General features: G+C 43.4%; 2 protein-coding genes across 2 annotated transcripts; one reads left to right on the top strand and one right to left on the bottom strand.

Annotated features, from left to right (window-relative positions):
- The first annotated feature begins 805 nt into the window (after positions 1 to 805).
- DECR1 (2,4-dienoyl-CoA reductase 1) lies at positions 806 to 28,150 on the top strand. The gene is made up of 10 exons (XM_036264049.1): positions 806 to 908; positions 18,479 to 18,681; positions 20,086 to 20,143; positions 20,269 to 20,355; positions 21,128 to 21,275; positions 23,944 to 24,043; positions 25,387 to 25,459; positions 27,290 to 27,436; positions 27,855 to 27,917; positions 28,029 to 28,150. Exons 1-10 carry the CDS (start codon positions 858 to 860, stop codon positions 28,086 to 28,088), a joined length of 990 nt encoding a protein of 329 aa, XP_036119942.1. The 5' UTR covers positions 806 to 857; the 3' UTR covers positions 28,089 to 28,150.
- Positions 28,151 to 33,927: 5,777 nt separating this feature from the next.
- CALB1 (calbindin 1) lies at positions 33,928 to 52,369 on the bottom strand. Its single transcript, XM_036263930.1, has 11 exons — positions 52,193 to 52,369; positions 51,677 to 51,753; positions 48,231 to 48,305; positions 41,982 to 42,065; positions 41,830 to 41,886; positions 38,635 to 38,712; positions 35,977 to 36,032; positions 35,852 to 35,891; positions 35,678 to 35,731; positions 34,800 to 34,871; positions 33,928 to 34,488 (listed from the first exon to the last, which is right to left on the bottom strand). The coding sequence occupies exons 1-11, from the start codon at positions 52,269 to 52,271 to the stop codon at positions 34,375 to 34,377; spliced, it is 786 nt and encodes a 261-aa protein (XP_036119823.1). The 5' UTR covers positions 52,272 to 52,369; the 3' UTR covers positions 33,928 to 34,374.
- Between the last annotated feature and the right edge of the window lie 19,433 nt (positions 52,370 to 71,802).

A 71,802-nucleotide genomic window follows, 5' to 3' on the forward strand; every position in this document is an offset into this window, starting at 1 on the left:
CAGCCCCGGCCCGCCCCCGCTCCCTGGCCTCAGCCACGCCCCGCCCCCCGCTCCCTGGCCTCAGCCCCGGCCCGCCCCCCGCTCCCTGGCCTCAGCCCCGGCCCGCCCCCGCTCCCTGACCTCAGCCCCGGCCCGCCCCCGCTCCCTGGCCTCAGCCCCGGCCCGCCCCCCGCTCCCTGGCCTCAACCCCGCCCCCCGCTCCCTGGCCTCAGCCCCGCCCCTGCTCGCTGGCCTAAGCCACGCCCCGCTCCCCGCTCCCTGGCCTCAGCCCCGGCCCGCCCCCGCTCCCTGGCCTCAGCCCCGGCCCGCCCCCGCTCCCTGGCCGCAGCCCCGGCCCGCCCCCCGCTCCCTGGCCTCAGCCCCGGCCCGCCCCCCGCTCCCTGGCCTCAGCCCCGCCCCTGCTCGCTGGCCTCAGCCCCGCCCCGCCCCCCGCTCCCTGGCCTCAGCCCCGCCCCCGCTCCCTGGCCTCAGCCCCGCCCCCGCTCGCTGGCCTCAGCCCCGCCCCGACCCCCGCTCCCTGGCCTCAGCCCCGCCCCGACCCCCGCTCCCTGGCCTCAGCCCCGCCCCGACCCCCGCTCCCTGGCCTCAGCCCCGCCCCGACCCCGCTCCCTGGCCTCAGCCCCGCCCTGCCCCCCGCTCCCTGGCCTCAGCCCCGACCCGCCCCCCGCTCCCTGGCCTCAGCCCCGACCCGCCCCCCGCTCCCTGGCCTCAGCCCCGACCCGCCCCCGCTCCCTGGCCTCAGACACCCCCTGGGCTCAGCCCCAGCCCCGTGCCACGCCCCGACTCCGCCCCGGTTACCCCCGGTCACCGCCCCCGCTCTCCCGCGCCGCGTTTCCCGGACGCGTCCTGCTCCCGCCATGGCGCTGCTGGGTCGGGTTTCCTTTGCTCGAGGTCGCGGTCCTCAGCGGGTAAGGCGGCGCTGGAGGGGCCGGCTCGGATGCCCGCGAGCACCCTGCTTCTGCCGGCCTCCGGGGCGCGGGGCGTGTGGGGACGCGCCGGGGTTCTCAGGGTCGTCCCGTGGGCTGTCGTGTGCCGACTGGGACATAGGAGACCGTGTGCACGCGGTCCTGGGACGGCCGGAGGCAGGGCCGGGCGCGCTGGCCTTATCTGCGGCCCTTTTTTAATGAGGAAAACTGTTCTCGTGCTATCTGTGCGATTAAACATTAACACAAACACATGCACCTGAAACGAGAAAGAACAGCACCCCCCTGTCGGGACGCCCCACCTGGAGGTGGTGCTGGGCGGCGCCCCTCTGTGCCCCCCAGACCTCAGCGTCCAGACAGGTGCCCGGGTGGAGGGCTGCAGGCGCCGAGGGCAGCGGAGGCGCGGAACAGGGAAGGTGACAGTGCCCACGGTGGCCCCTGCCCCAACTAAATAAAATATATATCCTGACAGACGCAACCAAACCAAGAAGCACAGTTTCAGTAACCCGGTACAAAAATAACCTACCAACTGTGAGACCACTTTTGGTAGTTTAATAAAATAGATATTCTTTCTTGAAAAACGAGGACAAATTCCAAATAAGGTGAACACAAGGGCATTGTAGGTTGAGTCTTCCAAGTAACATTAGTAACAACTTTCTTTCCTTCTTTTTTTTTTTAATCCTCACCTGAGAATATTTTTCCAGTGATTTTTCTTTTTCAAATAGAGTGGGAGGGAGGGAGAGAGAAGAGACATATCCACTGGTTGCCTCCTGCTTGACCCCGACCAGCCCAAGGATCAAACTGCAAGAGATTCCTGCCCTTGACAGGAATAGAACTGTGACTCTATGGTCCTGAGCCAAATCAGCCAGGGCACACAACTTTTTTTTTCATCCTCACCCCAGGACATTTTCCCATTTTTTGTTCAGATAGAGTGGGAAGGAGGGAGAGGAAAAGAGAGAGAGAGAGAGAGAAACGTCGATGTGAAAGGGACACATTGAGTGGCTGCCTCCTGCAGGGCCCAACCAGGACCAGGGACAAACTGCAACCGAGGTTTGTGCCCTTAGCAGGATCTGAACCAGGTCTTTCTGGACCGCAGGCCGATGCTCTAACCGCTGACCCAAACCAGCCACGGCCACAACTTTCTTTTAAGATTAGTTTTGGTAATACTGTCTCCCTCTACCTGGGAAGATTTAGGTTACAGATCGGTTACCAGAGACTAATGATTTCTGGGTTTCTGATTCCTTCTCAGGCCTTTCTCTTTTAAATCCTACAACAGCCCTGGAGTAGAATAGTCTCCAACAGATATTTGGGATTGCATTAATAAGGCCATACAGACTGCTTCCCAGCTCTTCTGATGCCATTAGACAGTACAGGTTGAGAGGGGAAAAGTGGGCTTGTTTAAACATTAATTGTAATGTGACAATTCTGAAATTCCTTTGCTTAAGATAAATGTTGAGGATAGGGATTTGGAAGCAGAGGCCCTGTTTCGGTGGGTGGTGGGTCCCTGAGTTTGAATTCCTAGGAAAAGATTAGTCTACACATCTGGGAAGCTGGAACTTGTGAGCAGATACAGCTTGATACATTAAAAACCCTTCCTTTGATACTATTGTTACCAAGATCCAGAGAAATGCTACTTTTGTTACACATCCTATATAAGAAGTGCTATGTTAAATTGTGTGGTTAGCTATAAAACAAACATTTATTCAGAACTGGCTCTGTGCCTGGCCCTGGGGACAAAGATGAAAACAAATTAAATTAAAACCCTGCTCTAAAGTTTATTAAGGAAAACGTTCACTCATCTAGTTGTTTATCAGGAAATGCTAATTAAGTGCCTACTAAATATTGGACATTCTTTAGCATTCTTTGGTTGAAAAAGGTATCTACTGCCATTGAGCCCCATGTATTTTTTTTAAAGCTAGGGATGATATAACCTTGAGTGGACCTTAAAATCAATTTAGTGTAAAAGCAAAGTAAGTCTAAAAAATAAATTGGCATCAAATAGAAAATAATAGATTCCATTTCATGTGGTAAGATTAAGTTTACTTTATGAGACTTCTTTTTAACTTGCCATTCTTCCTTTTGTAGATTGACTTTTTGATATTTGTGATACACATGGCCAGGTGTTTTTTGTTTTTGTTTTTTTCTTCTCATCAACAGTAATAACTTTATTACATTTATTAAAATGATAGCTGGCCAATATGAATACAGTAATACAGTTAAATGAATTTTAAAATAAAACAAAATAAAGTAACACATGACCCCACACTGGCCACCCAGAAACAGTATGGTTAACTTTTTTTTTTTTTTTCTTTATTGACTTTAGAGAGAGAGGAAGGGAGAAGGAGAGACAGATAGAAACATCAATGAGAGAGAACGTGGATTGGCCACCTCCTGCATGCCCCCCAGTGGGGATTGGGCCCACAACCTGGACATGTGCCTGACCAGTAATTGAACTGGTGACCTCTCGGTGCATGGGTTGATGCTCAACCACTGAGCCACACTGGCCGGGCAGTATGGTTAACATTTGGTGACTGTCATTCCTGACATCCGTCTGTGCTGGTAAAAGAACAGGTGGATGGGCATAATTTGGTTTGGATATATCACATTTATTTTTCCTTCTAAACATTCATTGTCTTCTGATACTGACTGTTGTCAGGGAGAAGTGTAAGGCCAGCTGGATTTCCCCATCCCCCATTATTTGTGTTTTTCTTTTCTAACTGGAAAGTCTACAAAATCTTTATTTACCCAGTTAAAAATTCCAGAATATAAGCCCTGGCCGGTTTTGCTCAGTGGTTAGAGCATTGGCTTGTGGTCCACAGAGACCCAGGTTCGGTTCCCGCTAAGGGCATGTACCTCGGCTGCAGTTTGTCCCCGGCCCTGGTTGGGTCGATCTGGTCGCAGCCACTCGATGTGTCTCTTTCACGTTGTTGTTTCTCTCTCTTCCTCTCTTTCCCTCCCACTCTAGCTGAATAAAAATATGGAAAAATGTCCTCAGGTGAGGATAAAAAAAAAAAAATTCCAGAATATAAGCCTCCTGGAGGCAAGAATTTTCATCTGATCAAAATAAACCCATTTCAAGAACACGGTGCTGTCTCTAGCTAACATGACTAACAAAAAAGAGTCATGTTAGTTTAGGCTAATGTGACAATGATAAATAAGAGATGACATGAATGAAAGGCCAGCAGGAGTGAAAACTCCAGCTGAAAATTTCAATCTGCCTGCAAATTCATCACTTCGACTTCAACTCCCTGTGTTGTGTCGCACTCGTGAAGCATCTGTTGGGTCTACACCTAACTGCAGACAGATAACTAACAAAAAACAGGAAGTACACCCTGCAATACATAGCAACTACTTCTTCAAGGTCCCATGGTCATTGCTATAAGATGTGTCATTACTCAAAAGTGTAATCTCTGCCTTGCTACTGGCAACAGCTGCGTACTTCAGCCTGGCCACTGGAGACTGGAGTCCAGCTAACTTCCTTTTATATTTCCTCAGCTGGACCTTCCTGTTGCTCTGGCAATGAGGTCTGTGTTCTGCAGAAGCTTACAACATCAGTGCAGTGCCTGGGTCAAGGAGCCGGGTGGAGGAGCTCAGACCATCCTCACAGGCACAGAGCCTGAGCTTCACACGACCTGTAGCAAGCCATGGTGTGGGTAGTTTGAGTTCTTTAATTTTTGGAACATTTACAAACTGTTGGCATTAGTGGGTGGAACAGTCCCTCATTCTGTAAGACTGTCTTTTTCTGCAATGGAGCATCATTAGCGTCTCCTTTAGCTGTCTCTTGTATTTCCAGATGCCTCCAGCTGTGAACCATGTCCACTGTGCTGCCCTGGCAGTGGTCTGGGCATTGACAAGAATGCATGCATGGCACAGACGGTGCCTTCTAGCGACTGGACAGGATTAATCAGGAGATAGTTATTGGAGGCTTACTGTGTGCACAGACTGTATGTGTTGCTTCAGGGACACAAAGATGTTCATTTTTCAAAGTCATCCTTTGGAAAATAAAATTTTCTAGTCTTTACCAAGCTGACCCTTTTATATGACAGTTAAGGCCTGGTTTGCAAAACACTACGGGAATTTCAGTCAGGGTAAATTTGATCTGGAAAAAAGTATTCATTTTGATTTAAACCAACCGGTAGTTAGAAACTTAAAAAAAAAAAAATGGATATGGTAATATTCCTTTGTCTTATAAACATAGTTCACACTTAGTTGTGGGCTAGGGAGCACCTGTGCTCACACTTAGTTGTGGAATAGGGAGCACTTGCACTTCACATAGGACATTTGTCCTTAAGACCCTGATTCTATGCTAGTTTTCTTGCTATAGCATTGCTTCCTCTATGCCCTTCCTATATTGTATGCTTGCATATGCACTTTGATTTTATTAACTTTGAAATGAAAAATTTATGAACATATCGAACATTCAACCATCCAGAAGCAAGTAGTGACAATACTGTAATATCCTCACCCAAGAGGTTACTTCTCTGAATAATAGGTTCTTGTGGTCCCTCCAACAATTTCTCTGTGTATCAACATATATATGAAGATATCCTCACTTAAGAAAAAACCAAAAAACCACCTAAACGGATCGTTTTTCTTAACACAATTTCCTCAGCAAATACTTGTTGAGTGATTGAATAAATAATATAAATATAGCAATGTTTCCATTAAGCATGTGAGTTCTAGCTTTTAATAGATGCACAGTATTTTGTCATATGCCTGGGCCCTGGTTGATTGGTTATATCCCCTATGGAAATTCAGATTTGGTTCCTAGTCTTTGCTGTTACAAACAATGCTTTAATGAATATGTTGTGCTGCTTTGTGTCCTTCGTATTTCTGAGTTCTTAAAAAATAATAATGAGCCCTGGCTAGTTTGGCTCAGCGGTTAGAGCGTCGGCCTGCGGTGCTGAGAGACCCAGGTTCAGTTCCCACTAAGGGCATGTACCTCGGTTGCAGTTTGTCCCCGGCCCTGGTTGGGTTGTGCAGGTGGCAGCCACTCGATGTGTCCCTTTCACATCAATGTTTCTCTCTCTCCCTCTCTTTCCCTTCCACTCTATCTGAACAAAAACATGGAAAAATGTCCTCGAGGATAAAAATAATAATAATAATAATAATAATAATAATAATAATAATAAATTTTAGGATAAGCTTGTCAACTTTTGCAAAAAGCCCACTGGAATTTTGATAGGAATGGAATTTACAGATTATTTGGGGATTTTTGCCATCTTAACCAAATTAAATTTTCCAATCCATGAACACAAGATATCTACAAGTCTTGCACTGCTTTTATTACATTTATTACTATTTTAGTCTTTTCTGGTGTGATTGTAAATAGAATTGCTATTTTAATTTTATTTTCATCTTAATGGATATCTTTGAACATAGCTTCTTCCCCTCTCTCCCCCACCTCAAATGAGTGAGTATATCTGTTGGAAAAATTTCCTAATGTGGAATCACTGGCCCAAAGGGTGTTTATATTTAACATTTTAATAAACATTGCCAAATTGGCCTCCAGAGAAGTTGTCCCAATTCTAAGAGTGACTTTAATAACCTGTTTCTTGTATCATGTGTTATAAAATTTTGAACCTCAATAATCTGATAAGAGGAAAAGGATATCTTCCTTTCTTTTAAATATGCTTATTCAGCTATAAGTATATTTGAATATATTTTTTTTGTGTGGATTACCTTTTAAAGCTCATTACTTAGTTTTTCTGTTTGCAAATGACTTCTTAATACTCATCCACAGACTTAAGATTTTCTTTTCTTAGATGTACAGTAATTTCAAGTTGCCATTCTTTAAAATCAATGGAAATAACCTTTTTTAATTTGTTGAAACAAGTGGCAAAGAGCTGCATTTGTATCACATGTCTGCATGACTCTACCTGTCTGCTGTCCCGCAGCTTGCATGACATTGGCACCTGGCCATCAGTGTTGCAGTCAAACAAGTACATGCTGAATGCTTGGGTGCCAGGAACCCCATCCTGTGGGAATGAGGCAGTTCTTCCTTCCTGGTGTCACAGTCAAGTGTGGAAGCCTGTCACCCTGGTGCAGAGTAGGGGTCATTTGGCCCATTTTTAAAGCGGTACCAGTTTTAACAAGTCAACAGAGTTGTTGACACTTTTGCTTGGTTTTGAAGGTTGATTTTTCCAGGTTGAGAAGGAAAGTGGGTGGTTGAGGCTGAAGCAAAAGCAAGAGCAAAGGCCAGAAGGTGAAAATGTCAGGGATGCTGGGGGGTTGGTGAGCACAGATTATTCCCTTACCCAGGGACCTGGGGGAAGGGGGACTGAGGCTATGTTGTCCAACAGCTTGAATGCCACACTAACGAGCTTAATTTTTGTATTTTTTAAAAAATATTTTTTATTGATTTTTAGAGAGAGAGAGAAACATTGATGTGAGAGTGAAACATAGGTTGACTGCCTTCTGCACACCCCCTACTGGAGACCCAGACCATAGCCAGAAATCGAACCAGCAATCTTTCATGCATGGGACGATGGTCAACCCTCTGAGCCACAGTGGCCAGGGCTAATTTCTGTATTGTTGACTCTGGAGGACATTGATGTCATTGAGGGATGGGATTTTAATGTGGCAGCTCAGTCAATAGTAACATGACCACGATGGGAAAATAGCTAAGCTATTTAAATATTTACTTAGTTGGATCTATAACTTCCAGATGAGAGTCTATTATTATGTGGTTTTTACTGATTTGAAACTGGATTTTCTTAATAATACACCTAACATACACCTAACACATTAAACAGTGATGTTTACAGAAATATATTTTTTTGTTTTGTTTTGTTTTGTTTTTGTGGTATGTGCCCCTAGTGGGAACTGAACCCAGGACTCTGGTCCGCAGGCCGACGCTCAACCACTGAGCCAAACTGGCCAGGACTAGAAATATGTTTTACATGAAACTTGATGGTGTAAAAATACGGGGTGGGGCAAAAGTAGATTTACAGTTGTTGGTATGGAAAATAATACAATAATTAATAAATAATACTACAAGAATAAAGTCTGTGTGTTGCATACTCACCACTGTAAACCTTTTGCCACACCCTGTATACCATGCTTTCCCCCCTTCTCTTTTGTATTGGTTTCTTGGGTTTTATTTAGACAAGGAGTCACACACTCACATGCCTCAGGTCCCTAAAGGCCCCGTACTGAAAGGTCATCTAGTGCAAGGGCTCTTTCTGCAGATGTGAGTGGGCTGCACAGCGCTCTCAAGGGGTAATGAACTCAGCCAGGTAGGGAGGTGGACCTAAGTGTTGGTAGAGCTTATTTTTATCTGATTGTTCCTAGTGTCAAAATGTTGGCTCAAATTTTAAAAAACACTGAGCAGGCTGAAGAAAAGACATCTGGTCTAGGATCACCAATCGACCTCTATTTTAGATGTTTATTTTAGACATTTTAGATGAGGCAAAATACTTAAGTAACTTAGCAATAAATTTCGTTGACCTCAGTCCTCATCTTTTAGGGAAGAGATAGATGGTCAAGACTCTCAGAACAGCATTTTGAGGGTGAGAAGTAGGATCCCTTTCCCAGAAGCTATAATGGTGAGGATACAGTTTATATGATGTGGACAGGGAGGCAGATGATGGCTAATTTTTTTTTCTGGGAGATTTTAGAACTTTTACCTTTAAAAAAATAAATAAATTTGTATTGCCACAATTGGAAGACTCGTTTAAAGAATTTTAGAGATTTAAAGATCTCCAGAAAAATCAATCTTGATAGGAAAGGTGTTATTTCCATTCTAAAAACAATGTATATCCAGAAAAACCACAAAGTGAGATTTGAAAATTTATAAAAGACTAATTACTTTGTATTTATGACTCCAACGAAATGGCCAGAATGCTATTTCAGTTCATTTGGGATCCTTCTTTGTAGGAAGAGGACATTGAATACAAGATCCCGTGAATTCATCTCTATGGACCTTAATGTTGAAGTCAACTTGCTTTCAGGCAAACAGGTGGCTCAAAATTAATATTCAACAGCATATGTGATGAGAATTATCAGAAGGTAATGTGAATTAAAATAGCATATCAAGCCCTGGCTCATGTGGCTCAGTTGGTTGAGCATCATCCTGAGCACCAATAGGTCACCAGTTTGATTCCTGGTCAGGGCACATGCCTGGATTGTGGGCTTGATCCCTGGTAGGAGGCAGCCCATTGATATTTTGCGCTCTCTCTCTTTCTCTCTGTTTCTCTCTCTCTCTGTCTTTCTTTCTAATAAAATAAAATAAAAGAGCATATCAATTTCTTTACTTTTCACAGTGGAAAAGGGGAGTCAAGATCAGTGTTGAGCAGATCAAATCAGATACAGTGGGTGAGATGGTACTGGTTCGTAATTTGTCACATTATAGACACTTGGTAGGAATTGTTATTATCAAATGTGATTATTTTTACCTTTATAGCCTTTTGCCAACCTGTCAGGAAATTGAGAAATGTCTTAAAAGAAACCAAAAAAAAAAAAAAGTTTATATGCAAGTATCTTAATTTATCTTTCATAAAGCACCACATCAAATTCCCCATACAAATCAACACTAAATAAATAAGAATTCGTTGTAGAGCCTGTGGAATGAGAACACATTTTTTCATTATCACTTGGCAATGACAATCTCGCCAGCCTACTGGTGGAAATGTCCAGGTTCATCTCCCCAAGGGGACAGCTCTGCAAGCAGGGGCAGCCTTAGGAAAGCTGCCACTTAGTGGAGAAGGGTTACTGTGGGCTGCGTGGATGTCATGCTTTGGCAAAAGGATATGGAAAGAAAATGCTTTGACAACAAACATGAAGTCAAAGGAATAAAATGACCAGCATGGAGCATAACCAGATTTGCACATGTATCTTCACCAGTTATTTTACACACCTCAAAATTTGGTCTTAAACACATTTTTCCCTGATAATAAAGTTGAATGATACTTATGGAATAGATTTTGAAAATACTAAAATCCAGCCAAACAGAAAAAGCAAATAATTATCCATCTCTCATTACCTAGAGATGAGGTCACTGAAGACTCAGAAGTCACACATCTTAGATTTGAGTCAGATCTTTACTACATATTATTATTTGTCTGTAAAAGTTATTGACTTGACCTTTCTGTGCTTCAGTTTCCTCATCTTTAAAATGGGGGTAACGGTAGAATTTACCTTCTAGGATTGTTATAAGGTAATGCATTGAAAGGCTAGTAGACCTTGGCACATGGTAAATAGTGAATCACCACTTCCTGGTGGTGTTTTCTTCCAGTCTTTTTTTCTAAACATATATTTTTATTTACAATTAAGAACATACTGTGCATTTCTTTCTTCACTTATCATATCATAAGCATTTTCTTGTACAGTTTGCTGTAGATGAGCAGCCTTATCCTAAACCATTGACCATGTTTCTAGTTATTTTATTAGGATGAGTTTCTAGATGTCCTGGCTCAACCCTGGAGGCCCACTTGGCTTGCAGGAGAACCCTAGCAAGAAATGATAGATTCTGGAGTTTGAATCTCGCACCCATGACCCAACCAGGAACATCACATGACTTTGCTGTGATTACTGAGCTCAGTAGGAGCTCTGTAGTGGAGAGAGACGGTACACAAGGCTACCACATAAAGCCACGTTGGAGCCTCACTTCTGTAGCCTGGGCCCCTCCTGCACAGTGGGATAAATGCCTACTTCATGGGGTGGGGACAGTTAGTCGGTTTGATATCTAATTCTGACATGTGAAGCACTTACTGAGTGTTAGCTATTTGTTGTTATGCTCAACACTTAAGTTTGCTCTTATAATTAAATGTGAGAGGATAGCAATTGTTTTCACAATTAATGTGAGAGTGTATGCTGTAAAATATAAGATAGGGCAATGTAAATATTTTTCAGTTCACATCGGTTTGGTTCCCCCTTCCCCTATTTTAGATATAATAGAAATAGTTCATCTAAATTTATCATCCTGAAGGCAGCATAGGAAGAGGCATTTGATTTAATAAACCTTATAAAGAATTTATGGTGATTTTTTTTTCAGTGATTCAAAGGTGGTGTGACCCGTCCCGCAGGTCGAGCAACGAGGACTCTAGAGGGGGAGCGAGGATGAGGAGGGACAAGAGACACGAGAAATGGAGACAAGACAGGATTCTGATCAAGTCTCGTTTATTCAGGGGTAATTCATACAATATATAGGGCAAGAAGCACCTGTTGCCAAGCACCAGGCTTGCCCGAAGCAATTCTAGGAAATACTACAAAAGGAACAAAAGGTCAGTAAAGACTGGCTGATGAGTAAATGGTTACTTAAAGAAATGCAAAATACAGAGATAAAGAAATGCAGAATGCAGAGATATCCTGCCTTGGGGCAGGTGATGGCAGAGCAGATTATAACAAAATTGACGCCATGCAAAATGTCTCCCACAGGTCCCCCTTTTCTTTAATTTTTTAAGGCCGAAATAATACCTTGAGGGGACTGTGCCTGTCTTAGGTCAGGAAACTTGCACACGGTGCCAACCTGTCCTTACCCGTCATTGGAATAGCAAGGCAGCATAAGGCCTTGTTCCTGTCTTAGGTGGTGGTTGGCGACGCGAGTGAGTTCCAGTTGCCCGTCTTTGGCTAACCAGCCCAGCGCACCAAGGTGACGAGATTTTTGAGCTTATTGACTCACAGCTAGAGTGAGCTTCTGTCGGCCATTTCAAGTCTATGATAGTGGTGGACCTGTATAGATTGCATCTTAATGGCATCTATCTGCTGCTTGATGAAAGCCATCACCTTATTGAAGAGGAAGGGTCCTAGTGACACAATCAGTAAAAGGCCAAGTAAGGGGCCCAACAAAGGGAGAAGATACACCCCATTTAGCCCACTCCAAAGGGGGTTATTGAAAACTTCTTTTAAGCAGCAGCATTCCTGCAAGGCAGTCGCATGGGGGGCCAAATAAGGTCCTCAGGAGCTTGTCAGGGTGTGGAGGAGGCCCCAAACCTCCTTCCACAAGCAGGCAAAGATGCAGTACTATCCCTAGCAGTAAGATTTCAGCCTTCCGGTCCATTCCTGAAAAGAAAAAACAGGAAAAGCCTCTCAGGGCGAATTTTCATCCCTGGAGTTATCTATATGGTTATCTGTTATTCCTTTAACTTGATCAATCTGTTTAACCAGATGCTCTGGTAGCCACCTGGCAGATTTCATTTTCTTAGAGTAATGCATACAGAACCTCGGCCCCAGATGAGGACTGGGTCTGGGCCATGCCAAGAGCTGGTTAGCGGATCTTTCCATAGTACTGATGCAAATTGTTTTTGAGTTTCTGTATGCCAAAAGCGATTAGGAGCAGATTGCCCATCAGTGTCCAAATTTAAAAAATTGAGAATAAATAAGGCATGAGAGAGAATATTTCTGGGTGACCCCCTCGTGGGGTACCATTCCCCCTTTTTTATTTTATTAATGGTGATCTTTAAAGACAGATGTGCTCTCTCTACAATCCCTTGGCCCTGATGGTTGTAAGGTATACCTGTTATGTGTTGAATATTGAGGCGTTTGCAAAATTGGGAGAAGGCTGAACTTGTATAGCCTGGGCTGTTATAGGTTTTCAATTGCTGTGGGCATCCCAGAACTGTAAATGTGGTTAGTATGCGACTGATCACATGTTTTGTGGCTTCACCAGTTTGGAGGGAGGCATAAATGAACCCACTAAAGGTACCTATGATAACATGTACATATTTAAGATTTCCAAATTCAGAGATGTGAGTAATATCCATTTGCCATAATGCATTAGGAATTAGTCCCCTTGGGTTTACTCCAAGGTGGGGGACCGGCAAATGAGTGGCACATGAGGGGCAGTTTTTAACAATTTGCCTAGCTTCTTCCCTAGTAATCTGATGCATGAGGCGAAGCGTTTTAGCATTGAGATGATGTAATCGATGACTGTTCTGTGCTAGGGTGACTTTATCAGAGCTGTTATCAATGGCTGTAAACACTTGATTAGAATCCTGGAGGCGAGTAGCTAGGTCAGCTTTTTGGTTTCCCTCAGCGAGAGGTCCTGGCAGCCCAGAATGGGCGCGTAAGTGGCCTAAGTAAAATGTGTGGACTCTTTTTGTAATTAGCTTCTGTAACTGCCTAAACAAATTTCCTGCATTGGATATGTTTTTTATATGCCCAGCTGTTTCTAATAGAGGTATAGACTGTGCGATGTATGCACTATCTGTGTAAATATTGAGAGATTGATCTGGGAAGGCAGAAAAAACAGCAACAATGGCTTGCAGTTCTGTTAGTTGAGCAGATGTGCTGCTGGTCATAAATGACACAGTTTGGTCCAGATAAGTGTAAGCAGCTCTACCCGTCGAGGACCCATCAGTAAATACTAGTAAAGCATTTCTCAGAGGCTTAGATGCTGTGAGTATAGGAAAGGTAAACTCATGTTTGTTGGCAAAATCAATAAGCTTGTCTGGTGGATAATGATTGTCTAGAATCCCCGCATAAGAGGCTAGGGAAATGGGCCAAAATTCAGTATTTTGCATGAGCCAGCTAATTTGGTCCATGGTATAGGGTTGTATAATAATATCTGGTTCCTTACCAAAATAACATTTTCCCTTGTTTCCTGCCCATCATAATGAGATTGGAAACTGCCTGATAATATGGCTCAATGACCCTTTTAGGTGTGGCAGGCAAGTGAATCCACATTAAGGGCGCTGTCTGCCAGAAAACAGCGGTAGGGGAGAGAGCAGTCTTACAAATAATAAACTTTAAAGGTTTAGTGTAATCCATAAAGGTGGTTGCTTGAGAATGGATAGCCTGTTCGACTTTGTGTATAGCCTGTTTTCCTTCCAAGGTAAGTTCACGGGGAGATGTAGGGTTGGCATCTCCCTGCAATATATCATACAGGGGTTTAAGTTCTCCTTTACTGATTTTTAAATAGGGCATAAGCCAATTAATGTCCCCTAGCAATTTTTGGAAATCATTTAGGGTTTTAAGCTTGTCTAATTTTAGTTCTAATTTTTGACAGGAAATTAGGGACCCTCGCATTTGAAAACCAAGATATGTATAAGGGTCTGTGAGTTGGACCTTGTCAGGGGCTATTTCCAGGCCTTTGTCTCGTAAGGCAATGCGCATCACCTCATAGCATTTCAAAACCTCGCTCCCCTCTTTTCCGGCTATGAGGATATCATCCATGTAATGTATAATGTACATATTTGGCCAATTGTCTCTAACTGATTGTAAGGCTGAAGCCACAAAGGATTGGCATAGGGTAGGGCTATTAGCCATTCCCTGTGGCAGAACACGCCATTGGAATCTTTTCATAGGCGCTTTGAAATTTATAGCTGGTAAGCTGAATGCAAATCGCCTCTGATCATCTGGATGCAGAGGAATCGTGAAAAAACAATCCTTTAGATCAACAATAACTTTGAAATAACCCAAAGGTATGGCAACAGGTGAGGGAAGTCCTGGCTGTAAGGCTCCCATTAGTGCCATAGTCTTATTTACAGCTCTTAAGTCTTGCAATAGCCGCCATTTACCAGATTTCTTTTTAATGACAAAAATAGGCGTATTCCAAGGGGAGTTACTAGGGACAATGTGGCCAGCATCAAGCTGCTCCTGTACCAGCTGTTGTGCAGCCATCAGTTTTTCTGCTGTTAGAGGCCATTGATCAACCCACACCGGCTCCTCGGATAGCCACGTGATCTTTTCTGCATGGGTCACAGGAGTGTCGATGGCCCCCATGGAAAATGGCCTAATCCTGCCCTATCAGTCTTTGGGGAGGGCTCTATGGGTTCTGTTATACCCATATTATTTTTTCCCAGCCCTTGGCCAGGTAGATATCCGGTTTTCAACATTTGGGTAGTAATAACAGCATTCGGGCTTCCCATTATTAATCCTAATTGGGATAAGAGGTCTCTACCCCAAAGATTTATAGGCAATCCAGCTATAACATATGGTTGTATGGTACCCTGGTTACCTTCCTGATCTTTCCAAGTTAATAGCTTTGAACTTCTCTCTGGGTTTTGACTTTGCCCTATTCCTTTTAGGTGAGTCAGAGTTGCGTCTAAGGGCCAGGCTGTAGGCCAGTCTTCCTTTTTAATTATTGTGACATCAGCCCCTGAATCTATAAGCCCTGCAAATTTCTTACCATCTAACCAGAGAGACATAATGGGTTTTTGTGCTGATATGACCTCTGCCCAGTAAACGTCTGATGACCCAAAGCCTTGATCACCTCTTTGTCCTGATACTGCCCTATTTGTGGTGGGCATCAAAGGCAGGAGCAGCAATTGAGCGAATCTTTGTTCTGTGATGACAGTATTAATATTTTTGGGGGATGACACCATAACCTTAATTTCTCCGGAGTAGTCATTGTCTATGACTCCTGGAAGGACTTGTAGTCCATTCATTGTTGAGCTGCTACGTCCTATTATTAGTCCAAATGTGTTTTCAAGCAGAGGGCCAAAAATTCCAGTAGGAAGGGACTGTATAGGTGGTGGAACTGAGGTCCAATCCTGCGCTTCCTGTGGTGGCTCTGAGGAGGTTTGAAATGGATTGTTGTTTGCTGGAACAAAACTGACTGCCCCAAAGATTTGTTTGGGTTTGGGGGCCTGGGGCTGGCCCCTGTGCCCGTTTCCCTGCATCGGGGATAGTTCGTTACCCTGAACATCCTTTTTAGACCTACATTCATTAGCCCAATGTTTCCCCCTTTTACATCTAGGGCAAACTCCTGGAGTCTGAGTTTTTGAGTTATTAGTGGGATTTCCTTTACAATTCCTTGCGAAATGTCCAGTTTCCCCACAGTTAAAACATTTATTATTGTTTTGTTGGGATAAGAACTGTCTGACTGTATACCCTTGCAAGGCGGCAGCCATGGCAAGGCCCTGTTGATAGGCAGTCCCGATATCAGAGCATAGGCGAATATAGCCAGTTAAATCAGTCTTTTTCTTATAAGGTCTAATAGCGGCTTGACAGGCAGCATTAGCGTTTTCAAAAGCCAATTGTTTAACAAAATCTATACCGCCGTCTGCATTACCGAAAATTCTGCCTGCTGCAGTAATTAAGCGGTGAACAAAATCTGCAAAAGGCTCATCAGGTCCTTGTTTAATGTTAGTAAGGGAGGAGCTCATGTCGCCTTTGGTGGGCAGTTTCCTCCATGCTCTAGTGCCTGCAGCCTGAACTTGGGCAAAAAGACCTGCATCATATTGCATTTGGGCATCACTATTGGCATAATTTCCTTCTCCTATTAGCATATCGAAATTCCATCCATTACCAGCCTGCACATTGCGTTTAGCAATGTCCCTGCAGTTCTCTACATATTCTGATTTCCATAGGAGATAGTCTACTCCAGCAAGTGTCGCTCGGGCTAATGTTTGCCAATCCCCAGGCGTAAGCCAATTCTCAGCTACTGATTCTAAAATTGCCATAGTATACGGGGCTGTGGCTCCGTATTGTGCTACAGCGGTTTTTAACTCCTTTATTAATTTAAAATCAAACCCGCTATGGTGACGCCAAGCCTGTCCTTGCGCGTCCACTGTTTCTGTTACTGGAAAAGCCTCTATATCATCTAGCTCTGGTGCAAGTTGCAAGCGGGGAGGGATCTTTGGGACAGCTCCCCTCATGGGTGGCTTTTGATTACCGAGGACTTCTGATCTTACTTCACTCTCCTTTTTAGATTTTCCTACTTTTAGTCCTTCTAATTGGGCTATGAGATCTTGGTGCTCTTTTTCCAGTTTTATTTGTTCTTTGAGGTGTTCAATTTTATCTCTAAGTTCTTTTCTAGGGTCAAGGACTGGACAGGCCAGCGGGGGAGCACTGGAATTATTATTATAAGGTGGGGGGCGTTGAGAAACAAGAGGCCAATCAGATCTGGCAGCTTCATCCACCAATTCATCCCAATATACCTCCCCTCCGTCAGGAACAGTCTCCAAATATTCTGATAGGTCGGGATAAATAGAGCTTTTAGGCATAATTTTATTCCGAGTGGGCTCAGTTTCTTCTTCCTCATTATCACTATCGAATGACATGAAGTCCTCACATTCTTTGCTTTCATTTTCATTCCCCTTTTTTTCTTTCTGTAATATACCCTCGCCATATTCTACTACATTGACAACGAGAGGATCAGAATGTCTCTGAGATAAAATCTCATCTATTAAATACCAATAAGAAAAAGCAGTTACCGGGACCTTCTCTGGTCCATAAGTCTTATAATAATCTTTAAGAGCATCACCAACTATTTTCCACCGTTTTTGATCTATAATTCCCTCTGTTCCAAACCAAGGACAAACTTCTTTAATATAATCAAAATACTGACACAAATGCTTAATGTTCACCTTTACTCCTCGTGCCTTGATAGCCTTTTTTAGTTCTTCAACGAACATCTTATCTTGGCTCAATGCTTGACCCATAATCGCCATTCACTTACCCGAGGGGTGCAGACGTAGCAGGTTCCCACGTTGTTACCTCTTTTCTTTTATTTTCTTTTCCTTTGCTTTCCTTTCTGCCGGCCACTCGAACGGCGTCCTTCACTGGATCCCCCGTGCTGGAGCCCCACGTTGGGCGCCACTTGACCCGTCCCGCAGGTCGAGCAACGAGGACTCTAGGGGGGGAGTGAGGATGAGGAGGGACAAGAGACACGAGAAATGGAGACAAGACAGGATTCTGATCAAGTCTCGTTTATTCAGCGGTAATTCGTACAATATATAGGGTAAGAAGCACCTGTTGCCAAGCACCAGGCTTGCCCGAAGCAATTCTAGGAAATACTACAAAAGGAACAAAAGGTCAGTAAAGACTGGCTGATGAGTAAATGGTTACTTAAAGAAATGCAAAATACAGAGATAAAGAAATGCAGAATGCAGAGATATCCTGCCTTGGGGCAGGTGATGGCAGAGCAGATTATAACAAAATTGACGCCATGCAAAATGTCTCCCACAGTGGGATGTGATTTTATCTAAAATATTTTTGTTAAAATACAAATCTATTTGGCTTGACTGGTGTGGCTCAGTTGGTTGGGTGCTGGCCTGTGCACTGAAGGTCGCCAGTTCGATCCCTGATCAGGGCACATGCCCAGGTTGCAGGCTCGATCCTGGATAGGGCGTGTGCAGGAGGCAGCCGACTGATGTTTCTCACGTGGATGTTTCTCTCTCTCACCCTCTCCCTAAAAAAAAAAAAAAAGCTTTATGTTAGTTTTTTAAAGTTATATTTAAGTAAAACCTCTGCAAATAATAGTATTTAGTACTTATAGAGTGCTCATATGTGCTGAACAGTGTTGTGAGTATTTTACTTATATCAACTCATGAAATCCTCACAGCATCCTGTGGGGGAGGTTCTGTTATTGTCTCCATTTGTAGAAGAACCTGAGGCACAAAGAAGTTAATACGCTTGTTGATGGTTATACAACTGTAGAGAACATTCTTTGCTATGTTGTTTTGCCCCAAAGCCCATCCATGATTTTAGCCATTCCACTATGTCACTTAACATTCCAATAGGAAAGAGTAATTGAAATACAATGCCAATATGTTTGCAGGGAGTTTGTGTTAATGCAAGTATTTGCATAATATTGAAGAGTAAGCTTTCTGAAATTCATCTTTGTGGAAATACATGTGTGCAAATTTCAATTCATTTTGTTTTCCTTTTAGTTTTTCAGTTATGGAACGGAAATACTATATCAAAGCAGTGATGCTTTTCAATCTAAATTCTTTCCACCTCTTCAAAAAGCGATGCTACCACCTAACAGTTTCCAGGGGAAAGTAGCTTTCATTACCGGGGGAGGCACTGGCCTTGGCCGAGGAATGACCAGTCTCCTGTCCAGCCTGGGCGCTCAGTGTGTGATAGCCAGCCGGTGAGTCACTCCCAAGGCCCGGAGAGAGTCTGCTGGAAGACAATTCTGTGTGTCAAGATTGAAAACACTTTGCCAGAGTTGTTAGATTTGCATTTTAATCTTTTAGGAAACATCCGTTACGTGCATTATTGGAGTATATCTCCTTGGAAAAAACTGTTATAACTTGGGATGGTAGTAGAAATAATGATTGGTTGTGGAACAGCTGATGAGTACATTTCCCAAATGCAGTGATAGAATTTTCTTCTGTACATGGAGATGAAGCTGAAAAGTACAACACTGAGGCTGCTGTGTTCTCAGTGGAAGTGATTGTAATCACTGCTTCAGTGAACAGCCGTGTGCAAGGATAATGGATGTAATCCTTCTGTTTTCTATAAGATGGGCAGATGTATCAAACATCTGTGGTTGTGATGAATGTAGGAAGTGCGAGGCCACGTGGAAGGGATTTCTCTCTGAGGCATATCCTAATTCCTACAACTGAACTTCAGAAACTGGTCAAAACTGCCCCTCCCTTTTATTTTGAGTAGTGTAAACATTGTCAAGTAGAATCTGACTGAGACTCACTATGTAATTTACAAGGGGCGAAAGGAATTTCCTTCAGATGTTTCCTAGAATACAAATTGGCCAGAACAATTATTTTTGGTTTTTATGTTGTAATATTTTTAAGAGCGTTAAAGTCTGTTTTTTGTAACTACATAATTTATACTCATGGTTTATTATTTTGTTTCTTTCAAAGTAAGAGGTTCTGAATGTACATAATGCATTTATATACATAAATTTGGTCTAGAATCTTCTATCATAGAGATACTATATAAAATCTATGCCCTGGCCATTTTGGCTTACCGGACAAAGTGTCGGCCCACAGACTGAAAGGTCCTGGTTTGATTCCAGTCAAGGGCACACACCTGGTTCCAGGTTTGATCCAAGGCCCCAGCTGGGATCATGAGGGAGGCAACCAATCAGTGTGTCTCTCTCACATTGGTGTTTCTCTCTCTCCCTTCCACTGTATCTGAAAATGAATGGAAAAATATCCTTGACTGAGGATTAACCAAAAAATAAATAAATACATAAATAAAATGTAGTATATAGTATAATATAACTTATATGATGAATGTGTTTTCTTTCTAAAAGCAGCCTTGGGAACAGATACAAATGATTATAATTAAAGAAAAAGATGAAAATCTGTGAGTAGATGTAGAATGACTGGTTTAAATGTAAATAATTCACTAGTATCATAAAAATTGTTTGAATTCAACTTTAGATAACTGCATTCAAACTGACTCATTTGTAGTTTTTGTATTATCTGTTTAAGCTATAGATTATGTTTGTTTTTTAATTTATGGAATTAAAAAGAAAAAAAATATGTAACATCATTTCAGAACTCATGCAGAATGTGTCTGTTTCTAGAAAGATGGATGTTTTGAGAGCCACTGCAGAGCACATTTCATCTCAGACTGGAAACAAGGTACACTAACGTCAGTTATTTAATCTAGATTCAGGAATTACAACATGCTTCAATAAGCTTTACTCGTGGTCTTGCTTTAGGAAACCTGAGAAATGTGGGATTCCTTTGCCTTTGTTACTTTGCAGGTTCATGCAGTTCAGTGTGATGTTCGGGATCCTGACATGGTCCACAAGGCAGTGTCGGAGCTGATCACAGTGGCCGGCCACCCTGATGTGAGGCCCCCCGACCCCCTAAGATCACTTTGATGCTGTGGGAAGCACCCATCGGACGGTCCCTTCAGGGACCAGATTAGAACAGACAGCTGCACCATATCCTTTCAGAAAACCTTTAAAAATGCATTTACAGTCTTGCAGAACAAACTGGAGTTCACTTTATTCAATCAGAGTATGAACTAGGAAGAACAGTTGTCCAGGAACACAGTAACTAGTTTAAAGGATGCGTACTCTTTGCGGTGCCTGATAACCTTGATCGTGTCGGTGGAGAATAATACACACAAGAAACCTACAAGGAAGTCCAGGGTTCTTTTAAGACCTGGATGGGTCACTGCCCTTAGGTTCCTGTATTGGGGGGAAGCTTATGTTAAAGATATGTCCACACAGCAATAATATCAACTCTGCTGTAGAACTAAGCGGGATCTTTACTGATAGTGAAGAAACTGGTCATCAGCCAGGAGTTTCACTGGGAGAGTTAAACCAAAATTACACCAAAATTAAAGGCTTTTTAACTGAGACTCCTTGAAATAAACCATAGTTACATGGTAGGTGCCTTGTATTTATGTTCTCGAAAATAGACTCTACCTTGATTTTGAGAGAAGAATTAGGATTCTGAAATCTGGTACAACAGCAGGAGATTTTCATAGGCTCAAATCTCATGGTGTTTCATAGCAGACCAATTGGATTAATAGGTTTCGGAAGTCGAAGCCCTGGCAGGAGAATATTCCCCCTCACCTGAGAGTTCCTCTAACTCACCGAATTCTTCTACTAGATTGTGATAAACAACGCAGCAGGGAATTTCATTTCTCCCAGCGAGAGGCTGTCTGCTAACGCGTGGAGAACCATCACCGACATAGTTCTGAATGGCACGGCCTTCGTGACCCTGGAAATTGGGAAGCAACTAATTAAAGCACAGAAAGGTAGACGGTCTGTTCCTCCCTGTGGGGCAGTGTCCATACGTGGACAGTCATCATCTCACAGAGGAAAGATCCTTCGGTCATTACCATGTGCTGTGATGAGCCGAGATCCCTGCGTTTCAAGAGCATTGGGATTCCAGGGCAGGAGTGACCAGCTCTCCCTGGGATGACTGTCAGGTTGAGCTGGGTTTTCAGAGGTGGTTGGAGTCAGGTAGTTCGCAGCCCGACTTTGGGAAGGATGTCAGGACAGACAGAAGGTGCTGGGAAGGTACCAGAGTATGCTGAGAACTCCCATGCTTTCTCTAGGCTCTCACTGAAATTCAGACCCAGGCCACTCATTCCCATCACACAAAGGGGATGTGATCTAGGTTGGAGATGGAGCAATTTTTTTGTTTTTTATTTTAATTTTTCAGATGGGATGAGTGATGAGGAAGGGAGACAGAGGGATGGGCTGACCCCTCTCTCCATCCTGCCCCAGGATCTTGGTCTCTGTATCTCTTCTCCCTCCATCTGACTTTCTCCACATCTCACTCATCTCTATTCCTCTGTCAGTTCTTCCCTGGTTCTTGGTTTCTCGCTCCATCTCCATCTCTCATCACCGTGTTTCTTGTCTCTCTGCCTCTCATTCTTCCCCAGCCTTCCCTGCGGGCCTGATTTCTCCTTTCTTTTCTCATGATTGCCTTTCATTTTAACACAGACTTGGATCTATTTTTATTCCTCACATTGGATTAAAATTCTATGAGCTTCATTAAAAATATATTTGCTAAGACTTTTCAAAGGACAGAAGCCAGTTTTGATTCTCCCAAGCCTCCGGTCAGTTATCGATGCTGTTACCCTGTGGGGTTTCAGGCCTGGCTCCACTGGCCCGTGGAGTTGGGCACTGGGATCCACTCCAGACAGGAGCAACACCCAGGAACTTGGGTGTGGTGATGTCTGAAGTATGTCAAAGTGCGTAAATCTGGAGTCCCTTGAGGGCCGCAGGCTAGAAGCATGTGAGGTGGTCCAGCATCTAGGAAGGCAGCTAGGTGAGGGCTCCAGCCTCTAATGCATGCTGGCCGGGCAGGACTTGGTGACAGCATGCAGCTGGGGCCAAGCAGGCGCCTGAGAATCCAAGAAGTGTGGTCTGAGCAGGGGTAGGGAAGCCAGCATTAGGGACATTGTGGAAGCATGTTTCTAAGCAGCACTGATATAAAATTAACAATACTCAACAAATAAGAGACTTAGGACACTCCTGAACATTAGCCACAAAGGTCAGTAAGGACATGGCTGGTCCTTTTTGGGAAGGATGTTGAAAATATCGTGCTGAGATCCATTCATCACTAGGCTATAGTGCACAAATGTAAATATTAGTAAATAGTGGGGAAAAGAATACCTAATTTTATTAAAGAGCTGAGAGAACTTGCCCTGAGGAAAGACTAAAACAGAGACTATTATGGGGTTTTATTTAAGAGTCTAGTCACAAAGGACATGGGCAGGATAAATATCGAATTTTTCTTTTAATCTCTAGATCACTGAAAACAAGAAATATATCTTACAAAGTGATCAACTCAATAAGTCTAGTACCCACCTGGCACCATACATAGTTATTACAATATTACTATGTTTCCTTCTATTCCCACTTTGCTGAGAGTTTTTATCAGAAATGGGTGTTGGATTTTGTCAAATGCTTTTTTCAGCATCTATTGATATGATCATGTGATTTTTATCTTCCCTTTTGTTTATGTGGTGTATCACATTTATTGATTTATGAATATTGTACCAGCCTTGCATCCCTGGGATATATCCCACTTAGTTGTGGTGTATAATTTTTTTAATATATTGCTGGATTTGATTTGCTAAGTTTTTGTCGAGGATTTTGGCATCTATGTTCATCAGGGATATTGGCCTGTAATTTTCTTTCTTTGTAGTGTCTTTATCTGGTTTTACCTCTTCCCATTTTTTAAAGTGGGTTGTTTGTTTTTTGGGGTTAAATTATTGATTTTTTTGTTTATTCTTTAGAGAGAGAGGAAGGGAGAGAGAGAGAGAGAGAGAGAAACATCGATGTGAAAGTGATACATTGGTAGGCTGCCTCCTGCACACCCCCTAATGGGGATTGTGTCTGAAACTCCAGGTATATGCCCTGACCGGGGACCTCTCAGTCCATGAGATGACACTCAATCTACTGAGCCACACCTGCTGGGCTTTTGGTGTTAAATTATATGAGCTCTTTATATATTTTCAATATTAACCCCTCAATGGATATGTCATTTGTGACTATCTCCTGCCATTCAGTAGGTTGTCTTTCTGTTTTGTTGATGGTTTCATTTGCTGTGCAGAAACTTATTAATTTGATGTATTCCCATGTGTTTATTTTTGCTTTTGTTGCCCTTGCCCAAGGAGACATGTCCAAAAGATATTGCTGCCTGGCTGGTATTGCTCAGTGGATTGAGCGTCGTCCTATGGACTGAGAGGTCCCAGTTGGATTCCCCATCAGGGCACATGCCCTGGTTGTGGGCTCGATCTCCAGTAGGGGCGTGTGGGAGGCAGCCAATCCATGTTTCTCTCTCACATGGATGTTTCTCTCTTTCTCTCTCTAAAAAATCAATAAGAACATATTTTTTAAAAAGGATATTGCTAAGAACAATGTCAGATTTATCTGTATTATCAATCGCCTGTGCTTTTAAAATTCCAGGAGCAGCGTTTCTTGCAATCACCACCATCTATGCGGAGAGCGGCTCGGGCTTTGTGGTGCCCAGTGCTTCTGCCAAAGCGGGAGTGGAAGCCCTGCACAAGTGAGTGCACCAGCGTCAGTCCTGTCGCGCGGGAGGGACGCCGCTCCTCCGGGCCGTCTTCCAGCTGGTCGCTCAGTAGCTCACAGGACTACAGTCTGCTCAGCTCAGGAATTCTGCTGAGCGAGAAGATACCACATCCCCAGCATTTATAGTAGATGCAGAAGATGCACCCAGTGGAGGTGTGGTCATGAACTGTCAGAGCATCGAGCAGAGAAGCAATTTTTATGTATGATTTGTCCAAAAGACACACAGGCCACCAATTGCTCTGACTGCCCAAGGATTAAGTCAGATGACAGACTGTTGGATGTATACACCCCTACCCCCAGAACTGGCCGCTGAAGGGACTCCAAGCGGTCATATGAGTGGGTGTGTTATAGTTTCAGAAAACGTATCCCCTTGTATCGGTTGCAAGGGGGCATTGCCTTAAGGACAGTATTTTATTACACAATCTTCCTTTTATACATCTTGGAAGAAATGCTTTTCCATCATTTATCAAAAACAATGTGCTTCTCTTGAGAAACTGGCTTGTTTTTTTCTTATGGGCACTGCTAATTGACTGGCTGGGCTCACCTTTCTGTGTAGCGTCATGGAAAGAGGGACACAAATTCGTGACTCGCCTGCTGTAATTATGTGGGATTTGAAAGTATGATGCGGTGCTAGCTCTGCTCTTTGTGCCTTTGCATCTCCTTATCCGTGGTCTTTTCTCCTTCTTACTTTCAAATGAGCTTATCTTTCTCATTTCTACTGTATGTATTCTTGTAAGTCACGTTAAGTCATGTTTTGAAACTAGATTAAGTGTATACACACGAATATAAAGTCCCAAAATAAGTTTGGTAATAAGTGAACCTGTTTGTCCAGTGGCCTTTTCACACAGGTTCCGGGTCTGCTGCTGGTGTTGTACTTGCAGCAAGAGTTGATTCGATTCCTGTTTCAGTATTTCATGTCTTCGTAACCCATCCCGCGCCTACTGAAGCGCTGGTGAGGTCGCAAGCGCTGTGACCTGGCGGACTGTCGGTGCAGGACTAACCCCAGGGCATGTGGGCTGTACTTCTCGGGTGGCTGTACGCCAAGTGTTGATACTGGCCTGGGTTCTGAAGTGTGGATTAGCAGGGTGATTACGGACACAGCAGTGTGAATGACAGGGCAGCGGTGACTATGGGCATGAACTCGAGTGAGGCTACTGAGCCGCAGTGACTTAGGCATTAACCTCTGTGCCCCAGCTTCCTTGTCGGTAACATGGGGACAATCACAGTAACTGCGGCTGGGGTTGTAGTCTCTGGCATGTACTAAGCATGGTTATTATTGTTTTTAACATGTGTTCTAAATTTTGTTTTAATGTGTAGGTCTCTTGCAGCCGAATGGGGTAGATACGGAATGCGGTTCAACGTGATCCAACCAGGGCCTATAAAAACCAAAGTAAGTCCTAGTTGACATGTTACCACCTTGTGAGTGGTTGAGGAATAAAACTTGGGTGGATGTGTTCTGATTGTGTGAGAGGGACCTTCAGGGCGGCCTGACTCAGGAGTGTTGGTGGTAGGCAGGGACTGTGCGCCCCCAGTCTGAGGAATAAGGGGGGCCGGGCTCCAGCCCTGTGACTGCTGCGTCGCGTCAGTTCAGTGTCTTCATCCGCGGCATCTTTTACGCCATCAGTGTTGGCATTTTCTCTGATTCGCTTCAGTGACCTGTTTCTGTCTTGTAGTTCTTAGTGTAACCGTGTTTTAAAGATTCTCACTTTGACGTGCTTTTTTTGAAATAATGGAGATGTATATTTTTAGTTTAAGAGGCGCTGTAGAAATTTATGCTAGAGGCCTGGTCTTGCTCCAGAGAGCATTTCTCTGACCCTTGCCTGTAGCTGTTCACTTCCAACACTGTGCACGCCCTGTGACCCCATCTGGTAAAACCCTTCCAGTGGCTGCACCCCACCATGTCAGTCACCCTGCGCACACCGCACAGCAACCCGCAGCGCGAACGCGGTTACAGGTGGTGCTCTCCTCCCTCCCGCGACCCAGATGACAGCACTCCGACACTTCTCGTTTTCATGTAAAGCAGGAATCGACAGTCCCGGTCGGATATAGTTAGAAGGCTGAGGTGAAGTCTGGTAACTTGTTCCAGGTGTACAGAACATAGGAAGATAAGAGGCATTTGGGTTGTAGGTGATTCAGGGTTATTAAATATTAACATAGAAATGGCTGTACTGGCTTATTCGGCAGTTTAAAAGGTGGAAAACGTAAAGAAAAATGACCTGAGGGAGCAAAACGTCACTGAATAGCTCCTTTAGCAACTCAAAGCTTATGTCCAAACACATGGCCAGGGAGGCTCTGTGCTCAGTATTCGGAGAAGAACTCATCAGAATCTTCTTCCTAGGACTCAATCTGGGAAGGAGCCCTGCACCTTCCTCTTTATTTAACATTTATTGTCTACTGTGTGCAAAGGTGTGAGAGAGAGACAAAAACGCCGTGACAGGGTTTGTAGCAGAGGTATGAATAACAAGCAAATTGTTTTAAAGAGATGAAAGAAAACCCAAGTATAGAGACTCCTAGAACCAGGGTTGGGACCAGCGCCCTCTTTGTCACAGATGCTGCTACCTGCCCAGGGACAGCTGGCGGCTCACAGGTCATATCGTGTCACTGAGGACAGCTGTCACCTCCAGGCTCAAGTGTAGCAAAGTCCAGGCCTTTTGTTCCTTGGGACACATTCTACCCCACTCTGGTCTGCTCCTCACCATTACGTTATTGGCAAATTTAGTTACGGTTTTCCTCTCTCTGGATCTACTTGAATTATCCCTACATACTTGTGTTCTTCTTTCCTGTTATTTGAGAAGAAAAGTAATTTCCTCGTCAACATTTCCTACTTGAGTCACTTTCTGTGTTTGCTAAGTCACACGACAGGGCCCCTGGTCCCCACACACTGGGCCTGTGCACATCAGAATACTGTCATAACTTTCTCATCTGATGCTTATGACAATTGTGTGAGGTAGCTGAGCCAGGTGTCCTAATTTGACAGATGAAGAAACTAAGGTTAAAAAGGTTACACTTCCTGGTGATTTTTTTAGGTCAATGTAAGATAACATGACCTGTTTGAACTAAAGTTAATGTGGAAGAATTGGGCAAAATTCTCTGTTGCTTATGAGGCCTAGGGTATGAGCAGGCTGCCACAGTAACATTCCACTGTATGCAAGTGTATTTCTTAAATCGGAAAGGGGTTGCATTAAAAATATAAAATCTAACTATTTTTTTAATTTCTAAGGGTGCCTTTAGCCGTTTGGACCCGATGGGAACATTCGAGAAAGAAATGGTCCACCGAATCCCCTGTGGGCGGCTGGGGACCGTGGAGGAGATTGCCAACCTCGCCACTTTCCTGTGCAGCGATTATGCCTCTTGGATCAATGGGGCTGTGAGCACTGTTCTCTCTTCACCTTACGGAGGTGGATGTTGCGGGAGGAGGGAGGCATGTGGTGAAACCAGTCCTGACAAGGTTGAATGTAAATGCGATTTAAAATATTTATTTAAATTTAAATAATATCAAAATATTAATATACACCGTTTAGTCTATGGAATTGATTAATTGATACATTAATTTTATTAAATGAAAATTATTCTGGTAGATGTTCCTTTAAGTTCCTTAGAACTGGATAGAATTTGTAATTGTGGAAATGGTGGAAAGAGGATTCTAAAGAAAATAAATGAAGTTTAATCAGTTCTGTCTTTAAAATTTGGGATTTGGTTGAAAGGTCTAAGGATGAGGAAGTGGCTAATGATTCAGAAACTTTGAAAAGGAGTTAGTTTCAGAGTTTTTAATTTTTTATTTTCAGGTCATTAGATTTGATGGTGGAGAAGAAGTATTTATTTCAGGGGAATTCAACAACCTGATGAAGGTAATGCCATTTTGTGAATATAATTAATATAATATAATATTAGCAGCAAGGATACTAAGCTTTAAAAGCATGCAAGGACCACATTAAACTGACCTTTCTTTTTTGTGTCAGGTCACCAAGGAGCAGTGGGACATCATGGAAGGACTGATCAGGAAGACAAAGGGCTCCTAAGACACTCTGGCTTTCATCTTGGTTCCCATAGAAACAACACAAACTGACTATAATCTCTTGAATATTCTCAAGTCTAATAAATTGTTAATTAACAAACATTCATTGAATGTGTGCTTTGTGCCAGGCTGATGGTTGTTAGGCATTGTGTATTCAAAGATACATGAGATGGGATCTCATCCCTTCAGAATTAATTTTAAAATAAAAAAGAGTGAAGTGAGTGAAGGCTTTGGCAGGTGAAAAGTGCTTGGAAGTGCAGGGAAATGAACCTGGGAAAGTCAGGAGGCTCTCAGAGGTGGAAGTAGCATATGAACTATGTACATAATAAATCATGTCTATGGTGATGGGGTCTGAAAGGAAGAAATTCAAGGGCCTGGGGTGAATTTAATGGACTCTGCCTTTCCTGTTTATTTCCTTTTCACTGGACATGTGAATTGTCTTCTTTGGATAGTTCAATATCAATTCAAACAAATCTTACCAGGACCTATTTTGTAGCCAGGATTTTTCTATTTGGTACTAAGGATAAAACATGGCTAATCTACAGCCTCTGCCCTGTAGGAACTCACTTTCTATCAGGAAAGACACTATAAATAATTATTTATGATGCGTTGTGATAAATACCATTCCATCAGTGGTGATGTGTGCAGGAGGAAGTAGCTCACTCTGTCTCCAGAGTTCAGAGAAGGTGGCATGGAGGAGGTTGCATTCCACCCCAGCTTCAAAAGAAAAATAGATGATCTTTGTAGAGAAGATGCACAAAGCTTATGAAGTGTTGTTTTGTGTATCATTTAATTGAAGTTCACATTTGGCCTAACTAATTGGTCATCCTGAGAAATAAGTCATTCTGAGAATCAAGTAAGAAAGCCACATTCTCAAGTCTATGTAGCTATAATTTTGAGCTTGTATTTTAAACAGATCTGTTTTGTTTTCACAGGAATCTCTACTTGCATGCTCAGCAGACTGACTGTCCCCACTGCCCAGCTTCCTAGGAGAGGGAACCAGCTTCCACCCTGCCTCCTCGGAATGGATCTGTCAAGAAGTGTAGTTCCTCTGTTTGAGTGTGTATGCTCTAAGCTCACAGAGAAACCCTCACTGCACTGGCTGTTAGGTGTGTACACAGATGGGTGTGTTGTAGGTTTGGGAGAAGTGGCCTTGACATCCCACTCAACCAGCTCTGGCCTTGCCTTTTAGTATGTCACCCTTTTTCCGCACACTCTCACAATGCAGGTGCCCAGTCTCCGCCCCTTTAACACTAACCCTAGCTTTCATTTGTCTACATCTTTCTTCTTAAATTATCAATACCTCTTGTGGTGTAGGAAAAATACAGTGCCAGTAGTTATATAAATGACCTTGTGTAAGTTTCATCGCTTCTATTTTCTTCATTATAAATTTAGGATTATAATATGTGCTTCATGGGCTGTGGTGAGGATTAAGTGAGGTACAAAAAGTAAAAACATTGTGAAAATTGTAAATCATACACATGAAAGGTGAGTTCTGTCTTTCTGAGACATGGTTATCATAGACAATGAGAATACAAAAGAATAAAAAGGATAAACTAACTTTCTAAAGAAGACCTCTGTTAATACTTTGGTATATTTGTTTTCAGCCTTTGATTTTTAACTTTTTATTTATATGAAAGTGATTTGTCTGTATAATGCACACAGGAAACTATTTCAGTGGTGCCCGCTCTATAGGTCTCCTCCCACAGTAACCATCTTCAGCTCTTTTAACACTCTTCTCTACCACTAATTCTACCAATATAACTATATCCTTATTTTTGGTTAAATTAATATTGTGTACACATTTTTGTAACTTTATATTGTTTTTCCCCAATGTTTTCATAACCTCCCTGCTTTTTTTTTTTTTTGAATAATTGAAATTGCATGATAAATCAGATCCCGTTTTTTCATAAATTTGACACTTTTCAAATTCATTGTTTATATATATCATTTTAATCATCACCTGAGGATATGTTTTTTATTGATTTTTAGAGAGAGGGAAAGGGGGAGAGAGAGAGAAACATCAGTGTGAGAGAAACATCTATCGGTTGTATGTGCCCTGACCAGGAATCAAACCTGCAACCTTTTGGTGTATGGGTTGATGCTCCAACCAGCTATGTCACCCAGCCAGGGCTTTCAGTGTTTATATTTATCATACTTGATTTAATTATTTATGTTTGGAATTAGGTTATTTTTATTTTTCAGTGTAATATATACACCTGTGAAGAACTCCTTGGGCCTAAAACATTTTTAAAATTTGGAATTGTTTCCTCATGGTGGATTCCTGGAAGTACTATTATTAATAAAAGGTTGTAAAGCTTTTAAAGACCCTTGATGTACATTTCCAAATTCTTAAGGTTTTTATGGGTTTAAAACACCCTGAACTGTGTGATAAGACCAATTTGAACAAATACCTACCAACATAGGGGTCTTCTCACTTTCAAGCTATTTACCAATTTTATGAATAAAAACATGTTTATTAATTACTGAATACCTTTCTACACTTGTGACTGCCCTGTTGCCTTTTTGGTTATTGGTGTTTTAATGCAGTAATGTAATTTTGATTTGTCTGAATTTGTATACAACTTTTAGCATTTGTTTCATTATTTATGTTATTACAAATGCTGAATGAGTGAGCAAAGCTTGCAAGCATAGAGAGGGGACAGAAAAGATCATGGGATAGCAATTAACTGAAATTTGTTCTTAAGAAGGAAATTTCTTCAGCAGTCTGAAAGAGAAACAAACATTATTGATACAGTCACTGTATTTTATGACATACTACTGTTGGGCTGTAACCATATCAATGTTCACCTTAAGAATCTTGACTTTGTCACTCCAGTTAGTACTTCATTTCTGCAGAATCCTGCTTCTGCACGGATGGAAGAGTTAATACAAAGAAAATTACAAGGAGAATTATTGGTAACAATATCACTTATTATGAAAACACCTCCAGAAAATGTTTCAGGTATGGAGTGTCAGGTATTTCATTATGGTTCTTGTAGAAAATTAAATCAGTGGGAATTTAAGTGAATTTGAATAATAGAATTTTAGAGCTGGAAGAGCCTATAAGACACTATTCTCAACCCCTTGGTTGTACAGTTGAGGTAACTGAGGGTACCACAGGTAAGACTTGCTAGAGATCAGACTTAGTCAAGCTCACGACTCCTGCCTATTGGAACCAGTTTCTTGGGATCATTTAAACCAACGAACAGTAACAGGGTCTTCATCAGATGCAGTTCTAGTGCGATCATCTTTCCGGGGGGAAAAAAACATTTTTTTCTTTTGTTCCTTGAATTTAAAAATAGGCTTTTATAGCTTCATTCTCGACCTTAGTCCCTTTCATTTTCCCCTAAAATCTTACATTTCTCAACCTCGAGGTAAATAATTGTTGGGTTAATGACAGAACATGTGGAATATATGGTTTCGGGGAAGACTCCCGCACACTGTCCCCTCTGCCCAGGTCACACACAGTGAATGGTTTAGCCTTTTAATTGACGTGGGACAGAAAAATGACACAAATCACGAATTATCACAAAATGAATGCACGTGAGCAGCCACTGTCCAGGAAGAAACGCCACCAGGAGTCGAAGCCTTGCTGTGTCCCCATCCAGACCCTTCTGCCCCTGAAACAGCAGTGTTGCTCCTGCTGCCAAGTCCCTCTGCTTTCGGAGCTGTCAGCGGAATCACTGCATTCTCTGCCTCCGCCTTCTGTCTGGGTAGCAGTTGGTTTTGCGTCCTCGCTGTTGCGAGTGAAGGACGATTATAGTGGGAGTGAAGGGTACAGTCGCCCTGTCCAATGAGCGACGACCCGGAGGGACACTGGTGTGAGGAGCGTTTTCAGATTCAGTTGATTCTGTCCCCTGACCCACGGTCTTCTCCGTCTGGCGCCCCCCCACCCCCCAGGCTGTGTCCCTCGTTCCCCAACCATGGTGTCTGCACCCAATCTTGGCCTGTTGTCACTGGTGCAGGGTCGGTTTCTCCAGGTCCCCGATAACTTCGGGGACCTCTACTGTTTGTGAACACTGGGACATTCTTTTACTGTGAAGCGCCTGCTCAGCTTTCTCACCCAGTTTTCTGTAGGGTCCTATTTCTGCAATTTTTCGCAGGAGTGACGCACATACGCTTTGCACACGCGCCTTCATCTGCTGCACGTGCTACAGGTCGCTGGAGGTCGCAGGGAGGAAGCGGCTGAGTGACCCAGAGCTGCACCAGCAATGGGCGCCCCAGGGGCTCGCGGCCCGGACATGTGAGTTCCGCCCATGTTTGCACAGCCGGAGCGGTTTCCAGGGGCACAGCCTCGGAGCGGAAGGTGTGAGACCCACGCACTGCGTGGCGGCGCATTGGGGCCTCTGCGCAGACGCAGACGGATCTGAGCGCGGACTCCGGGCGTGAGCGGCGCGGCTTCACCGCGTGTCGCTGTCGGCTGCCGGTGCAGGCTCAGTGAGCAGTGACAGTCATCTCGGCCAGTGCTGACCGCGACAGGGCCCTCTGGCACGGACACCCACCCGTGTCGCCTCTGCTGTGACGGTGACAGCGCCGCCTGGTGACAGCCCTGGGCCCTGGCGATGAGGTGGAGGAAGCTGTGTGCCCCTCCTGTTCCCGTGGAGAAGATCCTTCATGAAGAAACTTTTGGTTCAAGTCAGTTGGATAAAAAAAAAAAAAAAAACAACAAATAAAACTCCAAATATTTGGACTGTTGAGGTTTCTGTGTGTGACCCTCCCTGTTGGGGGCACTTGTCCCTTCCATGAGGCATCGGCAGCTCGTGGACACAGGTGTGCGTTTATGTTTCTGGGCACGTGCGTCCCCTACCTGCTGACCACAGCGGACGGGCACACCGACGTTTTCAACATAAATGCAAGAGATTTGCTTCACTGCCCTCCGTATTCATCGTCAGGGGCTCACTCACCAGCAGCGAAGCCCCGGTGCCCACGTGGTTCCATACATTTCGTTTCTGAGTGTCGTCTGTTCATTCTTGGGGGAAAAGAGACAAGTCACTTTTTTACTGTCATTTCTATGAGTTGAGAAAGTCGGCGCTGAATTCATGGATAGGGACAGTGAAGCTGGCTCAGGACCACGGACTCCAGGGACATGAGGACTTTCATAGCCCAAGAGTCACAATCACCACCACCATGCAGCCTGAGCAGGACCTCCCAGCGACAGGTGGACAGACTGTGCCGGGGGTCAGAGGATGTGTTAAATCTCCCTTTAGAAACAAGAGAAATGATTACATTAGCATTTCTCTTCACTTGTTATTTTTAAACTCATTTGAAACTACTTGCAGATAGAAATTCAATTATTTTGAATGCTCATCTCCACATGAAATAGAGAATTCACAGAATACAGTTATTGATGTAACACTCAACAATCAGGGTACTATGGATTTTACATTAGAATTCAGCGATGTAGTAAAACATAGAGTTGTTAGAATTAGAAAATACTTTCGGAGGCAGCAGAGATGCTGGGTGTGAATGAACAGTCTGCGTGGAAAGAAAATCCAGGAAGGACACAAACTAGACATCAAGATACTTGGCACATATAATTTAATCAGAGATGACACAGAATATGACATAGAAACAGCATTTTACTAGAATAATAATAATCTGCAACACATGGAAACAGTTTAGAAAATGGGCTGAGGCCCTATTCCCTGACAGTGGACTTGTTGGAAGTACACACACACAATCAGACACATCTATGCGTCCTTGCACTGTCTCGTCACCAGATCACCTTGAACCAGTACATGGGTGAGGATTCAAGCAGGAGACGTATTGCTGATGAACTAAAACTTGTCCTCATAGAGCCACAATTAACTATGGATGGGTATGTTTGTTGGTATTTTAGATGCAAAAGCACATTCTTCCTAATATTTGGAAATACAACTTAGAATGATTTTGTAGGACAGACCTATGATTGTCTGAAATAAGAACGCTTCAGTGAAAAACTTGCAGTAACCTATCAGAGACTAAAATTTTAGAGATTAATTTTGGTGGAATTTTTAGGGAAATATTGTCCAGCTCTATGTACTAAAGCAAGAGTATGACAGGTTATTTTTTAGTGGGTATATTGACTGGCCTAAGCATAGACAATCTCCTTTTCAGTCATGTGGTTACAAAAACTGTACATTACAAACAGTATAGAAACAAGCAGAAAAGATTGTGCCACACATCCTGGACAGTTACCTATATGCAGTTAAATTTACAGATATAAAAGGAAATACAGACTACTCCTTTATAGTGCACAGTTATCTTTAGTTACGGTGTATCGCTAGTAAGTGACTGTGGTCATAACTCTAGTTGTCCCCAGCAGAGAGAATGAGGGCAAGGTCCGTCCGGTACAGCTTTCCCCCATCCGACAAGGCCATGATACTCTTCTTGTAGTTGGAGATGTTGTTAATGTCCAGATCCTGCACAGAACACAGAGGGCAGGTGGCCCAGTTACATGTGGAAGTGAGGTAACCAAGGCCAAGTGAGAGAATGTGACATGGAAACTGCTCCTTACATCGATCCATTGAGAGGAGCTGCGTTACATTCTTATACAAATGTGGGTAATCACAGGGTTGTTTTAAAATCTATTGATCCCAGTTACCAAATCAGGTTAAGAATTTAAGTCTCCTTCTGCCTCTGTAAATGTTTAGATTTTCAAAAATAGTGTATGGTTTCTTCTGGATGGATCTGTAAAGTCTGCCTAAGAAGTGAGTGCATGGTAACGAATTACCTGTTTGTTCTTCTCGCACAGATCCTTCAGTAAAGCGTCAAGTTCATGTTCATCTATGTATCCATTGCCGTCCTGAGGGAGGAGAAACAGAGCAGGTACCGACACCATCACAGTGAGGGGCAATGCAAACAACAGATGCTCAGAACATCCCCTCCTGTATCCTGGGCAGAATTCTAACCCCTCTGTCTGACTCGCAACATTTCTGACTGCTCCAAAATTTCAGAATAGATCTGAATTGCTTCTCATTCAACACCTTACATTTGTAACTTTGAACTTTTCAACAGAACTTTTCAAAGTTCTTTGGAAAGAACTTCACATTTTACGCTTCACTTCATGTGCACATCACTTCCTATGGAGGTCAGTGGTCACCCATATGTTCATATGAGTGAGGACAGGAGGCCTCGGGAAGCCATGTGACCACCCTGGTGTCACACTGGTTTGGTCCAGGGATAGAGACTTTAGAGCAAATAAAGGAGGTGACCTGGCAAACAGCCTTTACACACAAGGATACACACACACATGCATGCGCACACATGCACACACAGGATGGTGCCTTTACTAGGTGGGGGACCCTCCTATATATTTTTATCCAGATTAATCTTTCTCCCACCTGCAGAGGAGTGTTGTTCCTCTTGTTTACAAGTGAGGAAACTGAGGCTCAGAGAAGTTTGGTATCTTAGTCAACGCTTTCCAGCAAGTAAGTCATTGCATGGGATCTGCATCAAGATTTGCCTAATTTGGGACACACCACAGAACGTTTCCTCGGGTGAGAATGAATCAGCTGGGTGCTTTTAATAAATAGGAGCCTTGAGTTTGAGGGGGTTCTCTCAGTCAGCATTGTCCAAATTCTAAAGAACTATAGATAAACAAACTGTTACCTGATCATATAACTCAAATGCTTTATTGAACTCTTTCGCACACATTTTGACTCCCTGGAGGAGAGAGAAGAGCAAAGGTTAAAATGCTGCTACTAGGTTTTACTGGGAGTGACTCTCCCACATCCTGACTGTTTAAGGAAAATATCATTTATGGTAGAGAAAAGGAAAAAATACCTGAAATTTAAGAAGAAAATTCTCCTGCACTGGTAGTAACCTTTTGAAAAAAAAAATTACATTAATAGATTAGATTTTTGACAAGGATCAGTTTATGATAATGTTTACGTAGTCCCTTTACTAACCTGGCCATCTCAGTTAACTCCAGCTTCCCATCATTATTTGAATCAAATAACTTCAGCTGAAAGACAGAAGGTCATTATTGTAGTTGTTGAAGAATGAATGGTTTATTGTATGAAGGACAAGAAAATTCAAAATGAAGCAGTTTGAGTTACCAGTTACTTATATAGACAAAGTTGTAGAAGGCGGCATTTATTAAATTTAGTGCAAGTTTCCAATTCTGTAACTTGTGTAATTGCCAACATTTCTCAGAACAGTTCAGAGGAGTCAAACAGTAGTAATGATCTTTGCTAGGCTTCCAGAAGATCGTCATTAATTTTTCTTGTAAATATGTGCATATACATGTATCAAGATATGAGAGAGATGCTCTCTGACAGTGTAGCACGTCCTGACTCTGCACACAATGGTGTGGAAATAAATGCTTGTTTTTCTCTTTCAGAGCCTAATAGGCTACACATAGAAGCAATACCCAGATACTGTGAATAAATCCTTGGAGAATAGAAATTTTGAGTAATTTAGAATTGTTTTAGTTACCCTTGGATGCTGGATACTCTGTAAAGCCCTCAACCTGCCCAAGGCACGTACATACACACCACCCATCACACACCCCCATGTAAACACCTGCATACCAGCACTGGGAGGCAGGTAGAAATACTGCTGTACAATATCAGATAGAAGGTTTATGTGTGAAATATATCAACTATGTATACTAAGTGTGTGGAAAAGTACATTGTTTTTGTTCACAAAGGAATGTGACCAGTGTCAGAATGGGGGCTTTCTGGGTGCAGAAGGAAGGGCGTGCTCTGGTGGGAGGCAGCGTTGCTCATGGTCGAATGCTGACACATTTCACTGACCATCAGTTCTAATGCTGTCATACTAATATCAGTACCAAGACCCTGGACACTAGATCACACAGCTTAGTACCCATAGGGAAATATTTCCCCACAAATATATTTAAATTTTAATTAGTTCTTGATTAATTTGCTTCCCAGATTTGAACTGGTTTATGACATTTAATCAGATATGCCTGTCCAACAGGGGAAAAGTCCCATCTGAGTGGTTTTAAAAGGCTGCTTCAGATCTCTACCTGGAAAAGAGTCTTTACTTTAAATAGATATCCCTTAAGATTGTCACAAAACAGAAAATTGATAAATGTAGGTTATTGTCCTTTTCCCAGAAGTAGTTACTCAACGCTTAGACATGCCCTGGGTGACACAGTTATCTACTGATGTTGTGATAAGTGCAATGTAATGAGGACACTTCCCTAGCATGACATTTTTTTGATTGTTTTGAAACTAGAAATGAGTCCCACTTTATAATAAATATCACTGTGTAGTGAATAAGGCAACAGTTAAGTTCTAGAATTGCCCCCCCCCCCCCCCCTCCACACACACACACACACACACAAAAGGCTGACAGGCTGAAAGCAGATCTCATTTATGTCAAATATAATCAAATCCTTTATAAGATGATTTCTCAGGGTAACTAAAAAGTCTACCTTTTTAATCATTCTAACATAACATAGTTTTATAATTTGTACTTATGCTTTATGGGTTATTTAAGTCCATGAGGTAAGGGTTCACAGCAACTTTCCAGGTAAAGCATGGACACAGACATGCTGATCTGAATAATAATACTCTGAATTTCAAAATATAAACAAAATAATGTTGCTAAGATACTGGTCTATGGCTGAACCAATTTGGGAAAAAATCTTCATATATCTAACACTGTAATGAGTCAAAATGAGCAAAGTTTACCCACTTAAAACTAATTAACTACATGGGCATGGGATGACTTTACCTGGGACTTCATAAATTTGTTTGATGTTCATTCCTAAAACATTAAGTGCCCATGTGCAAAGCAATTTTCTTGGCTCTACTTTGAACATTCATTCTACAATGGAGCTCACTTATACTCTTCACCATGACATCACAATAAAGGTATATTTGGGTTTCCTCATCCAAAGCACCAAGATAATATTCCAAAATAATAAACATCAAAAGGAAGAGGTGGAAATACCCATTTCTGTCTGTTGATGAGTAAGGTAGCTATAAGGCCTGTTTAAACTTAACAAAATACATGATTTTCTAAGTTATGATAAAACCTGATTCAGAACTTCTATAATGAATTTTTATGTAACTTACATATGTGTAAGTTATAGAAAACAGGGGTATAATTACACTGGCTTTTAAGAAAAACAAGTGAGCCCTGGCCAGTTTGGCTCAGCGGTTAGAGCGTCGGCCTGCGGTCCGGAGAGACCCGGGTTCAGTTCCCGCTAAGGGCACGTACTTCGGTTGCAGTTTGTCCCCGGCCCTGGTTGGTCGTGCGGGTGGCAGCCACTCGATGTGTCCCTTCATGTCGATGTTTCTCTCTCTCTCTCCTTCCTCTCTCTCCCTCCCACTCTATCTGTACAAAAAATGGAAAATATCCTCGGGTGAGGATAAAAAAAAAGAAAAACAAGTGATCTTTTGAGACAAAATGACCAACTTCGTAGAAGGGGCGGCTCATCTGGAGCCCGCAGCACCGAGCCACAAGGCGGCGGCATCCTCATGCACTAGCTTTTCAGTGGTGAGATGCCCACAGCATGGGTTATTCATCTCAGCCCCCGCAGCCTTGGCAGTGGGCAAGGCCCTTGGCTACAGTCTTCTCAGGATCAGTCTTACCATTAGGTCTGTATACTCAGCCAGCTTTGTGTCATCGACAGTCTTGTTCGCTTTCTCCAGCATGTCCTTCAGAAAGTTCTGTGAAAACAGAGAACACTCAGACACAGGAACATGCAGTGTGCTTCCACGCCACGTGCTGTGAAAGTAACGTCTGTGGAGTGCAAAGGAAGGATCTTCTCGAGGGTAGAGCTGTGTGAGGAGCTGAGGAAGAAGGCCGTGTGGTCTTCCTGGCATTCCAGCAGGGAGGCTGCCCCCAAGGCACAGTGCTGGCCTCCCTGCTGCTCCTCCTGCTCAGGGGTTTGTGAAAAGAGAATCTGATTGTGCACATGTAGGAACCTGAGCACGGACTTGTTAACAGCCAGCTCAGTGGACACGGTTCCAGATAACCATGCCCTCACCAATGCTCATGCCACTCTGCAAGAACACAAGGCCCCTCTCTGCACCTCATCCCTCTTGTGAGAGACTGTCAGTGAGCCCTAATTTCAGGTGCATCGGTTCCAGCCAGCAGGAGGCGCCTTTCCCCAGAGGGCGGGCTGTTAGCTTCAGGACACAGCCATTGCCCCTTGGTCAGGACTTTCCATTTCTTAAAAAATTACCTTTATTGTTGTGTGTATTACAGATGTCCCCTGTTTTTTCTCCCATTGACCCCCTTCACCTGTGGTCAGGACTTTCTAACACAGTTGGGCACAGCTGATGTCATCTCATCTCCGGAGAATATGTGATCATATTAACATAGAGATGACTATGGGGAGGATGAGAAGGCTGACATAATTTCACAGGTGGAAGTTAGGAGTGAGTGTAAATTTTTTTTTAACAGGGACATAAAAACTCTACAAAAGGTTGCCACAGATATGACAGTGTAACTCTGTGAGCAAATACCAGTCTTTTATTTTTGTCTAGTGCTGTTCATTCTCGACTTCTTATCTTCTTAGAAAATGATTTTGCTGTTGTGGAAAATGGGCAGATCTGTGCATGGACACCGTGGGAGGAGGAGTGGGTGTCTGTGGTTCTCAGAGGTTTGTGTCCCTCTCAGATGTACTGCTCTGTGGAGCCGATGGAACTTCATTCTTTCCACAGAAGGAGACTTGGGGAGGGTTGAGAGATTTATTGTCACTTCCAACATTCCAAAGTTAAGCATAGAAAATTCAAAGTTATCTGTTAGGGTGAATTTTATTTTTGAGTCTTAGGAGGCTTTTGTCAGAGATTAATTGGGTTAAAAATCCTCACCAGAGACAAAAATGGTGGTCACAAAAATAGCCTGGGAGAAACCTCGGGACTGAGGTTCAAAGTCGTGTCTGAGAGCAAGAGATGTTTTACTCTATTATAGATCTTAAAATTAGCTTTCTTGAAAGATCCATTAAAAAAGAATGCCAACTTACCCTCAACACTCCCCAGAGAGGAGGACTCCTATTTAGAATCTCTTTCTGAGAAGAATTTAGAACAGAGAAGGAGACCTTTTGAGTATTTTGAGGTCAGTGTTGGAAGTGAGCTAAGTTTCTCACCATGAACTTGTAATCTTCAAAAGCATTTGTTTGGCTCAATGGGATAAAAACAATAGCTTAGCTGTTACCTTGCAGGCTGTACGTTGCTGAACTGCAAGTTTGTCGAACACCTTGTCTGTGGTGATTTCACATTACAAATATTTAGCCCTGGCTGGTTTGGCTCACCAGATAGAGTGTTGGCGTGCGGACTGAAGGGTCACAGGTTTGATTCCTGGTCGGGGACACATGCCTGGGTTGCAGGTTCTATCCCTGGCCCCGGTGGAGGTCATGTAGGAGGCAACCAAAGGATGTCTCTCTCTCTCACACCGATGTTTCTCTCTCTCTCCCTCCCTTCCACTCTAAAAACAAACAAACAAACAAAAATTAACATTTCCAAGAGGCAGTGGTTGGATATGTCTTAGCCGTTCTGCGGTCATCCAAGTCCCATCTCTGAAACTGTGTGACTCGCAGCATGTCCAACAGGACCAGACCACATTCGTGCTCGCATTTCCCTGCGGCTGCAGGGAGGCAGCGCTCAGGACGGAGCCTGGCAGCCCGCGGCAGTGGGGATGCTGGGACGTCACTGCAGATTCTGCCTGGCTCCACGTCTGGTTCCATCCCCAGGCAGCATGTCATCTTGACAATTATCCAGTATGTCTGAACTTCAGTTCCCTGTCTGAAGAATGGGCACAGTAACACTGCCTGGCAAACTTTCTGTGAGGAGTAATGTTAAAGTACAGTTCAGTCACCTTGCTACACAGTAGATGCTCAGTAAATATAAATGTGCTTTCCTTTCAGTCACCATATTCTGAAGGTCATGGAAACAGGGTCTCCTGGACTGAGAAGTCTTGGGGTCGATATAAGGAGATGAAAGAAAAATGCTTCCACATTTCTGAAAGGCTAGTAAATTACTGAGCTCATGAATGATGGAATTTATTGTGCCTTGAATTTCAAAAACTATTTCATGTGCAACATCTCACTTGAGCTTCACAATAGATCCAAGAGGAAGGTATTGTTAACCCATTGTACAGACGTAAAAATCAGAATGATACAAAGATTTGTCCAGAGGATGACGGTTACAGATCCCCTGGCCTCTCCGTTATATCCCCCTCCCCGCTCACTGGCTCCTCTGTAGTCTGCGATGTGAATGGATGTGTTCATTTTCAAAGTTGCACTTTTGAGCAATCTGATCAATTATATATGTCATACATATACTTTGTTCTCGAGAGGAGGCCAGGAGCAGGGGCTGTGCAGGCCCTGAGGCTGGCGAGCCTGGGTCTGCACGCTGGCCTCCGGTCTGATTCTGCCGGGCATCAGGACCTCACTCCACTGCTCACCTCTTCCTCACACGGTAAAACTGATCCCACAGTGCCTCGGAACGTTTTTTCTTTCTCTTTAAAGAAAAATCTATTTAGATAGGTGCTTAATTTATAAAAGAAACTATTGAATTTCAATGAAGAGGAGTGGTACGTTCACCTAGTATTTATCTCTGTGTTGTAGAACAATGTGTGCAGCACAGAAAATGCTCCTTTTTTGCCTTACTGCACAGAATTTCAAGAAGTGCTTCAAGTTTCTTTTTGATGTGGTTCTTCATTAACGATGTGAAAATGTGCCAGGTTTTTTTTTGTTTTGTTTTTTTGCGGGAGGTTTTTAAGAAGGTGCCAAGTTCATAGCTGCAGGAAGGGAAACGGCTGACAGGTGTGTCCTCGCTTACCTTCAGCTCCTCGGTTTCGATGAAGCCGCTGTGGTCGGTGTCGTACTTTCTCCACGTCTGTAAGTAACCGTGGACAAGGAAACAGCGTGTTACCACAGCCCGCACTCCCCACTCTAGGCCGCGCGGGGACCGGCCCAGCGGCCGGCGCTCACCTTCATGAACTCCTCGCAGGACTTCAGCTGCTGGCATCGGAACAGGAGTAGGAAGTTCTCTTCCGTGGGCAACACGTGAGCCAGCTGCAAGTGAGTGAGAAAGCGTCAGGAGTGGGCAGCAAGTCTGTGGCATTTGCTGCTGCTCAGTTTCTCTTGAGCATGCTCACTGGGGCCAGTTTCCTTGCCTGGAAAACCAGGACAGGAGAGAGTCCCCCCTTCCTCCTGATGCGTTGTTTCTGGAGAGCCACCGTTCTCCCAGCCGGGCTGCCCCTGCAGGGCTGTTCTCCGGCCAGGGCAGTGGTGGCCACGCCACCTGCCGGACATCACCAGCTCGGCCAGTGGCTCGCCTGCCGTTTTGCATCACCAGTTCCTCGGGCTCTCAGAATGGGACCTGGGGGCCACGCAGAAGTGTGAATGTGGGGGGGAGGACGCCAGAAAGAAGCTCATCCCCAAACCTGGGGAGGAAGATGAGCCCAAGACAGTTCTAAGGCTCTGGAAAGAGGTGGAGAAGACAACTCACGATCAGCAGTGGACACTGAGGAGGGACAGGGACGTCCACTGCCTGCACGTGGCGCATGGGTTTGTGTATAACCTCCCTTTCCTGGCCCTGTGGCACTTCCCGTAGGTGTCATTTCATAACTTCAGTGCTCTTTTTTTTTAAAAGGGGCTCCAACTCCCTTCTAAGACGAATATAATCCATCTCTTGTGTGTGGGGAGGGAAGGAGCTGGATTGATGGCCTCACGGCAGCCCAGGTCCTATTCCTGGCTCAGCTGCTAATTAGCTGTGGTCCCAGCAACTCCCTGGGCCATTTAGGGCCTTGCCTCTAAACGAAGGAGTTGAAATAGAATCCAGTGTCCCCGACACGCGGTGGGTGCGAGAGGACTGTGGGAGCCTGCCGCAGCGTGGCTCTGCCGCGGCCAGGGCGCCCTCACCTCGTCTGTCGTTCCAGGTGCTGAGGAACCTGGGGTCTGGGTCAACCTGAAGGTCAGTATACCATCCAAAGCTCTACCAAACTATTGAAAAGACTGTCACACTTAAAAAAAAAAGTCATCCTTTTAGGTCCACTAAAAAAATTAAATATGAAATGTATCATCTGCCTCATATGCAAGTAATTTCAACTTCTTAATGCCTGTATAAAATGTCCTTTAACTTACCTTGTTTTTAGATTTTTGAAATAATATCTCTAATTGGAACCATCCCCTTTATAGGCACAATGTTGGGGATGGACGGGGTCAAACGTCTCTATGGATGTTTAGTGTGGCTCAGTCAGAAAACGTGTTTGTTTATTCTGAACAAAGGCCACCAGCTGGTTGAGCATTGACATAAGCATTCACGAAGGAAACGGGGAGCAGCCAAAGCCACCCCTTCCTGGATTTGTTGGTACAGGACTGGTCAGATACGCTTTGCAAAATTTGGGTGGATGTCCCCATAGACTGTCCACTCAGGAGGCAGACATTATCCCTGGTCTCTGTCCCCGGACGCTCAGCACCTTAGGTGCCTGGCACAGATGCTGTGGACTGGTTGATAATTTTACTTCATGAAAATACCCATTTAACGTGATTAGTAATGAGTAATGTGTTTTACTATCTTCATTGTAGTTTTCTCTATTGCTTGGATTTTCATAATTACTGTGTGTTGTTTTGCACACAAAAAATAAAAATTTTTCTTAAATTCTACTTATCCAAATCCACCAAATATGTGAAAAAAGAAACAGCTAGTAAGCAATGACCAGGGGTAAAATTAAAATTCATATAACTCACATGAAGTTCAGAAATTTCCAGAATGTCAAACACAAAGATGGCAAAATCGCTCATTTTAGTGTGTATGTACATTTCTTTTCCCATGCTTTTCATCCTACTTGTGTTGATTATTTTTAAAAAACATTATATCTATGTGTGATGTACTCCATCTTTTAATTTCACTGATTTGTTCAGGATAAACTGAATGCAGCACCACCGTTGTGTACGTTAGAATTGGAAACGTGAACACAGTGGTGAGAGGGAAGCGGTGACTGTGTGGACAGCGGGGGCCGCAGTGACCAGGTGTGCCCCCCAGCGTGGTGGGCCTGGGTCTCAGGCCGTCTGCCCGGAGCAGGGGCTCTCACTGCAGGTGTAGGAGGGGCTGCCTTCATCGCAGATTCGCTGTCTCTGTTGACCAGAGGAGTGTCCTTTGCCTGTCCCAAGATGACTGGTGACTGCTTAGTCCCTGGACTCCCAAACACTTTCATGGGCTGGAGAAGAGGGGGACGACGTGGAGGGAATAGTGGAAGGCAGGTCGCTGTGGCCACCCAGAGACTCCCTCCTCTGTGAGGATGGGCGCCCTGTCCTGAGCATGGGCAAACACACAACTCTGCCCACTTGCCCGGCTGCCCCAGCAGTGTGTCCACACCTGGGGACGTGGCCTGGCCTCGCTCAGTTTCCTTGCCCAGCACCGGCAAACCTTTCTGTCAACATTTCATGACCCAGTGAGTGGAGGCTAGCGTAAGTGGACATCACTGAGCTGTGGGTGGGGCAGCGGGGACACTGTGACATGCCATCTGGAGCTGCTCTCGGGCTAAAAGTGCAAGGCTTCAGCTGTCAGGTCTCTGGGAGGTGACCTGGGCTGAAGAGAGCTGTGTCCCCAAGGACATAGGGGCATACGAAGTCCCAGCCCTCTCCCATAAAACGTGGGCCATCTTTGAGGGGTCCTCCCAGCCTGAGTGCACAGTGGAGTCCACTGAAGCCCCTATGGGGCTGTCACCACCCAGCGTCTCCTCTGTCCAGTCCCACTCTGTCCACTCCCCTTTGGCAGGGACTCTCACAGGACACTTCTAATGACCCTCATTGCTCATCTTCAGGCCAGGCCTGCTTCCCAGGGAGCTGACCCCATGGTGGGTCTTCCTGTCCCTTTTCTGTTGCTGGCACATCCCAGAGCCTTTGCTTGATGTTTGGAGTCGACTGAAATCCCTGCTGTGATACTGGGCTATGTCGAGCACATGCTTGGTGCTGGGGACTCAGTCCTCCAGGAAGAATCTTACAGGAATGCAGACAAGTTCAAAGCAGGAGGTGGATAGAGGGAGAGAGCTCAGTACCAGGAGAAGGACGACTTCATCAGACAGAGACTGAGTGAGACACAGCAAAGCCCTGACGTTACGACAGTCCTGCTGCACGTTGACCTCCCTTCACACTTGTTAGCAGAGCACCCACTTTTCACTTGGGAACCGGAGGAATGTCCTTCCCAGCCAATGAAGAGCGGGTCCAGGACGTGTGGAAGGCAAGCCACCTCCTATACCTTTAGGTCTAGTTGAATTTAACAGTTTGAATTTGACAAGTTACATAAGAAGTGGGGAAAAGGCTTGGCATTCAGAAGAGTGTAGTAGACTCTCCACTGAATCATTTTCATTTTAAATGATAGCAAATACATTTATTGAGTTTTGCAGTGTGCTAGGGTATATCTATTTGCTTGGCATGTATTGTCACATGTGATGTCACCACTCACACGTCACCCCTGTTCACAGCCAAGGTGGCAGAGGCTCAGAGAACAGGTGGGCTGCTTTCACAGAGCTTCTGGTTTGAGCCAGATTTGAAGTGAGACAGCCTGACTTTCTGGATTTTGAGACCCTCGTCTCTTACCCTCAATTGAAACCCCCAATCAAAAAGTTTTCTTAATAAACCATTTTTAAAAATCTATCCAGAGTGCAGTTTTAAATTAGATTTCATCATCCGTCATTTCTCCACATTCCCTGGTGAAGATTTAGTGTGCCAGAAAAATTGCCTTCACTGTGCTTGAACTCACAGGCTCACATCCCACTGTGGACGGAGGTAACAGCTACAGAAATGCCTGCTTCCCTGGGAGGACTGTTACAGTTCTGAGATTAAAATAGCTTCTAGCTCTATCTCTTCAGTGGATGCAGTGACCTGGACAAATAGACACAAAGAGAATGGAGAGGCGGGTGGGTCCCGCTCATGCCCAGGGGTCGGGGCAAGCTTGCGGATTCCAGATCCCGCCAAGGGAAGTGCCTAGGCTTTCTGTCAGCACCAGAGAATTTCCATTCATCTGCTCAGTCATTTATTTTCCTCTTTAATTATTCTAATCGGCCTTCTCTGCCATAGAGTCATTAGTCTCAGTCAATTCAAGCGTTTTTGCTGTCACTGTATTTGTTAAATTATCTCAGAATTTCAGTTCTCCTAATATACAATCTCTTTATTATGGAACTGGGCTTGTGTGAATTTCAAAATTATTCAACATATGAAATTGAAAACTTCAGAAAAAGCACTCTTTCTACGTGGGTTCAGGGCCAAAGCCACAGTATTGGAGCGAGTGGGCCCCATTCGTCAGCACAGAACTTTGGACATGAACCACTCTCTCTCCTGATCTTTCCCACATCAGTGCGGCCAGTTCCCTTCGGGAGAGCAGACTGCCGCCCGAATGTCGTTCGGTTCACTTGGATTAGATCTTGAGTCCCCATTAAGTGGGCAGAACATTTCGGCAAACCCAGCCGTTCCCTCTGTGGCCCCCAGAGTAGAGCTGCATGAAGCGAGTGGGCGGGTCAGTACTAATTCCGGACGGCCTGGGGTTTTCCTTTCCTTCACAGCTGGATGGCAATCTGTCCGTGTGCCAGGCTGTATGTCAGATGTGTTAGGAAGGGACACCCTGTGTCAGGCTGGAAAGCAGCAGGGATGGACTTCATGGAAGCCCCCTTCCTCGTGACCCCCGAGGGCACCCTGTAGTGAGTGCGCCCCGCTCCTCGCCCCTGGTTTCCACCTGTGCCCAGAGCTCTCTGTCTCTTTTCCAGTGATCTTCAGAGCCTGTCCTTTCTCTCTGCACCCCGACTTCGCCGCCCTGGACAGAACTGGCATCACAGAACCACTGCAGCCATCTCTGCCCCACCTTTCATCCCCAGTGCCCCTGTCCTCTCTCCTGGGCCCTGGTTCTCCCTGTCCACCTGTCACCCCGCCCCCGTCCTGTGCCCTGGCTGATGAACTCAGAGCCAGATCTGGGTTTCCCCACTCCCCGCCCGTGAGAACTTGGAGACATCCATGATTCAACCTTTCTGGCTTCAGTCTTCTCATCATTAAAATAAGGAATCTTGGCTGGTTTTTCCCAAGGGTCCCGTCCCTGTGGTAGGATGACTAGGCCTCCTGATCCACCCACAGGTCTCACTTCTCTCCCTTTGACTTTTCTGCCTCAGCGGACCTGAGAGTTATCATCGTACAGGCCACGAGTCCACATCTGGGCCAGCTGGCCTCTTTCTCAACCTGTACGTCCCATTACTGTAAATCCTCTCTTTATATAGCAATGAGTTACACATAGGCTGAGAGGAAGTGCATACTCCAGGGAAATACTTTAATTACAAAGATAATAATAGTATGTCCTCCCTTAACACTATTTGTAAGATGTAGCTATTTAAAAGTAAGTGTAGTTCACATTGACACAACTGTCCTATGAGATCAATTATTTTAAAACCACGTTAGTTCTCTGAATCAAAAGTAAATTATGACTAAATATTGTTAGCATTTGAAATATATCACCATCTAGTACACTAACAACATTCTATAAAGAACGATGTAGCATATTTTAAAACAGGAGCTTATTAATTTTGCTGAAAGCTGTCCACTCAATTTTTCTAGTAGAAATAGTCTGAGATTTTAAGGAATCGCAGAGACACCAGCATTTGGGAGACTGGAAATCAAGGAACGTGGAAGCACTGATTGGAAACCATGGTTTTGCCTTTTTGATTCATAGACAAAAGCCGTCATCAAAAGAGAAGATTTGAGACCCAAGTTTTGATCTAACAGATCTTAACCCGCCCACTGCCAAACTGAAATAGAACCTCAGAAGCCGGACGCAGCTTTTTGCCATGATGTTGTCACAGGGACTGCAAACATTTCATTTTCTATTCAGCAGAAAGGTCTGCACTGTTGAATGATGAGAGATACCCGTGAACCGAGCCCACGGCAGGTGCCGTGTTGAGTGAGGCAGGCGAGGGCATGGGATGGGTGTGCACCTGACTTGGCCTGTGCTGGCATATTCCTTCCTTGTCCCAGTCTCTGTTCTCATCTTAAACTCAGGCTGAAGACTCAGCAAACTCTCAGATTCCTTTCATTTCTCAACAATTTTTGATTTCATATTTCTGAACAGAAGATAACCTGTTACTTAGGCAAAATAAGGCTCTCCGAATGGATCTTGCCATGTCATGTTTAAGTCAGACACAGCTACCAAATGAGGCCCATTTATTAAAACTGTGTCTGAAAATGCATGCTTCTTACCTCGACAATTCCTATTTTTCCATCATCTTTCTGCCCGTACTGATCCACAAAAGTTTTCATCTCAGGTGACAACTCCTAAAATTGTATAAAAGCAAGTAAAACATTTGTAAAAATAAAACCCAAACCCAGTTATGCTTGTGATAGTGTTAGTAATTCATACTGATGAACTATTCTCATGAAAATTAAAGACATAACTCATACATAGTATTTGCTGGTTTCCAATGAAGGACTTACTATTATCATGATCATTTCTGAATCAATCACTATGATTTATCTTCTATTATTAGTTTGAGAATATGCTACCCTTTAAAATGTTGTCAGAACTACTCAGTTTATAGCCTATAGTGAATTTAAATATAATGATCACTGTTAATGTACTTTTAAACATTGCTTCAGAAGAGATTGTTTCGTTTTGCTGCACTAATTGTTCTATGATATTGTCCTTATTCTAACACATTTCATCCGTGGAAGATAATACTATATGTTTTCAGTTTGGACACACAAAACAGTTGAGCATTGAGGAGCGACTCATTTTGTAAGCAAAAAAAAAAAATGTTTCCAGCACGGAAGTGGCATCCATTGATTAAATCAGTAAGAAATTAAACATATGAAAGATACGTGTCAGATAAAAAATGACTTATACTTTCACTAGAGACAGACAACATTGATGATCTTATTTTGGGCCACAGATCATGCGTGCAGTGTCCCAGTGTCTCCTTTGTTCTGAGAGGGTTTTCTCCCTCCCACGAACTTCAGCTCAATAAGACATGTGAGTAAGAGAGTGAATGCTTTAATCACCTGGCTTCCCCCCACTCTGTCCTGTTGCTCGTGCAGTATCTTCCATCGACAGGTTAGAGATCTATGAACTGTGAGTGGTTAGTATTTAGGAGGTTGAATGTAGGCCCGTGATCTCCAACACAGCCCGTTTAGAACAGTCCTGTTGAATTTACTGAAGCCTGTTTAAAATAGGTCAGCCTTTACTAATGTCCTGTTCTGTGTCCTTGCAAAGCAAATTAAGGTCTCAGTTTTTGTCATAACTAAAAAGATGGTAATATATACCAGCTGTTTGGCTCTAGAGATAGACCGGTTAGTACAATTTAAGGGCTATATTGAGGCTGAATATCATTACTACAAGTTTTACAAAATCCTTAATGAACCAAAGTAAATACTGGGAGTAGTTAAATACTGTTAAGTAGCAAATAATTATAATTATATTATAATTAGTATAAGCAATTTAATTATAATATAGTCTTTTAAAAACTCCTCTAGTATGGATTAATTTTAACTTGCATTTATTAAATTTTACTATAGCAACAATTGTAAGAAAGTCAAAATGGCAATAGTGAGACTATGCATTCTAATGTAAACTAAAGTTCTTAAAGTATACAAAAAATGAGGTGCTCATTCTTAAATCTTAAAATCATCTTAGGAAAAATAGTCAATAATCAAGGTACCAAGCAACTTGGTGTAATCCTGTACTCTGAGCAGATTTTGTGTTGTTAGATTATAACCTAATAATTAGTATCCATTACTCCAGAATTGAAGTCTAGGAAGTAGAAAAAAATAATTAAGCTCTAAAATATCTAAACCGCTAACATAAAGTCATTATTTACAAAAAATACAAATATTAAAATGGGAAGAGGAAAAGAAAAACCTGAAAAAAATGTGTAATTTTTTAAATATTTTAATTTCTAAGATGAAAATAAATATCAATATTAAAATTACTTCTAGAAAAATTAAAATATAATCATTTATTTGCTGAAAGCATCTTACAAGGTTTCAATTTGGAATTTTTAACAAGTAATATTTTTCCAACCAAATATTTTAAATATATATTTTTAAATAACAGACTTGTTTTGCTTTATTAGTCAGAGCTATAATGATAGTATCGCATGAATTTATTTCATGGTAATGTGTAAGGTGGGGGAGGGTGTGGAGAGAAAGAATTTATAAAACATTTTCTGTTTGATTTGATCCCATTCAATTATACTTTCAGATTCATATAATATTAGATCTGGGGGAAACAGTCCCCAGAGCCTTGTCTGGTTTTAAATCAGTCCAGTCAGTGATTTTAGCAACTGATAGTTCTGTAATGTATTACATTTTGGAGTCCTCTGGGATTTTTTTGAATATGTTGAACAGAGATGTGTATCACACATAGAACAAAACGTAACTGTATTAGTAAGTTATATATATATATAATTATATATAACTCAGTGCTAGAGATGGTGATCTGCTAAGGGTCACACACACCTATATTTTCCTCCAAATATGTGTGTGTATGTAGGTTTACAGTTGCGAGTACACAAAACAGATTATATACTTTTATTATTATTTATTAATTATTGTATTATTTTCCATAGGAACAACTATAACCTACTTTTGCCCCACCCTGTGTATATAATCTGTAATGTGAAATTTCTTTCTAGCGGTAGTCAAAAAAGTTAAAGATTAACATCTAACTAGCCAAAATCTATCACTGCTTCTGAAATGCAGTCTTACATAAATCCCAATAGATTAGTAAAATTCTTAACCTATTTTCCTTTATACAATCATCTCATCTATGATTGAAAGCTGGGCATATCTTATTTTTATACTGACAACATATTTTCTTAACAGGTTAATTTATAACTAAAGGAAGTCATTCAGAATTAGTAAGGATTGTCATTTGTTTAACTAATGGCTTAAATTACAATTATAGCTTATTTTCAAAATGCCATTAATTGCTTACCATCAGAGTATCACTTTTTAAAACATATTGAATTGTTAAATTGGTTTACTTTTTACATTTCTAACTTTTATAGTTCTCCCTTTGGACAGAAATTAACACTTTTCAGGCTAAGTTCTTGTATCATGTTGCAAGTGTCCAACTTGCCTCCAGTGAGGAAGGAAGGTCAAGACGGCATTTTCCCATCTTCCAACCACATTAACATGGCAACCACAGTACACTGGCAACAGAGATCTGTAATCTGCAGATCTGCTTCCTGACCACCAAGGGGCAGAGATGCATTTCTACCCCGACTCCTCAGGCAGCTAGAAGTTAAAAATTACCTAACCGAACTCAGTCCCGGAGGTGCTGACCCGCTAGGTCTCTGCACACATACTTTCTTCTTATGCACCATTAAAGCAGTGCAGGTATAGAAGCTGAACTCAGATGCTTTGATTTCAGGTAGCAGGGTTTTTTCCTTTAGGGACTCTCTCTCTCTCTCTCTCTCTCTCTCTCTCTCTCTCTCTCTCTCTCGTTTATCTTTATGTCTTTCTTCCTCTGTCTCTCTTTGTCTCCCTGTCTGTGTGTCTCTCCTCTTTACCCTACACAATTTGCAAAGGCCCTCTTCCTCCCCTTCCTCAGTCAATAGATGTTTACACACCCTGAAAACCACTGGCCCCACTGGCTCTTTATGAGAACATAGAATATCTATATTTTTCTCCTTTGCATTTGAACCTACCAGCCCGGCCTTCTTTCGCGCCTGCTGGAGCTCCTGGATCAGGTTCTGCAGCTCCTTCCCCTCCAGGTACCCACTTCCTGCAAAGACAGAGGCCCCAGGTGTCAGACATCCTAGCCCCTTCCCCGCTCAGTGTCCAGGACAGGTGTCTTTCTGGCCACCCCAGAGGGCTCTCTCCTGCCCGGACCTGGATTACCCAGAGGTGGGGAAGCTGAGCATGGCCACAGGACCTTTGGGGAGCAGTGTGCCCCCCGCCCCGCCAATCCCTGCCCCCAACTTTCCTGGAGAGAAAGAAGTTTATGTTTCGAGGTAACATCGAAGCAATATATAAACTTCCAAGTTCACAGTCACGCCATACTGGAGGTAAGATTGGGGAGCGGGCGCCGGAGGAGGCTAAAGAAGTAAAGAAAAGAAACGGGGGTGGGGCGGGGGGGAGGGGAATGGGATCGGAGGCTAGGGGAAGAGAGGAGGGGACGGGCCGGGTTGGGGGGTTAGACAGATAAAAGAGGAGATAGTCACCGTCAGCGTCGAAGTGAAGCCAGATTTCGAAAAACTGTGAGGCTGAGATGAGGGGCGACTGCAGGTGGGACTCTGCCATCGTGCAGCGGAGTGTGTGTCAGGGTGCGTGTGCCAGTGCGAGGTAGAGCCGCGGGCCGAGCGCTGTCCACGGTGCTGTTCAGCCCAGCGCAGCGCTGCTCAGCTTGGCCCCTCGTGTCCCCACCGCGGGCTCCAGCCTTTATCCCCCGCCCATCGCCCCGCCCCGCCCATCGCCCCGTCCCCCACCACAATGCCCGCCCCGCCCGTCACCCCACAGCCCCGCCCATTGCCGGTCCATCGCCCCTACTGGGAAGCAGCAGGCGGGGGTCCTGGCTCAGACACTCATGCCCCCACACTCTCCTCGTCAGAAAGCATCTCATTCCTGAGTATTACAGTAAAGTAACGTTCGTGGACAGGTTTTGATTTTCAGGCGGAGGAGGAAAAGCTGATGAAGTGTGGAACCACATAAATGATGTTCATCGTGAGCGTGTGTGTCTCCAAGATATTTAAGCGTTTATTTGAACAAAGTCAGGTGAAAGCTTGGCAAGTATTAGATTGTTCTGATTAATGAGCACAATGAAGTTGTTGATATCAGTAACCACTCTATTTTGTGTTTGTGAGGCCATCATGCAAATATTTAGTAAGTTGGTTTATATGATACGAACAAGCCGTGCTAACCTGAGATAGCAGGATTATGTTTTGTTTTTGTTTTTGTTTTTCTGCTTGAAGTAGAATTATAATGGGAAAGTAATAGAATTAAATGAAAAACTTTCAAAATGTTAGAGAAGGATGTGATCTTGGAGATACTACAGCTTACCTCCTTGAACGTGGAAAGAGAGAGTAAAGCAAAGACAGGCCAAGCATCTGGTCAAGCTCATACCTAGGTGGGTTAGGGACCAGCCAAGGCCCTGGTCAGTGGCTGAGCACATGTATCCCCCTTTCTCTCTGTGCTGAGCAATCCCTGTTAAAGAGTTTTTCAGAAACCAGAAGTTACCATCAGGGTTGGTAAAAACCACATGAGTAAATACATAATATGTATTTTAATATAAAAAACAATATGTTTAGATAATTTCTTATTTACATAAATATTTCTAGAGTAGTATTTGGTTTTGAATCTTTTGAGACCTTGCAGTCCACTGAAGAAGTGTCTTATGATTACAATGCTACAAAACCAAAGTAGAGGCATAAGAGAAAACCCAAATACAGTTAATACAGACTTAAAGTGGATTCATCAAGCTCTGTTTTTTATTCCTGTGTAACTGAATATGAAGACCCTCAAACTTGTGCTTCTGAGCTTTGCCTCTCCCAGCAGTGGATTTGGGGAACTTATGTGCATGCTTTTCAGAGATCCAGCATTTCAGAGACCCAGCATCTCAAAAGTCTTCTCAACAATGCTCTCTCTTCCATAAGACTTTGCACTGCACCAATTACTTGCATTTCTGTTACTTTCTCTGATTCTCACACTGGAGCTGTTATGCAGAGCAATACCTTGATTCTTGTTTTACATAAGAAGTAAATAAATCATATTCTTGGGCTAAATAGGCATTCATTAAATACTCATTTATATCTCTCATTCATCCAATGAACATTTATTAGTGCTTATTGTATCAAGCACTCTGCTAGACACTGAAAATAATGAAGAGAAAGACCTGGTGCATGCTTTCTAAAAGCTTAGATTCACGAGGAAACGGCCAAATACACACATGGCAGTACATGTTGATATATAGAAGTTTGTACAAGTTACCATATGTGCATAAACATCCTAATTTTCTGCATGTGTGAAGCTGAAGCTAGAGTTATCTAACTTTGCTTAGAGAACAAACACAACCTTCTATGGTGGGCTCTGTGGGTTATAAGGAGAAATGGTTACGGGAATGAAAGACTAATTACAATTTCATCCTAACTCCTGGAAAACAAATTCATCCAAAGGTTCTATTTCCCACTATATCCACAGCAGGATCTTTGGATGAGAATGTCATATGTGGACCTGGAAACAAATGCTAGAGGCTAAACCTTGAAAACAAGCTGAGAAAGTGTTGGCTAGGGAATGATTTGGAGAAGCTCTCTGACCCTTTCTAGTCCTCACAGCTAACAATGTCTAGACTTAATGGAGACAAAAAGGCCAAGGCAGGTGGGCATGAACAAACCAATGGAAAGGGAAGTAACATTTCTATTCTTTTGGGTAATTACAACTAATTTCCTTTCTTCACCCCTCTACCCCAGCTCACACATAGTGGTTCCTAAATAGTTCCACCACAACTTTTTTAGTTTTCATATTAAGTTCCAAAATGCTGCATAATAATTTTTGAAAATCAGAAGAAGATATGTATAGCTTTGAGAAAGCAATCTCTTTTCCATTTCAAGTCTGAAGCTATGACTTCAGAATCTCTGTGTCAGTGTTCAGGTGTGCTGACTACGCAGGGACCTGTGTGCAAACGCCCTCTTTCCTTCTGTGTGTGTTTCTGTGGAGCCACTCTAGGTGAGGGAGAGCTAAGGCCTCCTATGAAATCACTTCTGAGTGCCTTCGGGTCCCCAGGAAATCAGTATCAAAGGCTTCATGCTTATACAAACATGCAATTACACACGAATGGGTTTTTTTTGTTGTTGTTATTTGGCTTTGGAGAAAAAAGACTATATTACTCTGTAACTTTTTATTTTTTATTTTCTTTATTGATGTTAGAGAGACAGGAAGAAACAGGGAGAGAGAGATAGAAACATTGATGAGAGAGCACATCAATTGGCTGCCTCCTGCATGCTCTCACTGGGGCTGGGCACACAACCTGGGCATGTGCCCTGACTGGGAATCGAACTGGTGACCTCTTGGTGCATGGGTCAATGCTCAGCTACTGAGCCACACCAGCCAGTAACATTTTATTTTTAATTCAAGGTTACCCCTCCAGTATTAACATCAACATCTAATTTATACATTTTATTTTTTACAGTCAAACAATGTTTTTTATTGCTTAACCATAATTACTAGGTTCCTTCTAGTTTTTACTATGACAAATAACGCTGCAACAAACAGCTTCATACATATATCTTAGATACAAAAGCAGTTTTTCTAGTTCAGAACTGAACTATTTTAAAATGTATATTTTACATTTTAATTCACATTTCCAGGTGATTTTCTCTAATTTGTAGCAACTCGTCCTCAAATGACACGGTCTGATAATGACTTATTCTCATCAGCTATGAATGTTAATGCCTTTTCAACTTTGGGTAAAAAAACAGGTTATTATTTTTTCCTTAATTTACATTCACTCTTAATTCTTAACGTTTATTTTTAGTTTAAGATATAATTTTTACTATATATATTTAATAGAAGAAATATAATTTCATAGAAATTTTTTTTTTCTTGAAACTATTATTGGTCTATGTCCCAGCCTGTCAGCTCAAAACAATCTCTCTTTTCAAACTATTTTGAGCCATCTCTAGATTAAAGTCTACTTTATGGCAACACATTTTTTTTTTTCTTTTTGGTGATACATGCTCCTAGCAGGAACCGAACCCGGGACTCTCTGGTCCTCAGGCCGACGCTCAACCGCTGAGCCAAACTGGCCAGGGTTAGGGCAACACATTTTAAATAACTTGAGAAATACTTCCCACTACTGTTCTCCAATCTTTTGGTTCCGTAATTACAGTAGGATCTTAAGAGCCTGAGAATCCTTTCATTTCTAGGATTCTTGAAGAACTACACATGCTTTTAATAGTGATAAAGATATTTCCATAAGATTGCAGTTTCTAAAAACAGCATTGCAAGCAAAGCATTTTTATGACTTGCTTTGTAGGCCTCATTAACCAACGTTAAGGTGAATGGGTTCATGATCCAATATCGTCATAAAATAGAAGCAATTTATTGGCAAAAACAAAAATCTCTGGGGTAATGAAACTGCGTTTTCTGTTTCAGGTGCTGAGTTTCCATGTCTGCATTGACACTTGGGCTGCTGGGGTTCAGTTCACCGTGCACAGTGGGGGACTGAGTTTTCCAGGATCCTGAGTGCTCAATGAGCTCCATTCAGAAGGGACCCCTCCCAGAAATCTACTATGGGTCCAACTGCGAGGGGAATGTAACGAATGTCTTCGAATCTTAGCCCCTCACAGAGGTTCCTTAACAGATGATTTAAGCCTCTGGGAGGAGTTTGCAGTACTTAGCTGTGAGGCCTCGTCAGCATCATCTTGCCATTTGATGCCATTTTCAAGAGCTGTGAAGGACTTGGAAAGATTTAGTCCCAGAAAAGTCTGCTCTGGGCCAGGCAGGCAACAATGGGGAAGAGTTACATTTCATTCTGGGTGCTGCATTTCAGAACTGACCTAAGGCAGCCCATAAGGCAGCGGTCCTCAACCTGTGGGTCACGACCCCTTTCGGGGGTTGAATGACCCTTTCACAGGGGTCGCCTAAGACCATCGGAAAACACATATTTCCGAAGGTCTTAGGAACCGAGACACCGCTCCTCTATCCATCTCCAGGCGGTCCGCCCACACACAACATGAGGAACTGTATTAAAGGGTGGCGGCTTTAGGAAGGTTGAGAGCCACTGCCATAAGGAGACAGTAGAAAGTCTTGCAAACAACGATATGTAGCAAACTCTGTAGTGAAACAAACTTGGTCTTGGAGAAGAAGCTGCCTGGAAGACCCAAGTGCAGAAGGTGGGCAGATGTCACAGCTGCCCCCGAGGAGGCTCCTAGTGCGGATCAGACGACTTCACAGATGCCAGCTCTCCCACAGGCGGGCTGCGGGGCGGCAGGCTGTCCCCAAGGAGCACCGGTTCGCTGGCTCATGGCTATTCACCGAGCACAGGTATCCTAGGGCCACAAAGGGACGGTGCGGAGCCTCTGTCCTCACGGGGCTCAGGTTCAGCAGGAGAGGACACTGAGTGGAGGCTGACCCCAGGCTGTGACGAGGGGGCATTCACTTTATAACTTTTGAGATCCTTCCCAACTCTTCAATTTTGTGATTCTGCTTGGTCTGGTGTTTTGGTCAGAAGTATTTGTATGCATTTTCAAAACAGATGTCTAGTGAGGTGTATAGGCTGTGGCTTGAACAAAAATTATGTTTCTGGTGACTAATTGGCCAGTTTAGGATAATTCTGAAGCCCTTGGCCTCATGAAACCCATGAGCTCACCTCCTGAGTTACAGACAGGAGTAAACAAGGTCACAAATATTTTCATTTACATTAATTGTACTTTCGCTTTTTAAAAAAGACAGAATCCTCTGGTTTACAGAGAGGAAGAGACATAAAAATGAACCTTTTTCTTTAGAGTAGATAACTAAAGTCATCAGGCTTCTGCAAGTGAAACAACTTTCAGCAATTCTGAAGTTTGTATTTTTTCTCACGTTACTATCTCTGATACTGGGATGATGCGTCTTATAACTCAGCTTCTGCAATCACATATCTTAAATCAGTGGCATTTTAACCTCAATGAAAACAGTCAATTCCCTTCAAAAAAATGTCAGTGAGTACCATTACACGAAGAATAGAATTTAAATCTCTCAGAGACTTGCGTGACGCACCGCCCCATTTCCAACACTGTTCCCGTTGCACTCTCCAGCTCAGAGCTGCCGCGTGTGTCTGTCTTTGCTCGTGTTAGTCGCTTCTTTGGGAAATCTGCCTTTTGCTGCCTCCGTGTTTCCCTTTTGGAGAGCTGCCCGCCGCTGCTGCCAGGCGGCTGGCTCCGGGCCTTTCCCAGGAGACAGGGCTTCTGTCTGTGCAGCACCTTCAGGTAGCTTGCGCTGCTCTGTCTGGCCTTTCAACTGGATTATGCAGTTATTTATCAAGTAGTTTTATTTCTTTTTATTATTTTTTAATTTTCATCAGAGGATATAGGTTTTTTTTCATTGATTCTAGAGAGAGAAGAAGGGAGGGAGGGAAAGAGAGAGATGTGAGAGAGAAACATTGATTGGTTGCCTCCTCGGATGAGCCCTGACCTGGGATTGAACCCGAAACCTGGGTATGTGCCTTGGCTGGAAATTGAACCCACGACCCTGTGGTGCACAGGATGACTTTCTAAACACTTAGTTACACTGTCCAGGGCTATAACATGGTTTTAAAGGCCCAGATAACAGGGAGTATATTCAGGAACTAAATTTGGCTAATAACTGGCAGAAGATTTATCACACCTTGATTTTAATTGGAATTAGTACCTGACTAGACGAAAGCCATTATATGTTAATATCTTTGAATTTCTAATTGTACTTTTTCCCCCCAATAGACTTTTGTAAAATTCAAAAGTATGCAAGGTGCAAATTTCTCATCAATACATGCAATGAATTAAAAATCTAGCCTTTAAAAATGTAATGGGAAATTGCAAATGGATAGCTAGTTAAGCGATGAAGGGAGTGTGCATAGTTCAAGGGTCAAATCCCGAAGTCTGGTGTCTGACTTCGCACTGGGCCCTCTCATTACAGCACGTGGTCCTGTTGTCTGAAAACTATGGTTTCTTATCTTTTATACAGTTTTTCTGTGTGTGTGTGTGTGTTTAAGTATATGTGTATGTGAATTGTGTTCTTAGTGTCCCATCCTGGCCTGAAGTGAGTATCCTCTACTTTCTTACTCTCAGTCTGCCGATGCTCTTGTCCCGGGACACACGACGCCCTTCAGTGGCTCCCCGTGGCAGCCGAGACCCTCCGCGGCCTCCCTCGGCCTCCTTCGCAGGTCCTCTCGATGGTCCTCTCTCCCCAGCTTTCAGCTGTTCGAATCACTTGCTTTCCTCCCACGAGCTTGGCTCTGTGTATTTCCTCCGCCTTGCCTCTCCTCCTAATCTCCCGGGATTACGAGCCACTCTCTTAAGCTTTTTCTGACCTTTTCTTTTGTTGCTCAAAATTGGCCATTCTTTTTTATTTGTACTTCCACTAACCTTGTACTTGCTCTGTTATGAGATTTGTTAAGTGCTGCAGTTATTGGATTGTCCCTGTTCCTGGCCCATTAGTCTGTAGAGACCGAGATGACGTCTTCCTTATTTTTGGCTCCTCGGTGTCCAGCACCATGCCTGGGATACAGCGAATGTTCTGTGGACTGTTGAACACATTCACAGAGTGAGTGGTGTGGTTAGCACACCGTGTGGCCAGGCCTTCAAAGAAGGACAAGCGTTCATTAAGTAGTTCTCAACCATGGATGCACATTTGAACCCGGAAAGCTTTAAAATTTTTCTGGTGCCCAGATCCCAAGAATATGAAGTCAAAACATCGGACAGTGGACCCCAGACATGAACAGATCTTAAAAGTCCGCAGGTGATTCAAATATGCAACCACGGTTGAGGAACCCTGCTTGTTTAAGTACATTTTGATGGCTTTGTGGGCATACAGCAAGCCATCCACTCATTGTTAGTGCATAAGTCAGTGATTTTCCATAAATGTGTGGAGTGTAAGACCCCTCACCTCCCAAATTTATCTTAAGTCTATTGTAAATCTCTACAGCCTCAGGCGGCCAGAAGTCTGCTTCTGTCTCTACAAATTTCATTTTTCTTGACACTTCATATAAATGAAATCTGCTTCTAATGCTTTGAGGTTCACCCATGTGATAGCGTGTGTCAATAATTCCTTCCTCTTTGTTGCTGAATGACATCCCACTGTGTGGACAGGTACAGCACCTTTTACTCAGGTACCAGTCAGTAAGCATTCAGGTTTTTGTCTGTTATTGGTTATTATGTACCTGTGGGCATTCATCTATGCTGTGGGCACATGTCCTAATTTCTTTTGGATAGGTGCTTAGGAATGGAATCGCAAAACCATGTGATATATTTAACTTGTGAAGAAACTTCCAAACTGTTTTCAAAGTAGCTGTATCATTTACATGTATTCCTACTAGCACTGCCCCGACGATGGTCCATGTCTGTCTCCTTGACTGCTCAGGCTGGTGTACAGGGGTGTATCATTGTGGCTTTAATTTGCATTTCCTTTATGAGTAAAGACTTTGTGCATCCTTCATGTTCTTATTCGTCAAGCACGTGTCCACTGAAGGGAAATATCTGTTCAGACTTTGTCTTTTTGTAAGTTAAGTTGGATTTTTTGTCTTCCTGTTAAGTGTTGACTTCTTTATTTGTACTGTATATACGTCTGTCCCCAGATATATGATGTGCAAATATTTCATTCTGGTCTGTGGCTTGTCTTTTTATTTTGTTAATGGTATCTCTTTTGAAGTGCAAACGTTTTAATGAAGTTTATCATTTTTTAAATTTATGGGTTATGTTTTGGGTTGTATCTAAGAGATATTTGCTTAACCCAAGGTCATAAAAATTTTCTCCACAGTTTGTCTAGTTCTATAATCCTTTCGAGTTAATTTTTTATTGAGATAGAATTGACATTTAACATTATATTACTTTCAGGTATACAACACAGTAATCTGATATTTGTACATATTACAAAATTATCACCACAATATATCTAGTTAACATTCATCACCTCACATAACTATCAGTTATTTTTCTTGTGATGAGAACTGTTAAGGTCTACTCTCTTAGAAACTTTTAAATATACACTGCAGTATTATTTACCATAGTCACCATGCTGTACATCACATCCCAGGACTTACTTGTCTCATAACTGGAGGTTTGTGCCTTTGACCCCTTCACACATTTGGTCCACCCCATGCGCCGATGCCTCTCCTCTGCAACCGCCACATTCTGCTGTCTGTATCTATGAGTACTTTTTTTTTTTAGATTCCACATGTAAGTGAGATCATACTGTATTTGCCTTTCTCTATTTGAGTTTATTCACTTAGTATACTGCCCTCAAGGTTCATCCACATTGTCCAATGGTAAGATTTCATTCTGTTAATGGCTAAATAATATTCCATTATATGTATGTACCACAGCTTCTTACCCGTTCATCTACTGATGGACACTCAAGTTAATTTCTGTGTGTGGCATGAGGGTGGAAGGGTCTAAATTTATTCATTTATATATGGATATCAAAACCTTCAGCATTATAGGAAAAGACTTTTCTTTTCAATTTAATTGCCTTAACCCCTTTATTGCAAATCAATTGATCATAAAATAAGGATATAATTTTGTCAGTTTTTTGCTTTATGTATTTAAATAATCTGTTCTTAAATGTGTATACATTTATGATTATTACATATTCCTGGTGTATTGATGCTTTTAGCATTATAAAATATCCTTCTTTGTCTCTTATATTTTTTATTTTGAAACCTACTTGTCTGATGTTAACAGACTTACTCCAGCCCTGGCCAGTTTGGCTCAGCAGTAAGAGCGTCGCCTGCGTACCAAAGAATCCTGGGTTCGATTCCGGCCAAGGGCACGTACCTCGGTTGCGGTTTGTCCCCCGGCCCCGTTGGGGTTGTGTGGGTGGCAACCAGTCAAGGTGTCTCTCTCACATCGATGTTTCTCTTTTTCTCTCTTCCTCCCTCTCTCACTCCAGCTCTATCTGAATATTAATGTAAAAATATCCTCGAGTAGGATTAAAAGAAAAAAGAGAGTTACTCCAGCTATGTTATAGTTACTGTTTGCATTTTATGTTTTTCTATCCCTTACTTTCAATCTCTTTGTAGTTTTTGGATCTAAGGTATGTCTCTTTTGAACAATATATAGTTGGATTTTGCTTTTTCATCCAGTCCGCCGACAATCAATTTTTTGGAGTATATGGGGAATATTTATATATATATATATATTTATATATATATATATTTATATATATATATATATATAATGAACCCCTTTCACTGCTGTTCTGTTGTTCACTTGATGAAAACAGATGTCTCTGACTAGGAACCACAGGATAATAGGAAAAGCACAGGCTATGCAGTGAGGGAGACCTGTTTCAAATCCTGATTTTGCTCTTGGTTAATTTTGTGACCTTGGTCAAGAGAAGTTCTAAAATGTGCAACATGGTAATACCTGTCTCATGGTATTGTAAAATTATAAGTGAATCATAGAGAAAGTGACTGGGGGGGAGGGGAGCTAGCCAGGTCAAGTGGTTAGTGGTCAGTGCAGTTATAATAAGCATCTCGAAGCAAGACTCATATCCTGATGCATCTAATCCTGAGTGTGATCATTGACTGAAAACCGTCCCCATGCCCTCTGTGACAGCAAATTTCAGCTCTTACGCATTTGTTGGTGCAGGATTATTGTTGTTTATGTCCACTCCTGGTCATGATTTGTTAGGTGGAGGTGCTGACTGAGCCCTGAGTTCCACATCCCAGCACGAGCCCAGGTGTGAGGCGAGCTCCGTGGGCGAGGATGAGGCGACTGGTGTTTCTGAGGCGCTTTGTGGTTTTGAAGGCTGAGCACAGCCTCCGTAACTCGGGATGTTCCCTTCCAATCCGCCATGACAGAGAATCAAGAAATGTCCTGGGGAAAATGCTTTCCTGGAAGATAAAGAAAGTATTTTAAGGCCCCCCTAAAATGAGGGAAAGAGAAGGTAAGTAGCCAACAAAGCAAAAGGAAGTGAAGAGCATCTCTGTCACAGAACGACTATGTCCTTGCACCTCTGTGAGCAGGTCTTATGGGAACAGATAATTGAGAATGACCTTTAACATCAGGGAAAATTTGAAAGTTAGATTCTTTTCTATTTTGTTTCTTGGATTAATAGAGCTTTGGTATAGTCAAGACTAAATCAGACAGAGATTTAACATCAGACTCTTAATGTCATCTAGGAAAATTTTATTTTTAATTGTTTTCTCCCCTTAAAGCATCAGGTGTGTGCCCAGGGACAGCGGTGAGGGGCAGTGACCAGTGTGTGGAGGCGCAGATGGGCGCGGTGAGAACCAGCAGAGCTTGGAGCAGGGGCCCTGGCAATGCAGACTGACCGCGGCGCTCCCGGGACGCTCCTGAGCACCATGAGCACATCTGAAGATGAAGTAGACAGAGATGTGTCTATAAATTTGCACTGAGCACATATATACACGCATATAGTCAAAGAGCCATTTTCAATTTATAAAATATATTTGTGCTAATGAAGTTGTATTTAAAGCAATTTCCCAAACAGGAAATCCTGTTTTCCAACCTATGCCACTCATATAGTCGGAAATGGTTTTCTGTGGACGACAATGAATTCGAGAAGCAAACGCTGGTCTGGAATTTGTTAATAATGCTTTTATTAAACAACAATTTTCAACAGTTAGTGGGGACTTTATGCTAAAACACAGGCTCCCTCTTTGCACACGGTTGATCCTTTAGGTAGAGACGCAGAGAAGAGAGCAAGGGATTTTACCACAATGTGTGTGTGTTGCAGAAAGACCATGCTGACAGGTATTGAGGACTTCAGAGGGTCCCCAGCCCAGTCAGCAGGGGCAGAGGGGTGCTCCTGGGGAAGATGGTATCTCACCACAGGGAGGAATTTTCTAGGCAAAAGTCGCTTGGAAGGTGGGCCTGGTGACGGTGGTGAGTGTAGGGAGTTGGGGATGGAGTGATGGCAGAGGCAGTGGAATGGCCGAGGTTTACTGTGGAGAGAGGCTGGCGGTGGGCAGTGAGGCTCGGTGGGGGAGGCCCAGCAGAGGAAGTGCTCCCTGAGCCATGGGCATGGTTTGCCCATCTCTGGGTCACTGTGTAAAGTGGCTGGATCTTGCTGATGTCTTGTGGTGAAGGCCTCTCCGGACTCTGGGCCTGCGGTCAGGCGGGCAGAAGTGCGGACTGTCCATGCGTCTCCATCACCGCCTGCTGGACTGACACGTGGGGCTGGCTACTGGCAGGGAGGAGAGTCCTGCCCCCCTGCACCCCCTCTGACACCATCCCGTGGGCACCACCACCCAGGGCAAGGGTGGGGGGTCAGTACCCCCACTGGCCTCTGCTGGCAGGGAGCATAGTTTGTGACGTTTGGTTGGAGTTGGTGGCTATTGTCTGAAAGTGCAGTGTGTTGCTAAGCAGCCCCTTCGGGCCCTCTGACTAGAGAGTGAGGCTTCTCTTGGATTCTTCCCATTCCCGTCGACGTTGCTAGGTGTTGCAGGCTTGGGCACCGGAATGTCCTGCACTACTGGCCTGTCTTCCTACCTGTTATTAAATAGTTAGCTTAGAAGGCCAGGGGGTAGAAAATTTGATTTCAGAAGCTGAGAAGAAGACTGAAAATCCAAACCAACCAGAAGCGAAGTCTCACAGGTGGGCTGCAGGAGCGGTGTAGGTTCTGCATGACTGGAAAGTTCTGGGAGAGCCGACCCCAGCCAGGACGGTGGCGCTATGGCCCCACAGCTGAACCCCAGTCCCTGTGAGAGCAGCAGGGCAGGGGACACTCACCCACACAGACTGTGTATCCAGGGTGCTTCAGGAACCCCAGACACGGGGCTGTGCCCTCAGCGTACTGAAACTCCATGCCCAGGTAGAAATAAAAGCATTTCTAATATTTAGCCCCAGTATAATTTTTGTGGATACTGAATAATCCTCGGGGGAAAAAAAAGAAGGCATTGGCCTTTAGGTAAAATAAATGTGCTTGTTCATTTAAAGCAAAAGCTTTTAGAATTCTTTAAGAACATTTGGATCACAACTAAGAAAACATAAATTTTTGCTTACACGTATTTAATGTGATTCCGTGACGTACCTGTCGGCATCCGAAGGGTCATAATTATCTCTGGAGAAAACACTCATTTTAGTAGCTTGTTGGGGCTAGGGAACAAGTCACGGCGGCCCTGAAATTAACTGGGGTTTGAACTGTGTGAGTCCAAATGCTTTTATTATGGAGATAAGCCAATGATGTGATTCAGAAGCAAGTATGGCATCTCAATAAGGTGTTATGATGGAAAAAGCAATAACTCAAGTACACAGCCTGAAAGGTTAACTTGTTCATCACTTGACCTCTGTGAACTTCAGGGAGGGTGGGAAGAAAACCAGTCAGCATAATGAGAGTTTGCTTGTGCAGACTTGTTATCAGCTGTGGAATTACCCCAGACATTTTCTTGCCCGTCGTCATCCCCACACATTTCCAGCTGGGCGCTTTGGGGGATCTGTTTCCCAGGTTGTTTTCATTCACATTAGTGGGTGTGAAGTGTAAATAGTGAAGGAAAAATCACTTCCCTTTGCAGTTATCAAATATTGCAAAGTGTGAGACACAGCAAAACAATGGAAACGGCTTTTGTCCTTTCTATTTGCTGAGCACTATTCCCAGAGGTCCTTCTGTTTGTTTGCTGATGGTCAGGAGACTAGGTTTTCCCACATCTTTTTATATTCAAACTAATAATTCAAACTAATAATTTTCATAATTATTAGTAATGCGTTATGCAGGCAGAGATTGAATGACCAGAAGTCAAAGGCTGGTTAGGAACTTTGGTTAACAAAAGTGTCTTAATGATGTGAACTGTGGGGTTCAGTGGGAGCACTGTCCTGTGATGAGACTTGGAGGGAATGGGGTTTATCTATCTGTTTAAAGGAAGCCCTGTGGGGAAGCTGAGGGAGTAAATTCTGTCATCATGAAAGGCTCCCAAATGGGGTGCTGGGTTTCAGGGTTATCCTTGGGGAGGTAAACCTGCTTATTCAGCCTCAAAACAAAATTTTATTCACCCTAGGCCTCACACTGGGTCCAGTTCCACCCCAGACCCAGTTGGGTTTCTAAGTGAGATCCAGTCTGACCCCAAACCAGTCTGTTTCCAGGTCAGATCTGGTTTCTAAGTCAGACCCCGCTGTGGATGAAAAAGGGTTCTGTGGAAAGTAGCCTCTCGGGGTGATCTGATCATAGTTCCCACCTGGACAGGTCATGGTGGGCAGTCCAGCCCCAGGCAGCAACAACTTTCCTAAAAGTCCATCTTCTCGGTCAGCCATGGCTGTCCATGGTTTCCAGGCTAAGGCGTTTGAAATGGCCCCTGCCAACCCCCTTCTGAAGTGTGAGCACACATCATCCCGCGACCCGGTCCTGGTCTGGCTCTCGGCCACTCCCCGGAATCTTTCTTCTGATCCCTCCCTCACTCAAATGCATGCACGAAATGCACCTTGTGGTTCTCAGGAGCCGTTGAATCTTGCTCCCCATCCATGTTGTCAGTTTGGCTCAAACAAGCTCTTGTAAAAATTATCTACAGTCTTGGACGTTTTTTACGTCGACACACTTGAACCCAGGCCAGTTCCAGTTTCTGGCCTCAGTTTGACTTTGCCAGTTTCGGGGCTCAGTCTGGGGCAAAAAATGATCAGATAAAGTCTGAAAGCTGAGGACGGAAAATCAACAAAGCCAGGGTCTGAGCAGGATCTACCCACAGGTCTCCTGGTTCCTTTTCGGACACTAGAATTGTTAAAAGAGAAACTGAGGCATGTTAAACATTTTAAGTTTATTTGAGCAAAAGTCCACTTACATCGGGCAGATCTGTGGACAAGGGAGGTTTTCACAGGCAGAGAAGTCCCATGGGCCACGGAGGTCACTTGGCAAAGAGCCTTGGCTGTGGCAGGTTGACTTCCCGCCAGGGGACAGTGGGGTCCCCGGAGCAGGGACCTCAGGAGTGCTGGTAGTTCCTGACAGGCAGGCTTACGATTCTGTTTCTGGGCGGAAGGAACCGTAATTGTTCTCGGTGTGGTGACGTGGAACTTAGCATAAGCAACTGCATTTTGGGCCTGTCATCTTGTTTTTAACCGTAGGAACTTAATGTATACATAGAGCTTTGACCCAGAGTTGTCTTTCCTTATTTCTTTAATTCCTCATTTTTGTAGTGAAAACACAGTTTTCTTGTTATTATTTTAGTCTTACATATTAAAATGCCTTTTTGCTTCTCCTCATAAAGTTTTGCCATACAATAAATGCATATTTTTATTTTTTTCTATATATTTTTCCATTGTCATTGCTGTGGATTTTACTTTAAAACTCTCTGTGTTTCCTCTCCTATAAATTGAAGAGTAAGAATGGTCCATCTTTGAATGTGTTGATGTAAACCAGGGCTTCTAAAACGTATAGGGATTGATGGTCCTCGGACCATAACTGAATCCTTCCAGGAGATAGAAATTCCCTCCTTTAGTTTAAAACACATCTCTGTCTTATTTTGACCTTTCTCTAGCCTTATTCCAGTATTTAGTGACCTTCACTTAAAATGAAATTTTCCTTATAAGTAGAATTTAAATCTTTTCCCTCCTGTTCTCGCTCTGCTGGAGAAAAGAAGTACACAGACTTTAAAATTGGAATGTTTCACCCCACTGCTTAGAAAGGATTAAATGGTTCACAGTGGCCCTAATCCTTGTGTGCGTTAACTGTCATGGCCCAGGGAGAGCAAAGCCTGTTTATGTAAGTAACTCAGAGTAAGCAGTTGCTGAGGAAAACTATATTTAGTGAAATGGTTTCTTTAATCATACTGGTTAATAGATCTTCCAATCTACAAATGAGGTCCCTCTCATTGTTAGTGGCAGTTCGCACGTGAATTTCCGCAGCCTGTGATTTCGTGCTGATGGGAAAACGCCGAGGTCCCACTGCTTGCTGGGAAATGAGACCAGGGGGACCCGAGAACTCGGATGCAGCCCTGGGCCAGCAACCAGGGAGGCGAGAGTTGTCCCCCTGGCCGACACTCTGCCTCCCTTACTCCGCCAGGGTGGTGACCAAGCCCCAGAGACGCACCTGCTGGTTCCGGAGCTGCTGTTAATCCAGAGACAACCAGGTAGGTCAACGAGTCATTTACCTTTTCCTCCTTTCCCACCAGGATGTGGTGACTTTGGGGCAAAACAACAGATATTTTCATTTTTTTTTAAAGAAAAACTCTGGAGAGGGAGAGAATTTATTTAGGAAGTTGCAACTTTCCCCAGTGTTTAGTGTCTCATTAGCAAAAATAGAGCTGCCAGCCCAGTCAGTGCAGCTCAGTGGTTGAGCGTCGACCCTGCACCAAGAGGTCACCAGTTTGATTCCCGGTCAGGGCACATGCCCAGGTTGGACCCAATCCCCAGTGGGGGGCATGCAGGAGGCGGCCAGTCGATGTTCTCTCTCATCGATGTTTCTATCTCTCTCTCCCTCTCCCTTTCTCTCTCTCTAATTTCAATAAAGAAAAAATAAATAAAATAAATAAATAAATAGAGCTGCCAAGGAAACCGAGTCTGAGACACACAACGCAGTTCCCAGGCTACTCTGAGGCAGAACCCACAGCCTGATAACTGATACTGGTACGAGGGAGTTTCTTTCTCATAATATCTTATATGTTATTGTCACTGTAGAGAACCTATCAGTGAAGTGCAGTGGGGGTGGGGTGGGAGTCGGTTATTGTTCCCAGACTTTAGATTCCAGGCTGAGCTCTGTGACTTGTTAACTGAGAAGCACTGGGCCTGGTGCCTGCGCTCACTAGTCTTTCTTTCTTTCTTTCTTTCTTTCTTTCTTTCTTTCTTTCTTTCTTTCTTTCTTTCTTTCTTTCTTTCTTCTTTCTTTCTTTCTTTCTTCCTTCCTTCCTTCCTTCCTTCCTTCCTTCCTTCCTTCCTTCCTTCCTTCCTTCCTTCCTTCCTTCCTTCTCTCTCTCTTTCTCTCTCTCTCTCCTTCCTTCCTTCCTTCCTTCCTTCCTTCCTTCCTTCCTTCCTTCCTTCCTTCCTTCCTTCCTTCCTTCCTTCCTTCCTTTTCTTTTTGTTGTTGTTAATCCTCACTTGAGGATGTTTTTTCATTGATTTTTTATTATTTATTTAGAGAGACTGGAAAGAAGGGAGACAGAGAGCGAGAGAAACATTGACGTGAGAGAGACACATTGATTGGCTGCCTGCACAACCCTGACGGGACGGGCACTGAACATGCCCTTGTTTGGGAATCAAACCCAAGGCCCTTTGGTCTGAGAGCAGATGCTCTAACCACCGAGGCAAGCCGGGCAGGGCTCGTACTAGTTTCCGAAACAGGCGACATATCAATATCCAGGCAGAGGCGGAAACCACATGAACTGCGCTGGCTGGTTTGGCTGGTGGAGGCCGTGTGGGGAAGAGGGGCCAACTGTGGTCTGGGGTCAGAAACTTGGGTTTAAAACTTGAATCCAACATATTATCTTCTTGGGAAAAAATGATTGTACTTCTCTTATGACTGTTTCCACATCTGTAATACGGGGATCAGACAACTTCCCTGAGCCGGGAAAGATTCAAAGGAAGGAGCTGTGGTCCTCCTCGGCCTCGCCGCAGGCACGCACCCCAGCTCCCTGAGTGCTCCCTGCGCGGCAGTGCCCCTCGCTGGGCCCAGCACTCTGTCCTGGCAGTTAGATACGCTCACCGTGCCAGAGAAGTTGTGGAAACGTACCAAGAACCTCTTGCTTTGGCTTTTAAAATCAAATAATTGTTGAGCTGATTTTTTTTTTCCCCATCAAACTGGCTGCCTGTTCCACTATTTAATAAAAATGATAGATGGGTACTTTGGTTATTGGGTACGATTAGAGGTGTTGGGAATATTGCTCATGAAAATTAAACTGTGACTCTGGGCCCGTCTACAGATTAGTTTGCTAAATAGAGAGAAATCACGAACCAAGAGTTTGTTTACAGAACTAACTTGTTTATTATGCGAAATAACTTCAGAGTCCCATATCATCCAGAGGAAGGTATTCCACTTGATATTTCTGCTCCTGGCATACCTGTTATAAATATGCTGTTTTAAACAGACAACTCCTTATATTTTTCACACAATCCCCTTTTATCAGCCAGGTGAAAGATGAGATTGAGTTAAATGATATCTATGTAACTATGAACTTTCAGAGATGGTACATATTACTCATGCTGTGGACAGTGCTAATTTGAGGGGTTAACATATGTTTGCAGCATAAAAAGCTTTTACACTGCTGGGCATAGAACATTGATTTAAAGAGTCACTGTATTAGCTAGTTGATTGGATTTCACAGACTTGCCTTATATACAGACTAACCTACAGTGTTAGATGTGTTCCTTTGTGTATGAAAATGTGCATGTCTTTTGTGATGGTAGTAAACTCTTACTATAAATGAAAATGTTACAGTATTTTCATGTTAGCTTGTCTGAGCAGACTAACAAAGAAAATGTATTCACGTGGCATAAACATACTCTTTCCATGAAAGCTAATGAATATCTTTGAAAGAAAGAAGGTATCCAGCTTCTTTTGGTCCGTGGAACAAAAACGCCCCTTTGGTCTTGTAAATGACCCCCTTGGGTAGCTGGGGAGTGCACCCGAGCAAAGGGGTGGCTTTGCCCAAATGAGTTGCAAAGCCCGACATTCCAGTCACTTACTCTGGTGATTTTGTCAGAGGCGTCCACTCATGAGTGGAAGGGGCATTTCCAGGTTTGAGGCTCCATTGTACTGGGTGCTGCACACGCCAGGGGGACCTGGCAGCTTTACCTGAGGGCTCTCGCGGGCATCCTGAACCCTTCAGTTTACTCTCCAGTTGCTCCCCAAGCCAGTTTTGGTCAGAAAAGACAGTCTGCTGGCCTCATAATTATTTTCCCAGCCTCCCTTCAGAACGGTCTCCATCGACAATCTGTGTGACTCAGCTCTGAACTGGGACTGGAGTTTACTGCCTAGGTTTGCTCAGAATTTATTGTTCTTTGCTGATATTTAAAAAAATTGTCACATGACATGGGAGCCTCTCTTGACTTAGGCTGGTTGAAAGTATCTTTGGTTCTTTGTATTCATTTTGGTGCATATTGTTGAGATGTTTTTTTATCCTCTGGATATTTGTACAAGTTACCTAACTCCGGCCTTCAGTTACAGGAAGGAGAGGCCTGGATATTTTAGGCAATTATTAAGAGCAAAGAGAAGAGAAAGGATGCTTCCTGTTACCAAGTTTCTGCCAGATTTTCTGCATTCCCCTGAAACTCTGTAGGTAGGAATTATTACCTTCAACAGAGAGTTTAAGTGCCTTGTTCTTTGTCATGTAGCTGAATAGCAGCAGAACTTCATAGAACATGGGTCCTCAGTCATGTACCTTTTCTAATGAACTTATTGAACAGCCATATTCTTTGCTACAAATTTAATGAAGACCTAGCCAAATAATCATTAAAGTCTTATGTGGAAGTTACTTTTAAAAATATAGGATTTGGTTATTTAAAATTCTTAACTGGAAATACTGATCAAATTCTTACTTTGATTCTAGCTCCTAGCATAGTAATAATTTAAAATGAATTGGTGTTTTCAATTATGTAACAAATTTTATAGAAACTATAAAATTGCACATACTTTCAGAGGTTTTACAGCCATCTCTGTTGCTTGTCCCAGGACCCCAGAATCAAGTCCTGTCATCAAATTGATCAGTTATTTTTTTCTCAGCACACTTTCTTCTTTGACAATGCAGAAGAGTTCCTATGAATTTGCGAAGATATTCTAGGAGCCTGGGAGCTGATGAGAAATATAACTTTTTAAGACCTATTTTTTATATACTACCCAATATGCTGCCTTTCTGAGATGAACAATTAGTATGTATATGTCACACATATTGTGAACTATATATACACTTGACCCCTTACTCTCTAATTCTCCACACTGAGTTACCTGACCCTAGATGTTTGCATGGTAAGTTGCAGTTGAGTTTGATAACTTCAGAGATAGTTCCTTATGACTTAAGAATTTATTTGCTAGTTGGACTGTCTAGTTGGAGAATTTCAGGCAGCCAAATTCTTGCTCACGGATTCCTCATGCGACAAAAGTCTAACTTTCTTTCTGCATGTGTCTGGATTTATAAGAATTATGGGGAAGGACTTGTAATGCGAACTCTCTGCAAGCTGTTTTTGACTTGATGTGATGAAATCAAATAATTGTTGGTTTTAAGGGGGAA

This window comes from Molossus molossus, unplaced genomic scaffold (assembly GCF_014108415.1).
Source record: "Molossus molossus isolate mMolMol1 unplaced genomic scaffold, mMolMol1.p scaffold_m16_p_16, whole genome shotgun sequence".
Classification (NCBI taxonomy): domain Eukaryota; kingdom Metazoa; phylum Chordata; class Mammalia; order Chiroptera; family Molossidae; genus Molossus; species Molossus molossus.

Coding starts and splice junctions, on each gene's coding strand:
- CALB1 (XM_036263930.1), bottom strand. CDS start 52,271: ATGGCAGAGTCCCACCTGCAGTCGCCCCTCATCTCAGCCTCACAGTTT. Junction 42,066..48,230: donor GAAAAATAGGAATTGTCGAG/GTAAGAAGCATG, acceptor ACTCACTTGCAG/CTGGCTCACGTGTTGCCCAC. Junction 34,872..35,677: donor CATTTGAGTTATATGATCAG/GTAACAGTTTGT, acceptor CTCCTCCCTCAG/GACGGCAATGGATACATAGA.
- DECR1 (XM_036264049.1), top strand. CDS start 858: ATGGCGCTGCTGGGTCGGGTTTCCTTTGCTCGAGGTCGCGGTCCTCAG. Junction 21,276..23,943: donor ACTAATTAAAGCACAGAAAG/GTAGACGGTCTG, acceptor TTAAAATTCCAG/GAGCAGCGTTTCTTGCAATC. Junction 27,437..27,854: donor CCTCTTGGATCAATGGGGCT/GTGAGCACTGTT, acceptor TTTTATTTTCAG/GTCATTAGATTTGATGGTGG.